Source organism: Drosophila ananassae, assembly GCF_017639315.1.
Source record: "Drosophila ananassae strain 14024-0371.13 chromosome 4 unlocalized genomic scaffold, ASM1763931v2 tig00000071, whole genome shotgun sequence".
Lineage (NCBI taxonomy): Eukaryota > Metazoa > Arthropoda > Insecta > Diptera > Drosophilidae > Drosophila > Drosophila ananassae.
In genome coordinates, this window is record NW_025319041.1 from 249541 (window position 1) to 321629 (window position 72089).

General features: G+C 38.0%; 1 protein-coding gene across 5 annotated transcripts; it reads left to right on the plus strand.

Annotated features, from left to right (window-relative positions):
- The first annotated feature begins 5469 nt into the window (after positions 1–5469).
- LOC6503326 (calsyntenin-1) lies at positions 5470–55140 on the plus strand. 5 transcript variants are annotated; one of them, XR_006507921.1, is made up of 11 exons: positions 5470–5573; positions 6049–6181; positions 7703–7845; positions 7906–8406; positions 8473–8580; positions 19359–20526; positions 47199–47744; positions 47798–47881; positions 52993–53123; positions 53342–53398; positions 53458–55140. XR_006507921.1 is itself a non-coding variant. In XM_014903798.3 (11 exons), exons 2-11 carry the CDS (start codon positions 6070–6072, stop codon positions 53523–53525), a joined length of 2985 nt encoding a protein of 994 aa, XP_014759284.1. In that variant the 5' UTR covers positions 5470–5573; positions 6049–6069; the 3' UTR covers positions 53526–55140. The 5 variants fall into 5 exon arrangements, 4 of the variants coding, with proteins under 4 accessions (XP_014759284.1, XP_032311974.1, XP_032311971.1 ...); XM_014903798.3 differs by having other exon boundaries at positions 53275–53398; XM_032456080.2 differs by lacking the exon at positions 5470–5573 and adding an exon at positions 5579–5645 and having other exon boundaries at positions 53275–53398.
- The last annotated feature ends 16949 nt before the right edge of the window (positions 55141–72089 follow it).

Here is a 72089-nt window from a genome sequence, read left to right on the forward strand (position 1 = left end):
TTGAAACATTGGAAGATTATCTCAGTCCACCTTCATCTGAGGATATATCTTTTAATTTTGCAATTAATAATGACTTAGAAGAAAATAATAAATTTCGAATAAATCATCTTAATAAAGAAGAAAGAACTAAATTAAATAACATTTTATTTGAATTTAGGGATATCCAGTACAGGGAAGGTGAAAATTTGACCTTTACCAGTGCTATAAAACATTCAATCCAAACCAAACATGAAGATCCTATTTACAAAAAACCTTATAAATACCCCCAAGCTTATGATCAAGAAGTAGAAGACCAAATTAAAGAAATGATGAATCAGGGAATAATACGTAAATCGAAATCCCCTTATTGTTCTCCAATATGGATAGTCAAAAAGAAAGAAGATGCATCAGGTAAAAAGAAATTTCGAATAGTAATAGACTATCGAAGTCTAAATGAAATAACTATTGATGATAAGTATCCGATACCAGTTATGGATGAAATACTTGACAAACTTGGAAAGTGTCAATATTTTACAACAATTGACCTTGCCAAGGGTTTCCATCAAATTCAAATGGATGAAAATTCTATTTCAAAAACAGCTTTTTCTACTAAAAATGGACATTACGAATACACACGAATGCCATTTGGTCTGAAAAATGCGCCTGCAACTTTCCAACGTTGCTTGAACAATTTATTAGAAGATTTAATATACCAGCATTGCCTTGTTTACATGGATGACATAATTATATTTTCTACTTCATTAGAAGAACACATATTGTCCATAAAAAAGGTGTTTTCAAAACTTCGAGAAGCTAATCTTAAACTTCAACTTGACAAATGTGAGTTTATGAAAAAGGAAACTGAATTCCTTGGACATATAATAACAACAGAAGGAATAAAGCCAAACCCCCAAAAAATTGAGGCAATACAAAAATTTCCAATACCAAAAACTCAAAAAGAAATAAAATCATTTTTAGGTCTCTGTGGATTTTATAGAAAATTCATACCTGATTTTGCTAAAATTGCAAAACCTATGACTGTAAACTTAAAGAAAGGTTCCACTATAAATTCAACCAATAAAGAATATTTAGAAGCATTTGAGAAATTAAAACTTCTTATTACATCAGACCCAATTTTAATTTACCCTAACTTTGAAAAATTATTTTCCTTAACAACAGATGCTAGCAATGTCGCCATAGGCGCAGTATTATCGCAAAATCATAAACCTATTTGTTATGCAAGTAGAACTCTTAATGAACATGAAATTAATTATTCAGCAATAGAAAAAGAGCTTCTGGCTATAGTCTGGGCCACTAAATATTTTAGGTCTTATCTCTTTGGTAGAAAATTCGAAATCCTTAGCGATCATAGACCATTAGTTTGGCTTCATAATAGAAAAGAACCAAACATGAAACTACAAAGATGGAGAATAAAATTAAACGAGTTTGACTTCACTATTAAATATTTGCCGGGAAAGGAAAACCAGGTAGCTGATGCTCTGTCAAGAGTGAAGCTAGAAGAAAATTTTTTAGGAGAAACACCGGATAATACCGAGTCATTACCCACAATAGCAACAGTTCATAGTGCACATGAAGACAATCAGAATTATATAGAAATAACGGAAAGACCTTTAAACTATTACAATAGACAAATTGAATTTCATAGAGGAAACTCAAATGAAGTCAAATTGAGCCAATACTTTCATAAAACCAACCTTAAAATAATTTATAAAGAAATGACCCATGAATATGCAAAAGAATTAATTAAAGAATATTTGTGCTCTAAAAAAAGTGTTATTTATTTTCCTTGTGAAATGGACTTCATAATATTTCAAAATGCTTATATAGAAATCATCAGCCCAAACAACTTAACCAAAGTTATGAAAACTAGTACAATATTAACAGATGTCCAAACATTCGCCGAATTCAAGGAAATTGTCCTTAAAGCTCACGTAGAATTATTACATCCAGGAATAGAAAAACAAACAAGCCTTTTTAAAGAAAAATATTATTTTCCCGATTATCAGAGATTAATTCAGAATATTATAAATGAGTGTGAAATTTGTAACCTTGCTAAAACAGAACACAGAGATACAAAACTTACATTTGAATTAACCCCAGAAACCTTTAACCCCAGAGAAAAATATGTTATAGATTTTTACATGATCGATAATAAACAATTCTTATCTTGCATTGATATTTATTCCAAATATGCTGCTTTAATAAATGTCAACAGTAGGGATTGGTTAGTAGCAAAAAGGGCATTACTCATGATATTTAATGTAATGGGTAAACCAAAAGAAATTAAAGCCGACAAAGACTCTGCATTTATGTGCTCAGCATTGCAACTTTGGCTGCAATCAGAAGATGTAAGAATAACTATAACCACAAGTAAAAATGGCGTTTCTGACATAGAGAGATTTCATAAAACTATTAATGAAAAATTAAGAATTATAAATTGTGAACGGAATCCTGAAAATATAATTACTAAATTTGAAACAATCGTTTATATTTATAATCATAAAACAAAACATAGCTCTACAGGTAGAACACCAGCAGACATTTTTATTTTCGCCGGAACTCCAAGTTATAATATTCAAGTGAATAAAATAAAGAAAATAAACAAGCTTAATAAAAATCGTCATACATTCGATATTGATACTAGGTATAGACAAGCTCCACTTATAAAATCTAAAACAACAAATCCTTTTAGGAAGACAGGCCAAATTACACAAACTGACGAAAAACATTATGTAGAAAAAAATAGAGGTAGAGAAATCACACACTATAAATCGAAATTTAAAAAGAAAAAGAAAATTAATACCAGCAAATATAATAATTCCAGATTTCCACCGGAAGACAACCCAGCTTAATAAAATTATCTTTTATATAATAACTTTATTATGTCTTATATATCACGCCATGTGTCAGAACATAGATATCAATCCAATTCAAGCATAAAATGGATACTTAATTTTCCAAACAGGTAACATAGATCTTCCCACTAATTATGAATATCATTGTCTCACAGTCAATTTAACTAAAACTGAACAAACTTATAAAAATCTAATGGAACAAACACGAGAATTTGAATATTTGGATCAAATTCAATATCTAAAAGAAAAATTAAATAGAGAAATGAATGGAATAAAAATTGCTCAACGAAACAAAAGAGGACTTGCAAATTTTGTAGGTACCTTTTATAAATATTTATTTGGCACATTGGATCAACAAGATAGGGAAGAATTAGAATCAAAAATTGATAACTTGTCCGAAAATAGTATACAGATCAACGAATTAAATAAAGTTATTGATGCAATTAATTATTCCTTTAACAGTAAATCGTTTAAATGAAAACCAAAATGAAAACCAAAGGTTAGCAATCCTTATTTTCAATTTACAAGAATTTACAGAGTACATAGAAGACATTGAATTAGGAATGCAATTTACAAGATTAGGCATATTCAACCCAAAGCTCCTAAAACATGACCCGCTTAAACATATTAATTCAGAAAAATTGTTAAATATTAAAACATCTACTTGGTTACAAGTTAATACTAACGAAATATTGATAATTTCTCATATTCCTCGTACTATTATTAAAACCCCCATTTACAAAATTTTACCGTATCCGGATCAGAATCAGAATATAATAACCGAAACATTGCATGATAAATATTACATAAAAAATCAGCAAGTCTTTAAAGTAAAAACAAAAGAAATAGTAAATAATAAATGTATAATAGGTCTCTTAAGACAAACAAATACAGAATGTAGATATACAAAAATGTACAAGAACTTCGAATTAAATTATATTGAACCCAACATTATAATAACATGGAATTTACCAAAAACTTTGTTAAATCAGAATTGTATAAATAAAGATCTAATAGCAGAAGGAAACAATATAATAAAAGTATTCAACTGTTCTATACAAATAGAAGATGTAATAATAACAAATACTATGCTTGATTACACCCGAACTATTTATGTAAACAACAACATAACTAAACTCGAACCTTTATCGTATATCGTAGCCAAAGAAATATTCCAAAACCACTCAAAACAATATTTTAAAACTCAAACAATTTTACTAATACTACTAGTAGTAATAATTATTATTATAATCATATATTTGATTTATAAATTTAAGAACATCCCAAAAAGGATAATAATTAATTATAAAAAACAAAAGGTTATAACTCCCGAAGAAGAAACTATAAGTTCAGAGAATAAAGAACATGACCTACAGTTATACCCCAAACTAACCGCCTGAGGACAGGCTAAATTCTTAAGGATGGGGAAGTAACATATCAACAAAATTTCTTTAAGTGTATATCAGTAAATTTTGTAAACCAATTTTGTAAACCGAAGCTGAAGCCTTTTGTATTGAAATTCGTAATCCAGCTGCAAATTGCATCATTCCAATTTTTGTAAAAACATAAACATTTAATTTTTCAATTCGGCTGAAAACAGTCTCATTTAAGATTTCCAATTTCTAAGAGCCACTTCAGATTGAAAACCAAAACAATATTTTGGTAAACAGAATCCCGACTCAAATCTTTCTCACTCCTTTTAAGTGAAATAAAACTAAACAGCTCAAACCATTCTTAAATGGGCATCCACTTCACAGGAAATTTCACATTTTCTTGTCACCTCGATTAATTGAGACCCAAAGTCTTCCACGTCAACTGACACCTCAAGTAATAGGTTCCGACTCAATCGATTTCCTTCAGAAAACAAAGCCTCTCTGAGAGAAAAGCTTCTTTCGAGCTTTGATCTGCAAAAAGCTTCAGCAAGGGTAGCTATAAAAGGGACTTAGAGCCCCAAAGTTAAGTTTGTTCTGAAACTCCAAAAATTCTAAGCAGTTTTAAAAATCACACTGTATCAAAAACGGAACTCAAATAAAAATATATTTTTTCAAACTATTTTTGAAGAAGATATTTAATTATATACATGTGTCATACAAAAAGTAGGTATATACTTCTTTTTTGGTTCAGAAATATTCGATCTATAGGAAGATCAGTGACAAGGATTGAAAAAAATGGTGAACGTCCGAAATACTCTAACTCAAGAAATATTTACACAAATATAAATTTAATTGTATGGAATAAATAACATTTTTAATAAAATATTTTTTGTTCAAATAAAATAACAAAATGTTATATTACAATCAATTTTTGATTTTAATTTTCACTTTGTACGTAGCAAATTACAGGCACTACTAGCGGACCTTTTAATATGAATTAGTTCAAATACATTACATTACATTTCCGTAGTCATTATTAATACAAGATAAGAAATTGCATGCGGTTTTTTTTTGTATTGCATGTGAACATTTTACATTGTCAAGAGTTGTTTCCGGCAAGTCCGTATTTCACCGGCAAGTCCGGCAACATTTTCACTTGATGGGGAAAAGTGTTAGTTAAAGTGTTTATTTTACAGCGAGGGTCGTGCAAACATATTTATCTACCGATAAATACTAACCTCAGTTATAAAATTCGGTAATTTTTTTTGGTATTTAAAAAAAACTTGTGATTGAACTGCGCGATTTTATGTTTTCGCTTCGCATTAGTATTTTAATTAAAAAGGAGGTAAAACCTTTAGTTCAACAGAAATTTCGTTAACATAACCTTTGACACACTAGACAAATTGATCCCTTATTAGTAAAAAAATTTGAAATATAAATAAAAATAAATATTCCGTTCATTTCCTCATTTTATAATAAAACGGCAAATTCTTAATCAAAAATTGGTGCAATGTTACATTACAACTATTAAAGATACAAACTAAAATTATTTACAATAAGTTTCCTTAGAAAATAAATATCTAAAATCAAAAGAAAAATAAAATTATAACAAAGTATGTATCTCTTGGATACATACATGAAAAAACATAACATACGTGTATACATATTACAAATATACATACATATGATTTTTACTTGTGATAAGCAATATAAGGACCTTTAAAAAAAATCAAAATAGTGACCTAACTGTTAATATTTTATGACAACAAATTAATCAATATATTTCTACTTATGTATTCTACAAAATTCGCCTTTTTCAGATACAACTTTAATCGTTAGCAATGAAGTTCCACTATTTACATTGGATATGCCATGCAGTTATGTTATGTGCTATCCTAGGAGCTGGAATTGTGACATCAAATGAAAATGAAGATGAATATCTAACTCAAAAAGGTATTATACGTGAATATATTCGCATCCATGAATGGGTTATTGTAGCCCCATAGTTCCTTGAAATTTAAGGTAGATTTTGAATTCTTTTGTCAATAAATTAATAAATGAAGGACTGTAACTTTTACATATCTAAATAAAAAAAAATTGTATCCCGAATTATTAAAAGTTGATTCAAATACATACATACATATGCGTAATTAATAATCCAGAAAGGTCAACGGCTAACAAAGTCATTAAATATATGTATGTTTAATTTACATATTTTTATAGGGAATCTATAAAATTTAAAGTTTTTATATAAATAAATTAATCTTATTTTTAATTTCTTCAGTAAGTAAGAAAGTAACTTCTATTTTTGTTGCGTAGAAATACCTTAGTTTTTGTTATTAATGTATAATGTATAAAAAAAATGTTCTCAAAATCAATCTTTTCACTAATTATAGTGCTTATCACTATCACTCATAAGATTCCCCTTTTGTCAAAAAAAAAATACTGTTTTAGCATGTCACTGTACTGTAATGTAAAATTTCGTTCGAAAAACAAAAACAATTTCGTAATGTTAGCCTTTCGAACGTCAAAACAAAGTAGGCGAAGTCATTCTGCCGACCCTCTGCTGCTGCTAGAGTTCGAAATCACGCATATTCGATGTTCGTTATTAATCACAAATATTTTTTTGTCATTCTAAATATTTTAGCGGAATACTTAGGACCCCATGGTTCAATGATTAAGATATCTGCCTGTAAATCGTAAGATCGTCGGTTCGATTCCCAGCAGAAAAATCTTTATGATTGTTTACTTTGATTTTTGTTTACTTTAATTTTTTTCTTATTATCACATCTCAAAATAAACCAGAGATTCGGAATCAGAGGCCAAGACGAAATTTTCAAAAATTTCAGTTAAAAATTCTTGGCCGCTTGTTCTAGATTTCAGGGCTGATTCATGGGTGATCAGAGGGACGCACGGGTTAATCCGTGGTGTTTCGTGGGTGACCCTGCTGGGGTGTTTAGTATATATGTACATACATATCTTAATTTCCATATAGCTGCAAGGGCATAAATTTTCTGATCATCCGGAAGTAGGTTTTCCTTTCTTGTTTAAAATCTATATTTATGTTCTTGATGAGGATTTTTTATGTTCTTGATAAGTATAGGCTCGAGAATTTTTTAAAACTGATATTAAAAGATCATTTAAAATCTTTTAATATCTGAAATTATATATTCCATCTAATATAACTACATCTATCTTATGATATAAACCACTGGTGGGCAAACTCTCATTTTCCATAACCTAGTATAGGGCCAGAAATTCTCCTGCAGATCATTTGGCCACTCTCAATAGCCCAAGCTTAAGAATCAAATGCTGTTTTTTTCGCTGCGTACTCACATATTTAAATGTTTACATGTGTGCATTTTTCCCACCACTGATATAAACCGTCATTCACCTGCAACGGTATGTAAGCTTCGGCTCGGCTCGAAGTTAGCTTTTTATTCCTGTTTAAATTAATTTTTACTGTGTTTTAAGAAATTATTTTGGAAAAGTCGTATCATGGTCTAATTCGAGAAAATGAAACACTCGTCGAAATAACTCCTCTGATTAAAGTGAATGAAGAGAAAATATGTAATTTTCGAATTTTAAAAAAACCATACCATGAGATTCCATTTGAGGTAAGTTTATCCAATGTAAATTTATCTTTGGATACAAATTTAAATGATTTCTAATTTTAGATTGAATTGGTTAATAACCTTGGAATTTTGAAAGCAAGCCGCATGTTAAATTGCGAAAAAAGAAAGAGCTATCATTTTGAAATACTCGCGGTATATTGTGATGGGACACCTTCAAATACAGCAAATGTTCATATAACTGTTATAGACATAAACGAGTATGCACCAATATTTTTGGAACCATCTTATGTGACTGAAGTAGAAGAAGGGCGACTTTATAATGAAATTTTAAGAGTTGAAGCATCTGATAAAGACTGCACGCCACTTTTTGGTGATGTTTGCAAATATGAGATTCTTAACAATGATGAACCGTTTTCAATCGATAACGAGGGCTCAATCAGAAACACTGAACCACTTTCGCATAAAGCATCACATAACCACATTTTATCCGTAGTAGCTTATGATTGCGCAATGAAAGAATCGGCTGCTATTATGGTTAGCATTAAAGTGCGACGTATTTGTGAAGCGAGGTTTTTAGGTATGCCAGAACGAATCGATTATTCGGTAAGAATTGTCTATTTATATAAAATATTAAAAAGAATTTAGTGTTTTAATAACTTTTAATTCTAGTCTGGTAGCACTGAAAGCCTCCTATTGTTCCCTAATGCTCGTTTGGATTTATGCGACATATCTTGCAATAATGAGAATATCAGTATTCATACATCAATAGCCCTAAAGGTATGAGTGTTTCTTTAAATAAATAAAACTAATCTGAACCTTTTTCTCTGGAACTCGAAAAATCAAATAATATAGATTCCTCTGGCAATCTTTAGGATAAAAATGATCTTATTAAAAGAAACCTATCTATTGATATCTTACTTATCTTATTCAGATCGAACGTTTTTCGACTTTATATAATAGCTTCCTAGCGCATACTATGCGACTCGTCACCTACGTGGATTACTGTCCAAAGTGATTAAATCGAATTATCCACAGAATCTGTTTCAATAACCAAATATCTGGTAACTAGAATTAAAGAACCATAATACAATAAAAGTATTCATCAGATTAGAGATAGAATATATGGTGAGCTTTCTACAGAGAGAATAGCAGTCCGAATTTTTTCAGTTCAGTTCGAATCATTTTTCATGGTAAAATTTTTTGTTGTATATTTTGTTATATTTCATGCTAAAAGTTTTCGTGGGATAGTATTTGGACTAATAAAAATTACTAAAAGTTTAGGGGAAATCATTTTTGGTCACAACGTTATTATTATTAACACATTATTAACGCAGGGAGCGACTAACGATTTTTCTCTCTCCCATCAATCGTTCGGCAATGTTGGGGTACTATCTGTGTTAAGAACCGAAGTGTAATCGGCCCCGAAGGGCTATAGCTGGCCAGCTGTGGATTAGATTAATACTTTTATACCCTTTTAGTATTAAATTATTATTGGTATTATAATTTGGAACAAATGTGTGTGTATTAAGCGCCCAGTTAATAAAATAATAACAACGTGTTGTGGCGGTAGTCTTTAAATCTTTATTTAATTCACTATTTGTATGCCAAAATCCTGATGCATCCGCAGCTTCTGATGCTTTATCTGCTACTAAATCTCGATGTGACCGACGTCCAGGTTTGAATGGACGAAATCATCCCCCATCACAGCTCACTTGACCGTAAATGTCCATCATTCCTGAAGGTCGAAGGTCGACCACAAAACGGCCCTAAAGATATGCTTATGTCACACTCACCATCACCACAACCCAGGATCAAATAAAATCCCAATCTTTAAACACCACCATACCAACAGAAAAAACTACATACAAAAATATTAAATTACATAAAAAACTTTATGCGCAACAGGAAAATAATTGTCGGTGTAGGACCACCCAAATCCGATTCACACCTCTTATCTAACGGTATCCCCCAAGGATCACCTATATCAGTAATATTATTCCTAATACAATTAACTTGCAACTCATATAGCCTTAAACAAAAACACTAAATTTAACGCATACGCTGACGATTTTTTTTTCATAAAAATTTATGAGACTCATTATAAATTATTTATTAATTATAATATTACACATTAATTATAATTAATTTATTAAATATTATTAATACATAATAATTAATTATAATTATTAATAAAAAAAATTAATTATACCCTTGCAGAGGGTATTATAATTTTGGTCAAAAGTGTGCAACGCAGTGAAGGAGACATCTCCGACCCTATAAAGTATATATATTCTTGATCAGGATCACCTCCTGAGTCGATATGAGCATGTCCGTCTGTCTGTCTGTCGGTTTCTACGCAAACTAGTCTCTCAGTTTTGGAGCTATCGAGTTGAAACTTTGCACACATCCTTTTTTTTCCTTGCAGGTATTATATAAGTCGGAACGGCCAGGATCGGTCGACTATATCCTATAGATGCCATATAACTGATTTATTGAAAATGCCATAACTTTGGTGTTTTTTAAGTTAGAAAGATGGGACTTAGTACAGATTACTCTTTGGGCAAAATAATTCAATATGGCAAATTTCATAAGGATCGGCCGACTATGTACGATTTGCTATATATCTAATAATATAAGATGCGTGGCGCCGCCTAGCGGACTGCGACTCAACTGCAAGGGTATATCAACTTGGGCTCCGCCCGAAGTTAGCTTTCCTTTCTTGTTTTTATTAATAAATTGTCATAAAACGGAAAGACAAACCTCAACTTAAACCGCCTTCTTAATAGTGTAAACACCTAATGCTCATATTCCGGGGCATCCCTTTCCCTAGCATAGGGCCAACACCTACACATTTGCAAAAAACGCAATTGCACTTTTTCAAAAATCCTAGGATTGACATTTAACAGTAAATACAATTGGAACACTCACTCATAGCCGGCAATAGAGATATGCAGGAGCGTCAAACTTGTGCTGGGGTCATGCTTCTGTATATTTTTTTAAATGTGTGTTAGATTAAAATTAATTTCGGGAAAAGTTATTTTTTACTAGGTTGACTAAGTTGACTAGGTCCTTCCGACTTCTATTGTTACCGATTTTCTTTTTCGCATTATATGTAGAAATTTGCTCTTATTGTTATACACACTGTTCCTCCGGGGCGAAACTCCGGCAATTTTAAAAGTAATCAGTTCTAGAGTATTGGACAGAATTCTGATTGACCAACACTTGTTATATAAAAAACAAAAGTTGCTGAACTGCATGAAAAAGATTTAGAAATAGTAAAATCCGGAAGATTACATAGTTCCCCACTCATGGCGGATCAACAAGGAGAGCCGCAGACGGACCCCGAAGCACAAGCCCAAGGTTTCAACTCACAACTGAAGAGCACAGAGTGCAAGGGCCAGTAACCAAGGAAATTCAAGGAGTAGAAGTCACCTCCTATCTGGCATGGGTAACATGCATCTCCAAAAGGGAGCAAGAAGCAAGGTCAAGAGAGGACCAAGAGTCTTGTATGCGCACTGACCAACCAGAAAGAAGGTCTAGTACTTCATGGGATGCCCAAGGAGAATGGTTACGAGGGCGTGCAACAAGGCGAAGGAGACAACAGGTCGGATAGAAGTATCGTTGGTATCTTATCAATGTTGGAGATCTCACTCACATGATTCAAATATTTTTTTTTGGTATAAAATGCGATTTATTTATTAGTTTCAAGATTCACAATATTTTCTAGTACTAGCCAAGCAAACCAGCCCACGAACATTGGGTGAAGGGTTGCAGTGAAGGAGACATCTCCGACCCTATAAAGTATATATATTTTTGATCAGGATCACCTCCTGAGTCGATATGAGCATGTCCGTCTGTCCGTTTCTACGCAAACTAGTCTCTCAGTTTTAAAGCTCTCGAGTTGAAACTTTGCACACATCCTTCTATTGTTTGCATGCAGTATATAAGTCGGAACGGACGGGATCGGTCGACTATATCCTACAGCTGTTATATAACTGATTGATCGGAAGTTCCATAAATTTGGTGTTTTTTTAAGTTAGAGGGTTGGGACTTTCCACACATGGTATATTTGGCCAAAATATCTTATGTACAAAATTTCATAGGGATCAGCAGACTATATCCTATAGCTGTCATAGAACGATCGGAATTGGCATAACTTTGGTGTTTTTTTAGGGGGCAGGATGGTTTCAGAGGCTGAAAAATAGCAGATTTTTGCGATTTTTTTTTTTATGTCTGAGTAAATATGTCGGATAAGTTAAGCCTTCTCCTCGCGGGGTCTCGGGATTTCTTTGTTCGTTCCCCTGGTGGTGTTCCATGCCATGTTCTGGCTGATGCAGCGAGTCCTCGTTGCCTTTGTTGCTCATCTTTTGTCAAATAATGTTAGCAGTAAAGTCCACACGTCTAACTCAATACGAAGCAGAGATGAAAAAGGAAAAGAAGGACCAGATCTAGCAACACAACGAAGCCACACACGGCCTTAGTTTGCAAACTAAGTCCTCATCATACCAGGACTGATATATTCCCGCACGACCAATGGTCACACCTTAAAGTCTAATGTCTAACGAGAGACTTAATTACCTCCTCTCCGACACGGCCATCCTGACATATACACGTCCTCGTGTCCATAATCAACATCTGAATTTCATTCCACTTTATAATTTCATTAAATGCTTTCAAAGAACTTAATCACATAATCTTAACTTCATATAATGTTCATCAACATAACTAAACTTCTATTTTTAACATATCTCTTATGATCTCTCATAAACCATTTCCATACAAAAGATCAATAAATCGTTTTCAAGCTATACATTAATCAGTTAAAATAGTTACTTCGTAATCCAAAATACATAACTAAACTTTTAAAAGCCGATTTTTAAATTCTTCGCCAAACACATTGGCTTCACACATTTTCAAACAATTTAAATTGTCCATCGCCCACGAACACAGCTTCACAAATTCATTAATCTCATTACTCGTCCATCGCCCAACAGTTGGCTTCACGAATTCATCAATCTCATTTCTCGTCCATCGCCCAACAGTTGGCTTCACGAATTCATCAAACAAATTATTCGTCCATCGCCCAACACTTGGCTTTACGAATTCTTCAAACATATTTCTAATGCAACTCTCGTCCATCACCAATCACATGGCTTCACGAATTCATCAAACATATTTCTAAAGCAACTCTCGTCCATCACCAATCACATGGCTTCACGAATACTTTCTTTTTCATCAGACTTTTCCAACTGATATTGTTCTTTGTAATTTACATCAAGCTCTTCTGGAATTTGCACTACCGGCAACTTTCGCAAACTTTCGTGTGGATACTTGTAACGCCTATTGTTCAGTGTACACTTTAAAACGTATCGACCACCAAAAAGGGTCCTCTGAACTTAGGATCTAATTTAGTTTGCTGTCTCTCGCTGTTTTTAAGCAGCACAAAGTCCCCCACACGGAACCTTGTTACTTTAGCCTTATTTTTATCAAATTTTATTTTCTCATATCTAACTCCCTTGATTTAATCTTGTCAATTTCATCTTCGGTATCACTAATAGGTATCAACCCTAGTGGTCGCCCGACTTTACCAATAAAAAGTTTCAAAGGACTACACTTAGTGCTACGATTAACTGTACAGTTAAGAGCTAACTGTACATCCCCTAATGCATCCTGCCACGATCTAGAGCTTGTCTCAACAGCCGTCAAAAGATTCTTCAGTATACTCATGACCCTTTCAACTTGACCGTTGGCTCGACTTGCGCCCGTTCCAATTAGATGTAATTGTATTTTTTTTTTTTTTTTTTTTGACACACCGGGTTCCTAGATAAAAATTCAACGTGTGCCATACGTTTACCTTCCTTGTATTCAATTTCGAATTCAAATGTTTGTAGGAACTCCCACTAACGATAAATCCTAGGTGACAACTCGACTTCATTTTGAGAAGATTTGATTGAGTTGCAGTCAGTAAAAATTACGAATTTTCTCCCATGTAGATAGTGATGAAAATGTTTTACTGCTTTCACAACGGCCAACGTTTCAAATTCATATGATGTATATCTGGACTTGCAGGGGCTAGTTGCTTTGCTAAAGTATTCAACCACATGGGGTTTAGAGTTTATGCGGTGCAAAAGGATGGCACCATACCCGATAGAGCTGGCGTCGGTATGCAGTTACTTATGATTTTACTGCGAATTTGTTCATGTTGTGTTTGCCAATCAAATCTAATCTTTTCAGATATAAGAAAATATAAAGGCTTCATCAGTTGCGAAAACCCAGGGATGAATTGACTAAAATAAGACGCTAGCCCAATAAACTGTCTTAAAGAAGTAACTGACTTTGGTGGAGGCAACGCCACTAGTGATTCTATTTTGTTAGAATTTGGACGTATCTCCCCCGCTTGTATCTCATAGCCCAAGTAGCGCACTGAAGTTCTCAAGAAAATGCACTTTGAAAAGTTAAAAGTTAATCCTGCCTTCACTAAAACGTCTAATACAAGTTTCAAACGTTCATACGCTTCTTCCTTCGTTTCTGAAACAATTAATATGTCATCCATATAAACAATTACAAACGAATGAGCAAGACTGCCGAGTGCCTTTAATAAAAGATAGGGAATGTTGGTTTAGCAATGATATTAAAATTTCTTTTTCATTTTCGACCATTTCCGTTTCAATATTATCAAAATTAGTAGGTTGAATGGTTTCACAAATGTCTACAACTTTAGATTGAACAATTTTAAAATTATCATAGGAGACTTCTACTGTAAACCCTTGAGACAATATTTCTCTGCCGATTACAATATTATTTTTCATACATTCGTCTGGTCATGATGTTTGATTCAACTTGTAAGGTACTATAGGTATTGGCATTACCTATCCCCTTTAAAGAAATAACGTTATGAATTCTCTTACCAGCTTACTTATTAGAAACGCTTTTCTTAATTAATGAGCACTCAGCTCCCGAATCAAATGTAATTGGAAATCTCTCACCATTGACCAGCATACTCGATTGAGGCTCTATAGCTCCATAGCTCATAGCTCCACTCTTTTTTCTGTTCTGACTCCCAATCCAGCGCTCTGCACTTTTTTTTGACAATTAGTGGCTATGTGTACTAATTGTGTGTACTAATTGGGGCAGGAGCCGGGCTCCTGACATCTGTAGCACGTTACGTTAGTCCTTCCATGACAGGGCTGCGCTGACCGCCACTCCTTTCCAGTTGTCGAAACCTGGGATCCGGATATACAGTCTTGCTTTTTATGGCCTAGTTTTCCACACTGGTAACATTTGATTTCCGCAGTTTTAGCTCGCTTCGTCTCTGGTTCCCAGTTCGTTGCATTAGGGCGCTCTCTTAGCGCTGAGAATACTTGCAACTCCGCTTGCAGTTCTCGTCGATTGCTAACATGCGTTGTGTGTATCATTCGCTGCAAACGCCGGTCGAAATTAGCCATGTGCCCAAGAACCAACGCGATGGAAATTTGTTCTGAACTCAAATTGCGAAGTTTTGTGCACAGTGACGTCACACAGCGACTTGCAAAAACAGACAGGCTTTCGCCATTGCTTGGACGGCTATTAAGAAGGTTTAAAATGACGGCGGCCGGCGTCTCTGAAGTCTCGTATCGCTGCTCAAACAATTGCCGAAACTGTTGCCAAGTTATTCCCGGGTAACATATTTGGGATAACCATTGCGCCGCTGTGCCTTCCAAAGCTTTACTTAACGCTAATATAAGAGCGCTGTCACTTAATGGTTTTTCTCGTAAGATGATGTCGACCGTAGCGCACCACTGCGTGGCATCCACACCAGCAACGTCCGGATTATATTTCGGCAGGCAAATCTCGCTAGTCGGTTGCAACTTTGGTTAGGGCCGTATCCCACTTCTGATGTCGGATAAGTTAAGCCTTCTCCTCGCGGGGTCTCGGGATTTCTTTGTTCGTTCCCCTGGTGGTGTTCCATGCCATGTTCTGGCTGATGCAGCGAGTCCTCGTTGCCTTTGTTGCTCATCTTTTGTCAAATAATGTTAGCAGTAAAGTCCACACGTCTAACTCAATACGAAGCAGAGATGAAAAAGGAAAAGAAGGACCAGATCTAGCAACACAACGAAGCCACACACGGCCTTAGTTCGCAAACTAAGTCCTCATCATACCAGGACTGATATATTCCCGCACGACCAATGGTCACACCTTAAAGTCTAATGTCTAACGAGAGACTTAATTACCTCCTCTCCGACAAATATATCAATTCAATTTCTTGTGCGGATGAACGAAACCATTTTGAAAAATATGCGATTTTGCATTTTTGGCGCGGTTGTAAAGTCGGAGGTACCATTTTTACATAAAAATCCGCCCATTATTGCCCGTAAAAATGGTAAAAAAAAAATTTAAAAAAAAAAAAGCGTTCGTTTATCCGCAAGTATTTATTGTATTAAAGATGTGTGCAAAATTTTATTTAGATCCGAGCATTACTTTTTGAGTTACGTTACGCACCGGCTTGAAAAAGTTGTTTTGAGAAAAACGCGTCTAAAGTTTTAAAAGCAATGGAAAGTATATGGAGAGAAAGAAACTAGAAAATTGGTATCTCAGCAAGTTTTAGTCCGATCGACATGAAACTTTCACAGAATATTCCTAAGATAATGTTCTATTATTTAAAAAATTTCTGAAAAAAAATTTTTTTTTAAGTCTCAAACCATCCTGCCCCCTTAAGTTAGAAAGATGGGACTTGGTACAGATTACTCTTTGGGCAAAATAAGGATCGGCCGACTATATACGATCCGTTATATATCTTATAATATAAGATGCGTGGCGCCACCTAGCGGACTGCGACTGAACTGCAAGGGTATATCAACTTCGGCTCCGCCCGAAGTTAGCTTTCCTTTCTTGTTTTTCCTTCGTTCAGTTTCTAGTTTTACTGTACTAAAAAAAAATATTTGTTTTTTTCATTTCGGATGATTCTGTCAGGAATTGTGCTGACAACGCGAAAGCACCTTTTTTCCGAGGGGTCACCAGAAATGACGTCTGCTGACTGACTGTTTAATATTTCTTTCTGAAAATTTCAGAAATTCTTCTTCAAATATGTATATTTAAGAAACTTAAAAATTGTAATAAAATTTTTCATTTTGTTTTGTTTTTTGCCGAGTAAACCCACCTAACACCTTAACTTCAAGGGTACATCAACTTTGGATCCGCCCGAAGCTAGCTTTCCTTTCTTGTTTTACCCTTGCAGAGGGAATTATTATTTTGGCCAAAAGTGTGCAACGCAGTGAAGGCGACATCTCCGACTCCATAAAGTATATATATTCTAGATAGGATCGCCTCTTGAGTCGATATAAGCATGTTCGTCTGTCCGTTTCAACGCAAACTAGTCTCTTAGTTTTAAAGCTTTTGAGTTGAAACTTTTCACACGTCCTTCTTTTGTTTGCAGAAAGTATAGGATCGGATCCTATACGGATCGGTCGACTATATCCTAAAGCTGCCATATAACTGATTGATCGGAAATGCCATAATTTTACCGTTTTTTAAGTTAGGGAGTTTGAACTTTCCACACATGTTATATTTGGCAAAAATATCTTATGTACAAAATTTCATACGGATTTTTTTGATTTTTAAGTTAGAAAGATGGGACTTGGTACAGATTCTATTTTGAACAAAATAATTAAATTTGCCGAATTTCATAAGGATCGGCCGACTATATTCTATAATTTCCATATAACTGAACGATCGGCCATTCGGACTGAATGGCACAACATTAACTGCAAGGGTATATTAACTTCGGCTCCGCCCGAAGTTAGCTTTCCTTTCTTGTTTTTAAATGAATATAACCTATCAAAGTAGAGATTTAAAATTAAAATGTTGCTAACTGAAAATAAATGAAATAATATAAATGTTTTGGAGCTAACTAAAAGAATCAGTGACAATAAAAGAATCAAGAATAACAGTGGGGAAGAATAATAAAAAAAAAAATCGAAATAAAAAAATGTTCCCCAAATCTTCCCATTTTTCTGAATTTTTTTAATTTTGCTAGCTTACGATAAAAATATAATAAAACAAAAAAACTTTGTTAATTAAAAAATGTATAACTCAACCTTAAGTTTGATACAATGAACCTTACACAGGCGCTTTTCTTTCGCAGTTCACATTATACTTATCAGTCGTCAGATCAAAAAAGGCTTCACTGGCTAATGGAAGGGTTATCAAACTAAGCCTTGCATACAAAATTCGTATATACAAAGTGATCCTTGCTTCGACATGGAAGCGTCTTGCCTTTCGTGTCAAATAGTCAAAAAAGATTCAAATGGAGGTCTCAGGAGGTGTGATGATCACCTCTATTTTGTAAGATCTAAGACGTCTTCTTACCTGCGTTGCAAACTTTTGACTCCTGCAAGGCTATAATAGAATGCTTAAAAATATTGTCATACAGAATGATAATTCAAACAAATAAATATATTCACAAAATATATATATATGTATGTATAATATATGCAAAATATATCTACAACTGTCTTGTTACTGATTATTATAAATATTATAATCAACTGATTGATCGAAAATGGCACTTTGGTTTTTGTGTGCGACGCAGTGAAGAAGACATCTCCGACCCTATAAAGTATATATATTCTTGATCAGGATCACCTCCTGAGTCGATATGAGCATGTCAGTCTGTCCGTCTGTCTGTCTGTTTCTACGCAAACTAGTCTCTCAGTTTCGGAGCTATCGAGTTAAAACTTTGCACACATCCTTGTTTTGTTTGCAGGCAGTATATAAGTCGTAACGGCCGGGATCGGTCGACTATATCCTATAGCTGCCATATAACTGATTGATCGGAAATGCCATAACTTTGGTGTTTTTTATGTTAGAGGGTTGAGACTTTCCACGCATGTTATATTTGAAAAATATATCCAAAATATCTTGTGTAAAAAATTTCATAAGGATCGGCCGACTATATCCTATAGCTGTCATAGAACGATCGAAATTGGCATTACTTTGTTGTTTTTTAAGTTAGAAAGATGGGATTTGGTACAGATTCTATTTTGGGAAACAATCTGATTTGTCGAATTTCATAAGGATCGGCCAACTATATCCTATAGCTGCCATATAACTGATTGATCGGAAATGCCATAACTTGGTTGTTTTTCAAGTTAGAAGGATGGGAGTTGCAATAGATTCCTCTTTGGAAATAATTCTATATGCCAAATTTCATAAGGATCGGCCGACTATACATACAATCCGCTATATATCTAATAATATAAGATGCGTATAAGATCTAGCAGACTGCGACTCAACTGCAAGGGTATATAAACTTCGGCTCCGCTTTAAGTTAGCTTTCGTTTCTTGTTTGAAAATATATTTATAGCTCGTTGAAAAAAAACAGTAAACAAAATTTGTATCACTAAATGGTAAATTTTACAATAACATAGCGAGCTCAGAAGTTGCAGAATGCAACTGTTAATTAGCACCTATCTCCAATGGTATGACTTATGAATATAAATATTCTAACATATTTTATTCCATTACAATTATTCAATAAAAAATTAAAAAATAATTATATTATTGAATTTATTTTTCAGACAAAGCATATATCATTTGGATGCGACCGTGATCTAACAAGCTGCAATTCAAGCCAAAGAATGATGAACCTCTTACCTCAAGGAGCTGATTGGACGAAAGAATTAAATTATGACGAGGGCGTGGAACCGATATTTCACTTTGACGGATCCATGGGCGTGATAGTGCCCGATACTGTTGTGGATCACTACGATTTTTCTACTCGCTCGTTTAGTGTTCTTACAATGTTTCGACACAGCAGCCAGGGAACCATTAATAAACATGTCAAAGAGCACATAATGTGTAGCGCTGACGACCATAAAATGAATCGGCACCACATGGCTTTATTTGTTCGAAACTGTCGGCTAATTCTCTTATTGAGAAAGAACTTTAACGAGGGGGACATAAACATCTTCAGCCCAGCTGAATGGCGTTGGAAAATACCTGAGGTCTGTGACAACGAATGGCATCATTATATTATAAATGTCATTGATTCGGCAAAGGTTTATTTATTTATTGACGGTATTCAATTTGAAAATTCGGTTGAGGATCGACATAGTAACCCAGAAGTCATTGATGATTGGCCTCTGCATGCTGCATATGGTGTTAATACTTCTCTTTCTGTTGGTGCGTGCTATCAAAGTTCCGAGAACAAAATGAAGCATGGGTTTAATGGAGACATATCAGAAGTTAAGATAAAATTTGATGGTTTTTTAAATGCCAACGACATAAAATGTGGAACTTTTTGCGCTGAGTACTTATTGTCGCCGGAAACTATAAAAATAAAAAATCATACAACAGCCACTGAATACACTCCAGTTCAAACAAACATAAAAATGAATAACATATATATTCAAGCAAATGCTAAACATGAAATTGAACAATTGATGCGTAAAATTCAATATATTAATATTAAACCCAACCCAACAATAGGAAGACGCAACATAGAAGTTCGTACGACCCTTTCTTGTAACAATCAAAGTTATCTGCGTTTACCAACCATAGAGACGTACATTATGGTTAACCAACCCTTAGCTTCCCTCGGTATTGATATTGCTGCCAAATCTTTATTGACAAATAAAAAGGATAATTCCTCTGCAACGTTTACAATTGATAAATTGAAATCAATCTTTCAATTTGATGCATCTGTCCCAGAAACACAAATGGATCCAAGAAAAATATCGATATCTGGTATGATAAAATATATTAAAAAAGTTCCCAATATATATATTAACAATTGCAACACATCAGACAATTCACCCGACTGTGTGAGCTGTGTGAGCAACCATTTCATACATAATTTTTTCTAAAAGTAAATTTTTTCTTTTCTAAAGTAAACTTTTCTAAAAGTAAAATGAAAGGTGCCAGAAGAAAAAGATATTCGCTTCTCGTTCGACCGGAAAGAAGTGCTTTATTCTGAAAATGGCTATCAGTATAGATCTTAAGACAGTTTTCATTGGGCGTGCGACGCTTGTAAAGAAAATTAAATTTTGGCGGGGAGCGAGTATGTCCGAGGCAAAAGGGTATTTTTTGTCAAAAGAAAAATTTTTTCTTCTCCGCGAATGTTTTTCTTAATAAAGAATGCTTTGTTGGTACTGAAACTTCCATGAGGTACCCCGGTTCTATAGTCTTTCAGTGGATATTATAAAATTGATCAAAAGTGTGCAACACAGTGAAAAAAACCCTCCGACCCTATAGTATATCCACCGGAGCGACTATGCGTCAGGAATCACTTCTTTTACGGCATCCTTTCATCTTTTTTATATTTTCTGGTAAAAGAGATGAAGGCATCTTCGACCTATAAAAATTATATATTCATTCAGGATAACATTTTAAGTCGATATAAGCATTTTTGTCAGTTTGTCTCTCTTTCTGCGCAAAAAAATCTTAAACTTTCTAAACGTATATAAGTCCAAACTCTTGACTATTGACTATGATATGTATATTCTTGGCAGCTAGATGGTTATCTATTCATAAGATTGGTCGGAAATGCAAGAAATTTCGTGTTTTTAAGTAAGAAGTATTTCTATGGATTATATTTGTGGTCAACTAATTCGATATATAGCTATCGATTTTCACCTATTATAAAAAATTGATTTAATGAAATTAAAATTTTAAATGAAATTCAAATTTTTTTTAAAGGATTGGTCAACTATGTATATATGTATGTTATTTGCTATATACATGGCACATATGTATTATCATAATAGGGTATTTCTGGTCAGAAATCAAATTGTTTCTCAAAATAGCATTTGTAAGAGTGGAGTAAAGATGGTTCTTTATGTATGGATTGACGGCAAAAAAATAATTGACTATAAATCTAAATGCGGCGCAGCGCCATCCTGTATATATTATGAGTGTAGGACATAGCCCAAGGTATGTAGCAGCTTCTGCCAGGATAAAGTTGAACAAGTTCGTCATACGTTGATAATGAATTTTCCATCTCCTTCAGAGTGAGGTATGTTGTCTTAAATTCGTCTTGCAGTTGATTTTTGGAAATATTCACAGAAAGTTCAGAGTATTCAGTTAATTTTTATCGTTTACTCGTCTTCGTCAAGTAGCTCTTGGTATGGTGGCTTAATTCCGAGAGCTGAGTAGTTCTTATTCCTCTTGATGCGCATTCTTTGGGGTTTTTTACCAGGTATGCTGTGGCAACGCTTCCAGAATCTCAGATGTGCGATTTGCGACGAATGATTTCATCTTCAATGGTGGGTATGATAGCCAGGCTACTACCATTGTTTAATCTCACCATGCGTGGACCTTTATTTCATTGTGTCGTAAACCATGTTTGAGTGATCGTACCAGGCGACTCAGCAGCAGTGTTCCACAAAGCTCTAGCCGTTTTGATGATTATTGTTTTAGTAATGAGTGAAACCGAATGTGTTCCGCCTTCATGTCAAAATATACAATCAACAGCAGATGTATATGCCTTGGTTGATGCGTTAGATGAAGTACAGCCTGATGATAAAGTACAGCCTGTCTTTTACATTAGCTGGTGGTCGGTCGGGGCTCGGCAATGTTTGACTGGAGCTTCGTGTCCAGATCCATTAGCCATTACTGTTCAAACATGATTTTGAATTGAACCACAATCGGCAATAGTAAGCCATGAGGTCAAAGGTGGGTGCAACATCTGTTAGGATTTACAATTTAGTACAATTCGGATTTGATGTCAAGCCTGTCTTTTACATCAGCTGGTGGTCGGTCGGATTCAAGTTGATTTCAAGAACCTTTCGTGAATTTTTTTCAAGTTGGCTCCCAATACAGATAGTGGCGCTGGATTGAAGTTTACTGATACGTGGTACATGATGAATTGGATACCCACATTGCGAGCTGCAATTTGGCAAGTGACATTAATTGTAAACGCTCATTCTTAATTGCTATTAGCTCATTCTCGTTGTTCGTTCGTCCAGAATAATTATCGATGCAGTTTAATGTTGATTATTGTAATTGTGTGCCAGTTGCTCCAATACTCATACAGCCAGATATGTTACATAGGCGGTTCCATAAGTAAGGCGGTAATAAGTAAGGTACCATGCCAAGACTGATGAATTCCTGAATGAATTGTATATAATTTTCTCGTAAATCCTGAGTGCGCTGTAATCTTCTTTCTACACCCATGATGCTGGATTAAGTTCCTTGAAGTGTGTCTGCAAACTTCGTGTTGCTATCTTGAATAATTTTTTGACGATATACTTTTTATCGCCGTCCCTTTTTATATCCTTGCAGAGGGTACTATAATTTTGGTCAAAAGTGTGCAACGCAGTGAAGGAGGATGTCTCCTATGGTATGGAGATGCCGACCATCAGGATCACCTCCTGAGTCGATATGAGCATGTCCGTCAGTCTATCTGTCTGCTTCTACGCGAACTAGTCTCTCAGTTTTAAAGCTATCGAGTTGGAACTTTGCACACATTCTTCTTTTGTTTGCAGGCAGTATATAAGTTGTATCGATCGACTATATACTAAAGCTGATCCTAAAACTGATTGATCGGTTAGTTAGAAAGATGGGACTTGATGCAGATTCCATTTTGGATAAAAAAATCTGAGCTACGGATCGGATAACTACACATGGCACAACCTAGCTTTAAAAAAGTAACGATTTTTAAAATTGCTTAAAGCTGTTTCCAATCTGTTTCCACTATTTACGATCCGATGTATATATAATAATATAAACTGCTACCTAACTGCAAGGGTATATATACTTCGGCTCCACCCGAAGTTAGCTTTCCTTTCTTGTTGTACGTTTCGATTGATGCGAAGTATTGCCATAGAGTGATGATGGATCGACAATGTGTCTTTACAGCTAAGATGTGATCTTAATGAGAACGTCTGCAGTAACATTTAGAGAGTTGTCTGAATCTCTTCACTTGAGACGCAGTTGAATGATTCCTCAGGTTGCCTCTGCCTTGATGGAAGAAATTACTGATACCAGTATTTGTAATGATGTACAAGCTAGCCCAAGTGCGTTGATGTGACGTTTTGAAATGTATGTCAGCTCAGATCCACTGTCCAATAGTAATCGGCATCTTGTATATGTCCCATTTTCGTTCCGGACATATACCAATGCATTCGGTAGCGTGCTTTGGCGACGCCCATTAGGTTTTAGAATCCCTACAAAGCCTTGTGCGCTGGTCCTCCATTCTCGTTGAGGCTGTCTCACCCCTTCCTTTGTACTCTTTGTAGGTGCTGTAAAATCTTTCGCGTTTGCAGCCGATTGTACATGTAGTGGAGAATGACGCCGACTGCTTTATAAATTTTCTAGATCTTAAACAGTTGAAACATACAGATTTCTTTTTTGCCATTGCTCTTCGTTGCTCTCAAATCTGCGCCAGAAATTCCGCAGAACTAATCAGATTTGGTCCGTTCATGGTCCTTGGCGTAACTTGCGTGATTTCAGATTGAGGCTGTCCTCGATCTGTTTTTGGCGACGTGTTTCGGCATTCATTTTTTGTAGAATTAGAAACATGATCCAGCAATTACGTGTGTTTTTTGCAATCGTCCAACGTACGATCATTTTTATACCCTTGCAGAGGGTATTATAATTTTGGTCAAAAGTGTGCAACGCAGTGAAGGAGACATCTCCGACCCTATGAAGTATATATATTCTTGATCAGGATCACCTCCTGAGTCGATATGAGCATGTCCGTCTGTCTGTCTGTCTGTCGGTTTCTACGCAAACTAGTCTCTCAGTTTTGGAGCTATCGAGTTGAAATTTTGCACACATCCTTTTTTCCTTGCAGGTAGTATATAAGTCGGAACGGCCGGGATCAGTCGACTATATCCTATAGCTGCCATATAACTGATTGATCGGAAATGCCATAACTTTGGTGTTTTTTATGTTAGAGGGTTGAGACTTTCCACGCATGTTATATTTGAAAAATATATCCAAAATATCTTGTGTAAAAAATTTCATAAGGATCGGCCGACTATATCCTATAGCTGTCATAGAACGATCGAAATTGGCATAACTTTGGTGTTTTTTAAGTTAGAAAGATGGGACTTTGTACAGATTCTATTTTGGACAAAATAATCTGATTTGCCAAATTTCATAAGGATCGGCGGACTATATGCTATCCGATATATATCTAATAATATAAGATGCGTGGCGCCACCTAACGGACTGCGACTCAATTGCAAGGTTATATAAACTTCGGCTTCGCCCGAAGTTATCTTTCCTTTCTTGTTTGTTTTTTATTTTATTGATTACTTAATTATATGTATAAAACCATTACATTATACAATAAACATATAAAATAACAAAATTTTTTTTAAACATTCGGCATTGGGGTTAGCAATGCTATAGCCAACAATTCTCTTCTTGACCTTAATTTTCTTAAATAGGATATAATAAGTACAGTTATGATTATTATGACCAAAATTAACAAGCTATGACCTGACACATGATGAAAGTCGATATTTTTCAAATTTAAATTTTGTGCTTTCAAATTTTCTATTTGTTTGGCCAGGTGAGCTATTTCTTCTGTATAAGCCGAATCTAAGGCTACTTGACTTCCTTATGGACTTCTTCAACCTTTGCTAGAGGCCACCTCGCTGGATGGCAACTTTAAAGATACCTATTTGACCTTTTTTATATTTGAAGAATTTCTTTTCCATTGGTATCTTTGTTGCAAAGTATTTAAATAATCATCCTTCCATTTATTCCAAAAATCTCTTTTTATTATTTGGATGAATCTCCATCTATCTAAATTATTAATCTTCCCAATTTCGTCATTCGATTTCATCTAATAGCTCTTCCAATTAAATAGTCTTGCAATTAAGAAATGACCAGGAGTTAGCACCTCATTATCATCTACAGCTTCGCTGGATGAGTACGAAGGTCTTGAATTTAAAACTGCTTCTATCTAGCAAAGCAATGTAGACATTTCTTCATATGTTAGTACATTGTCCCCAATTACTCGTTTTAAATGGTACTTCATATTCTGTAACTGCGCTGCTATTTTACTATTTTCCCTAATGGCCTTTTCCAATTCCTCATCTAATTTTCTTGATGCTCCTACAAAATTTGTTCCATTGTCTGAATATATGTTGCACATTTTCCTCTTCTATAAGACGATAAGTCACTAACCACTTCTAAGTGGATAGCCTTTGCGGCTTTCAAACAAATACAGCAATATATCCTTTAAATGTTTTTTGACCGCGGTTTTTGGAGCATCTTATAAGGTATGGCCCTGCATAATCGATCCCCGTATTCATGAAAGGATACGACATGTTTACCCTGCAATCAGGCAGATTTCCCATTATTTGTTCTACGGCGATTTTGCGATACCTTGAACATTTTACACATTCCCGCAGTTGCTTTTTATACCCGCAAAAAGTGTGCAACGCAGTGAAGGAGACATCTCCGACCCTATAAAGTATATATATTCTTGATCAGGATCGATATAAGCTATCGAGTTGAAACTTTGCAGCCAGTATATAAGTCGGAACGGCCGGGATCGGTTGACTATATCCTATAGTTGCCATATAACTGATGGATCGGAAATGCCATAACTTGGTTGTTTTTCAAGTTAGAAGGATGGGAGTTTCAATGGGTTCCTCTTTGGGCAAAATAATTCGAAATGCCAAATTTCATAAGGATCGGCCAACTATATGCGATCCGCTATATACCTAATAATATAAGATGCGTGGCGCCACCTAGCGGACTGCGACTCAACTGCAAGAATATATAAACTTCAGCTCCGCCCGAAGTTAGCTTCTTGTTTTAATTTGTGATTTGAAACACAGGCTCCTGTTGCTGATACTCTACTTATTTCAGTGTGCGCTTTTGTTTTTGGCAACTTAAGTTTTTGTGCCGCTTCTTCTGAAATTAGAGTGCTTTGTGACCCATTGTCAATCAATGCTCTAAATTTCCCGAATTTACCATCTTGACCTTTAATCTGAACATACGCCGGGGCCAACAACGCTGGTTCAAAGGTCATGCATGTATTTAGATTTTCTACAATACGAGCATACTAGCTCGCTTGTAAATTTTGTGTTTGAAGTGTGCTTTAAACATCTGTAGCACACATTTAATTTTTTAACTATGTTCGATTTTTCTTGTGGACTTTATGCTTTAAATTTATAGCAAACAGTTAATTGATGCCCAGGCATTTTGCACATGGGGCATGTTTTGTTATTTGTGTGATTTTTTTGTATTATTTTTCTAGTTGGTAACTCATTTCCAACTGATGTCAACGACCTAAGCCATTCTATGACATCTTTCAAATTTTGGATGTCCTTTGACTTTTTTACTTGACTCTCATATTGTTGCAGAGCCTCAATAGTAAATTTCTTTATAATAATATGCGCAAAAATGCAATCTGATTCTTCGTCAGATTTGCTTTGAGACGCTTCATATAAATTGATTCATTTATAGAATCAATTGTATTTTTTTAAATGCCTATATGAGTTCAAATTTATTTTTGGAAGCTAAATCAGGCGATTCAATTTGTCTGAAAATATTTTTCTATTATTCTCATACCTTTTTATGAGCAACTCCCAGGCTGCATCATAATTATTGCCTGTGCCAAGCAATAAATGGGAGACCACATTTCGTGCTTCCCTTTTAGAGCACTTTTAAGGTAGTTAGCTTCAAGGATGGACTTAAATCCATTCTTGAATGCACTAGCTCCTTGAACGGCCTAGCTCAGAGAAGAGGCAAGGGGGTCAGTTACTTCCTAATCAGCATCACCGCCACACAATAAAAATTTGTAGACAGAGTTAGGAAGGGGGTTACAGTCCTTTGGAAGGATAAGAAGTCGAGACAGGAAACCTTGCTATTGAAGAACTAAGATGGTGAGGTTCTTCTTCTTGGCCCGCCCTACTTGTAAAGAATCAACAACGAATTGTTGCTGCCATTACCCATTTATATTGAAATCGTTCAGCTCAGGTGCCCATAAAATTATAAATTTACTTGAAGTAAATTACTTCATTTCAAATATCAAAATTCATTACAAAAACATAACATGTTACATTTTCAAGTCGAAAGATTTACTCACGCAACCATCCCTCGAAGTCCGCAGGCCTGTAGACGAGAGTGCTGGATGTTTTGGGTGTTAGACGGGTTAGATTCGAATTAAATTATGGAGTTTTGATGTACATGTTGCCAAAATTTTATCAATGCTCTACAGGAAAAGAAGATGAGTCTAGGTTCGATCCAATATAATTTACAAAAAAAATAATAAGAATTAGATTCTACTCAATAATACGCTAATCCTGGCACAGCTTGTCGCGCCTCTCCTGGTTGTTGTTGTTGAGTCGTCACTATGGACGAGATGTCTGCCGCAGCGAGCGTCGAGCTAGCCCATCACATGGTCGAGGGCGGCACATAAAAACATGAGGTTCTGCGCCGGAAAGTGAGGTTATGTCACCTCCACGCTCCTGGGTGGCCAGGTTCCAGCTACGCTCCTTATCTACTGCGGCCCCAATCACGCACACGTCGCCGGCCACAAACCTCGCCTATCGTAGTTCGAGTCTGGACCGGTTTCGCGCACGTTTAGGGGCTGATCGAGGAAAGCTTTTCCTGGATGCCTGGCCGATGATCCACGCGGTGGCTCCGCCGTAGACCTCTGGGTCGAAACTCGATCCAGACGGTACACACTGGTGTACCGTACTATACCAATTTCCACGTTTGGTGATATTCACTAGATAATTTGTGTTATAGACAACTGTTCACTTTGGCGTTTTGATCGCAAAAGAACAAGCCAGTTAAGAGGAAATTCGGTTGTCAAAATTGCCAGATAGACGGGGTTGCCAGATTGTTTGCCTTAACAGCTTTAAAGGGCTGTAACAGCGATCTGTTATCGACTTATTTTATTCGACACACCACTAACTATCGTCTACTAGCTATCGACTACAGTTTGTTTACATTAGAGTTTATCTTCTCTGTTTATTTTTCGTAGTAAAAAAATTAATATTCGTACCCTCACACCACAGGTTTTATCGACCTGATAATAGAAGGAGATGAAAGCTGAAAAAGGGTACTTCAAAGGTCTTTTGTATGAAAAACTCCTGACTCTTTTCCATTGTTGTCTTCGAGCAGATATAGCGACTGCCCTCTCTTCTCCTTTATTCTGGCCTTGATTCCCACAGGTGACAATTTTGCGTTTATATGCTTAGCCCTATATGCTTAGTACTTCCAATGTTCGATGTCGAGCACGTAAGTCGTAGTTGTTTCGGTTTTTCTCGTAAGCTTTTGTCAATCTCTTCACGAGTTCAGCTCGTATTCTCGGAAACTCGTCTGCTCTAGACACCTTGGCGGATCCTTCTGACAACATCTGGATATTTCTCAACAACCTATAATCTTTTCCATGAGTGAGCATGTGCTGGCCAAAGATTACATAGTAAGGGAATTCTCCAATGGATTGGTGAATATTATTTCTCAAGGCAGAATTAATTTTTCCTATATACAAGTCCCACAACCTTTGATCTAACCGAATATATGATCGTAGGGCTGCATTGATCGACCGGTTGACGCGCTCCGCCGCGTTGGATTGCGGAGAGTAAGCACCAGTGAAAATATGTTGGATATGTCCATGCTTGGATGTAAACGCTGCGAAGGCCTGGCTTTTTAACTGAGTGCCATTATCGCTAACCAAAACCTCAGGAGTTCCAAACCATACAAAAATCTCATCTTCTAAATAATCCATCACTACCTTGGATGTGAACTTTTTTTACTGGCCTTAGCCAAGTAAATTTTGAGAAATGATCTAGGAGAATTAATTTACTTATATTTCCATTCCGGGTTCTTGGGAATGGACTGACGAAGTCAATATAGATTCGCTGAAATGGTCTTTCACTTGTGACGAGCACACCCATCGTCGGTCGAAGACGTTGTGTCGGATGTTTACAGGTTTTGCAAATATCGCACTGCGCTATATAATTGCCCACATCTATCACCATATTTGGCCAATAGAAGTTTCTCCGAAGTCGCTCGAGACATTTGGCCACCACACCATGCGACGATGTTGGTTGGTCATGGGCAGACTGAATTACGCTTGCTCTCAATTCGCGGGGAACTAGAAGTTTGTAATTGCAACTTCTGGGTTTCCGCTAGCAAAGCCTGCTCGATAATATATATAGATATCCATGACTCGAAATCCAAGTACCCTGAATTTTTGGACATGGTCCCTTTGCTGAGGGTATTCCTCCGATTCGAATGCATCTGACTGCAAGTCAATCACTGGAAAAACGTGTACTTCTATCGCCAGTATCTCGGTTGGCTCCTCGAACGATCGTGAAAGGGCGTCCGGTACGACGTTTTGACTCCCCTTACGATGTTCGATTTTAAACACAAAGCCTTGTAGCTTAATCGCCCACCGGGCAAGTCTCCCGCTGAGGTCGGTATTAGTCATCAGCCATCGCAGGGCTGAATGATCGGTAACATCTGTAAAATTATGCCCTTCTACATACATGCGAAACTTCTTGATGGCAAACACCACGGCCAGACACTCTAATTCGGTAACCGTGTAGTTACGTTGAGCTCCTTTCAATTTTTTGGGACATGTATGCGATTGGACGTTCAGTAAGTGGGGCTATTATTGTTGAATACTGGGATATGAATCGACGGTACCAGCCGCACATACCAAGAAAACGTCTCAGTTGCTGTTGGGTTTTGGGGATAGAAAACTGAGATACAGCACTGACCTTTTCTGGGTTAACTTGCAGTGTTCCTTCACCCACTACATAAGGTATTTGACTTTTCGAAGTCAAAATTGGCTCTTCTTAATATTGATTGTAAGGCCTGCGTGGCGTAATCACGTTGCCACCTCTGATAGGTGCTTTAAATGCTCGTCGAAACTTGGTGACATGATAAGGAGGTCGTCCAAATAGACGAACACGTGGAATTTCATTTGATACGGTATTTCTTGGTCTATCAAACGACACATTGTCTGAGGGGCGTTGCACAGTCCGAAAGGCATACGTCTAAATTGATATAATGGCCTATTCGGGACGGTGAATGCCGTTTTAGGTCGGTACTGAGGGTCTAAATTGATTTGCCAAAAGGAATCTTTCAAAAAAATTTTTCAAATGCAGTGAACTGGGGGAAGACGGCTTAACAATCCTTCTAGATTCGGAATCGGGTATGAGTCTTTTATCGTGACCTCGTTTACCTTTCTAGAATCAGACAAATCCTGACTTTATCGGGTTTGACTATTAATACAATCGGAGATGACCATGATGATGCAGAGGCTTCTTCAATTACTCCTAATTTAATCATCCTGTCTATCTCAGCGCACAGAAGCTTTTCACGCGCTGGTGATAACGGGTAATTCCTTTGTTTGATTGGTTTCGCATTGCCGGTATCAATCGAGTGTTCGATTAAGTTCGTAATACCAAGACCATCTCTGTCAAATGACGGAAAGAAATCTATTACACCTTTGAGTCTGGATCGATCCACAGGTGATAGCATAAGTTTGGAAGAAGCTTCCACAAATTTAATTCGTTTACTTGGCTTCCTAAGGAAACAGAGATTCCAAATATTTCCCAGAAGTGTATTCCACAAACATCATCGAGTATGATCGATGGTACTATTATGAACCCAATTTCTGCATCAATGTTGTTATATTTCATCTTAATTGTGATCGTGCCGAAGGTGGGTTGATTTGTTCCATCTGCGGTTCGTACGTGGCCGTGAGCCTTGATGCATTTATATTTTCCTGAAACAAAATTTTTTAGCTAACGCTCCGCCGACTCCGCTCTTATTCGCACCACTACCTAGCAACGCTAAGTACGGTTTATTGAACACGACTAGATTTGCGTACGGACGGATGTCATTGCTTACTTTCGGGCATCCGGATTGGCACGGTTGTCGCCTGAAAGTTTCCCGATTGTTGGGAGCATTTTGGGCAAGTAGGCTTATAAATATTTATCGCGCCACACCCGCAGCAAAAAACTCGATGAGGCTAAGGGCAGTCTTTGAATCAATTACCTAACGTGTCACAATTCCAGCATTTCGTTCGATTCTCATTTCGAATCGCCAAAATCTGTGGTTGGTTTCCTTGCAAAGATTCTTCGGGCTCTTCGTCTAAAGAAATCTCATTTACTTTTCGTCTTACCGGTGGGTAACGTGAACTATTTTTAGCTCTTAGATTGTTGAAGAACTCTTCATGACGGTGACAGTACTTGCGAAAAGCAGCTACAGTTGGGGTTTCTATATGTAGAAGGTCGTGTCCTAGGTCAGATCTTAGGTTGTTTCTTATTGTCTGAGCCAACTCTGAGTCTGAAAGGGGTTCCGATAGCGCATCGGCGATGGCTAGGATGGAGTCAAGGAAATCGTCGAAACATTCGCTATTTCCCTGCCTTCTTCTACGCATCGCGGCTCGAATGTCCTGATCCGATCGTTGGTCTTTATATCGTTCCCTTAACCGAGAACAGAGTAATCGCCAGTTCATCTCCTCTGAACTCCTATGGCATCGCCAAAAGAAGGTTAGAGCTGGGCCTACAAACAATAAATTCGCGTATTGATACAAAAGATCAAAGTTCCCATTTAATGAGCGACGTGTTTAAAGTATTGACTCGATATATAAAATCTTCTACGGAAATGTCTTTTGGTGAGCCGGAAAATTGTAAACTTGAAATTTGGTCAGGTCGGATGGTGTGGTTCTCTCTACAATTCTCCAGTGAACGATTGTCGGATATATTATGGTTACCTGATACATGATTATCGAAAAGCTGACTTTGTAATGGGTCGGCTGTCGGTAATTCCGAATCCCACTCAAGTGATTGTCTTTGAGAAGTAGGTATGTTAAGGTTTTGCATTGCCAGACGTATTTGTTCTGATAATGTCGAAGAGAGTTGGGTTGGGTATGCTTCTCAAGCATTTGTTATGAGTTCCTGAATTCTACCTTCTGAAATGCTAGTCGCTCTTTGCGAACCTCCGGCACGTGGTGAACGCTGAGCTTGTGAGGTGGTGCTCGGACGATTACTGGATACGGTTGTGGTTGACCTTGTGGCAGGTCTGGTATTCGGACGAGTTCTAGGAACGGCACCTGTTCGCGAGTTTGCATTGGATCGTTTTGAACCCTCAAAACTTCTAAGGTAGTGTCTTGTGATCCCCGCTTGCTATTATTGAGCTGCGAAGATAAGCATGGTAGTCGACAATTTGGACACGTTTTATTTTGTAGTAACCATACAGTTACACACGTTCGATCAAAGCGGTGTTGACACGGAGTTTTGACAAATTCTATCTCGGCGTTGGTATCATTGCATATGGAGCATTGCACCGACTCAACGGCCAATCTTGAACTGTTTTCAGGACTACGCCGGACTGACATTATTTCGATCTCGATATTCAACAACAACTGAAAGATAACGAAAGTTGATTGAGAATAATTCAATTATTTTCCCTATTTAATATCGGAATCCTGAATTTTATGGGATATCTGGGTCTTATCCTTTGCTGTATCGATTTCATTTAATATATTACAAGGGTTTCTGTATGTCTCTTCATATCTTTATTGAATCTAAAACAACCTGATGTGCTCGTTGCAATAAATGAAAGAGTATACTGCTGAATATTCCAACCAATATAATTTTCAATTTCATTTAGGCAACTTACTGACAATAATAGAGGGTGAAAATTGAAGCCAAAATATTGAAAAATAAGGTATTGCTGAATTTTCCAACAATTACAATTCTCGAATTTGTGAATATTTATGGTTTGATGAGTTGATTAAGGCTAAAAAGGAGTTATTGCTGAAACATTCCAGCCAATACAGTCTCGACTTCTTGTTCCTTAAATACATATATAAACAAAAAAGGATATTTCAAGAGAAACATCTTTCCTAATCCTTAATTTGTTCCCTGGTCTGGTTTTGAGGATTTCCCAAAACACAGCAATCCTAGAAGAATCAAAATGAAGGGTTTTCTGAAACTAAAGAAACTTGTTTGGAAGGCTGACTGATAGGATAGGTTAAAGGACAGCTCGTGAGAGCAGGGGCTGCGATTTGGTGTTTTGTATGTTGCTTAGCTAGATGTTTTGCTAGCCCCACGTTGGGCTAGCCCCGCCATTTTATGCTGTGACGAACACGGTGTAGTGGATACCGATTGGTTGCATACTCTGCCTACGGGAACGGCCTTGCTCAGAGAAGAGACAAGGGGGTCGGTTAATTCCTAATCAGCATCACCGCCACACAATAAAAATTTGTAGACAGAGTTAGGAAGGGGGTTACAGTCCTTTGGAAGGATAAGAAGTCGAGACAGAAAACCTTGCTATTGAAGAACCAAGATGGTGAGGTTCTTCTTCTTGGCCCGCCCTACCTGTAAAGAATCAACAACGAATTGTTGCTGCCCTTACCCATTTATATTGAAATCGTTCAGCTCAGGTGCCCATAAAATTACAAATTTACTTCATTTCAAATATCAAAATTCATCACAAAAACATAATTGCTTCTTCTTCAGACTGCATGCTTAACACTTTTATTATTATTCTACTTAGCGACATATTGGTCGGCTCACCTGGAGTCTTTTTCCGCCACAACCACAATACACGTGCAGCGGCGAACGCTAGGCACATCCCTTCTACCTTTTCTAATCGACTTACTTCGATTTTATTATTCATGAGCTCAATGTGTATTTCAACATCTTCTCTGAGCTCTATTATTTTGGGCATATATTTATTATTAAGCCCTTCAATATTTATTAAATCGGACACTGTTCTACTCTGCTGAGAAACATTTTTAATTCCTTAATTCTTATCGGGAAGGTTTCAGCTTTCCTTTCCTGAATTTCTATGTGAGTTTGCTCGAGGTTATCCTCGAGATTCTTTATAGCACCCTCAAGCCTAGAAAAGAGCTCATCCTGGCCAATAATGTCTTTAATTTTTTCCTTTGCGGACTTAAATTTTGAAAGCATGCTATCGAAATGATTTTTTGTAAAATATTCGTGCTCTACAGCACCAAGTTGAACTAAATGATTATGGTTCTTACAGGTTCTAAGCTTAATATTTTTAAGTGACTCCCTATCCCATTCTAAATAGGCATTTTTTGCGAGAAGCGCCTCTACTTGCTACTTCTACTGGTCTTCTATAATTAAAATTTTTTCTTTTCTCGACATTTTAACTTTTTTTTTTTTTTTTTTAATTAAAATTAAATTTATGTTATAAAACTAAAAAGTTATAAAACTAAAAAACCAAACTTGCCGATGGCTATAATTGCTGCTGTATGTTTTGATTATTTTGTTGTCGCTGCGCTGTTGATGCTGCTTCCCCTTGGAATGTTTTCACTGCTGCTGGCTGATGTTGCTGTTGATGTTGGTGTCGCTGCGGGTGTTGCTTCTACGTGGGTCACTGTTGTTTCGGCTGATATTGCTCCTGATGTTGTCGCTCGGATGTTGCTTCTGCTTGGGGTATTCACTGCTGCTGTGATTGATGTTGCTTCTGCTTATGTCACGGCTGATGCTGATTTTTGTTGATTTTGTTTTTTGTTTTTTTTTAAAGTTCTATTTATTTATTTTATTTTTTAATTTCTTTTGTCCACAATCACTTTTTCAAGTAATCACAATTACTTTTTCTTTTTCACTTTTCCGATGTAGGGCCTCCGATACGCCAACACACAAATTGTATCTTTTATATATGTATATTTTTTATTTCGGTGTCGTTCCGAAAAAATAACACGATAGAAAGAAACAAAATATTTATTATTGTTTTTCCTTTCTATTTAATTATGCTCATTGGGATTTATATCCTTACCTCTTGGGGGGAAACAAAAGAGGACTACGATTTTTAAAACTGAGCTCTTTTTTACCCAGATCGCAGCCGTATTTTGTAGCTACCCTGTACTGAGAATTTTAATTTTTTTACAGCCATTTATAGGTTCCAGTCTTTTAAACCTGAGTCTCTTACCAGAGGGGGGAAAATGTCAGGGTGTCTCGATGGACCAAATATTAAGAGGAGCTCCTTTTAATAATGGTGTTACTCCAATGAGTTCCGATTCAAAACTGTTTTTATTTCATACAATTTGTTAATTGAGATTAGTTTATCTCATCGCGAAAAAACCGAAAGACAAAAAGGTGGCTGTAATTAAATTATTGCAAAAAAAACGAACGAATACGAAAAATGCGTGCACTCTTTTCAACGTTATAAATTCGATTATATATTCATATCAACAAAAACTTAAGCCTAGCTTATCTAGTGCGGCGAAGCGGGGCGAATTCATGGGAGAGCGCAAGTGAGAGCTTTACTTGCGCTCCCGCTCCGCCCTAAACTAACTCATACTAGACTTTATAACATTTCACCTAATTATCTACATTAATTATACACCGGCCCCGTTGAAAGCCTTCCTTAGGCTTCAACTACTGGCAACCTCGCCTCGCTCCTCTACTCGTCCTGACGTCGGCGACCCTGACCCTTCGGTCCGCGCCGGCGTGAGTCTCGACGACCCTGGCGGTGATCCACTGCTGGGGCGGCTGGTTGTCCTCGGCGACCAGGACCAGATCGCCCTTCCTGGCGTCCTCCTGCTCCCGCTGCCACTTCGACCGCGCCTGTAGGCCCAAGACGTACTCCCGGGACCAAAGCTGCCAAAACATTTGCTTGATTGACGAGACAAGCCGCCATCGCTGCAAGCACGTTAGACCCTGCTAGTATCCGGGGTCCGCGGTGCTGGTGGGGTGATGAGCGGCCCGCCTGTCAATAGGTGCCCGGGAGTCAACGTCTCGCCGTCGCTTGGGTCTTGACTGAGGGCGCCCACTTCGCGCTGCCCACCGCTCGTAGGAGTAGGTGCTTTGCAGACTTCACACCTGCCTCCCATAGTCCGCCCATGTGGGAGGCCCGCGGCGGTATGAATGCAAATACGCATCCTTTTCTTGATGCGTATTGCCGCAGCTCGTCCGCCTCGTCCTCGATTCACTGCCGCAGTGCCGCGAAGTGGCGACTCGCTCCGATGAAGTTCGTCGCGTTGTCGCAGTGCACGATGCACGGACATCCTCGGCGCCCAACGAACCTTTGGAAAGCCAATAGAAAGGAATCAGTTGACAAATCGGAAACTACTTCTAAATGTACTGCTTTAGACGCAAAACAAACAAACAGGGCAATGTAAGACTTGCATGGTGGTCTACCACGAATTTTCAAGGTCGTTTCAATAGGGCCACAGAAATCCACGCCACATATGGAAAATGGGCGGAGAGCACGAACTCGATCTAAGGGTAAATCTCCCATGATTTGAGTCATCAGATGAGGCTTGCATTTAAAACAGCGTATGCATGACCGCACTATCTGACTGCAGACTTCCTGCGCGTTTACTATCCAAACGCGCTGTCGTAAGAGACTCACCAGTGCTCGTGGACCCACAATTCGAAAATTCGACTCGTGCAAGTATCGGACGCAGCTCTGAACAAATTGAGAGCGCTTCGTCAACAATACTGGAAACTTGGCATCGTACGAAATAGGAGCATTAGCTAGTCGCCCCCCGACCCGCAACAACGAAAAGGTAAGCCCAGCCTGAGAGGTTTCATGGACAAACGGACTTAGCTTCTGTAGGCTTGGGCTAACAACAAGATTTTTTCTAACATTTTTAATTTCTACTTGATACTCGTGCTCTTGGACTATCTGGACAATTTTATTAAAAGCGTCTTGATATTCGCCAGGTGAAGGTACATTATCAGAAGTAACTACTAATTTTTTACACTTCTTTATAAAGCGGACCATGTAAACGAACACTCGCAGCAGTTTTAAGTGAGAGGAAAATCCTACTATCACTTCCAACAAATATGAGGTAGAGACCATTGCAGTCAGTCCGACCGCACTCTTCTTTGCTTCCATCTGCAAAATCTCTGGTGACGGATCAAACCGAGGGCTCGTTGGCCACTTATCTTCCGGCTCCGTTAAAAACGATGGACCTGTGAACCAAATTGATTCTATCGTTTCCTTTACGTCTCCACCTCTTGACACAATATCTGCCGGGTTCTGTTTAGTTGGTACATGCCGCCACGTGCTATCCTCTGACCACTCTTGAATCTCAGCAACTCTATTTGATACGAACGTTGACAACGACGATGGATGGGAACGAATCCAATGAAGACAAACTTCCGAATCTGACCAATATACACTTCGTTCGATCGGTGCTTTGATAAGAGGTTTTATTTTGCGACAGAGGTCCGCGAGAAGGTGAGCGGCACATAACTCAAGACGGGGGAGCGTCTTTGTCTTGAGCGGCGCTACTTTCGACTTTGCAGTCAACAATGAGACTTTACTACCTTCTGCAGATTTGCAGCGGATATAGACGCAGGCTCCATAGGCTCTCATTGATGCGTCAGAGAAGGCATGTTATGAATTCGGAATACATTTTCCGAACATCGCCAGTTAATCGTCGTTCTAGGGCAAAGAACCTTTTGATGTCAAAATCTTTCGACTTCCCAGGGCTGAAGGGTTTTCGGCGAAAGGAAGTTTCACAATTAGTCTTCCGTCTTTTAATCGTTGCAGATTTCTTACAAAGTTTTCTCACAATGTACCTCTGATGGAGGTCGATGTTTCTTTTGGTTGTCCAAATTATCTAGCTTCCAAAACCTTTCAATCAACGCGTCAATTTCATCATCAACGCAGACACCACATGCTATGAATGATAGAGTTTATGATTTCATTCATCCTGCTACCATCCATCCAAGTTTCGTGTTTTGTATCATGGCTCCATCTCTTCTTGGTTGTCTTCCAATGCCTTCGATCTGAAGCTTCTTATCGTCAAGTTTTAGTGACAACATTGATGTTAGTCGCTCAGTGATCAAATCAGGCTCGAAATTTTGCTACTTGTCGATTATCTGCCTGGAACGCTACCTTTGCTGTCGCAAGAAGGTTGTAATTCTTGTTAGCCGCTGCACCGACAGCAGGGGATTGAAGGATTCCAGTGGATGTTTGTGGATTCTAGGTGCAACAGGTGTGATGCTTTTTGTCGCACTTGAAACAATTCCTTCCTCTTTATTCCTTTGCTTTATGGTCGGTCTTAAAAGAGTTTACACTCATTTTTTGTTTCTGTACTCATTTTAATCTTTCGGATACTGCTTTTGCTCGGAACTCCTCACATTTCTATAAAGCGTAATAATAGCGCAATGATTGTCTTTCTGACGTATCGTATGCGCAAACCAGATTTTTTGACTCCTTTGTAAATGATGCCGTTATCTTTCCTGAGCTCAAGACTCTAATTCTCTGCTCTAGAAACTCCATCGTCGTTTGTTGGGACTGTATCTCTACTGAGTTCCCGATTGTCTGCTCAAATAGACCCCTGTTTGTCATGTCAAGCTTATCAGTAGGCAAGACCACCAGAAACGCATCCCATGTGGACACATTGATGCCTAGTCCCTTTAATGAAACAAGGGTTCCTAGTGTGGTTATGTACAGCTCCTGTATTGATTTGGCACTGTCAGAGACTAGGTTCTGATGAAGTAGCCGACGAATACCTGCATTCACAATGAGCCGAGGATTCTCATATGGTCCAACTATTATACGCCAAGCATGTAAATAGTTGGCCTCATTTACGCATTTCCCGTCTTATCGTTTAGCCATGGGGGAATTGCTCTTGAACTTGATTTTCTACTTGTTCTTAAGCCTCTTCCCTCCATCTCTCGGATTTGATCGCATCCATATCGTGCCTTGCATTAGTTCGGTTGCTTTAGAAAGTTTTTTTTTTTTTTTAATTAAACTTTGCTTTTATTTATTGGATCTTCTCTTAATTTTGAGACTAACAATAAGTTTTCAAATCTTAACATTAACATTTAACTAACAGTAGACTAAGACTGCATTCTGGTTGCGCGTTCCTCAAGACGGTCGCTGGGTGGGTAGGTCATTGCGACGAAGTCGTGATTGGTTGCTCAACCTTGTTAGACCTCTCGCCAGGTGGTTAGGGTGCGACAATAGCTTGCTAAAGTACTTTTCCATCTGTTCTGCGATCACATCTTTGACTGGAAGAATCTTTAAGTCGCGATGTATGTTTTCGTTGCGAACGTACCACGGTGCCCCGGTGATTGTTCTCAAGATCTTCGACTGAGCTCGCTGGATTATGTCAATATTGCTATTGCTGGCATTCCCCCATAACTGGGAGCCGTACATCCATATTGGTTTAAGTACCGAGTTATACAGCAGGACTTTATATTCAAGGCAAAGGGGAGACCGAGCGTTGATAAGCCAATGAAGGCTGCTGGCTTTTAGCTTTAGGTGGGTTCTTTTAGCTTCTATGTGCCGACGCCATGTGAGTCTTCTATCGAGGTGTACTCCTAGATATGTTATGCGTAAGGGGCGGGCAGTTATGCCTATTCAAGGTGAACGTAACGTGCTTGCATTTTTGTTCGTTTACTTTAATTCGCCAGTCTGATAGCCATTTTTCAACATCCACCAGATGAAGTGCTAGCTGCGCAGTTGCTTGCATCGGGCATTTTGAGCGGCTAAGAATAGCTGTATCATCAGAAAACGTAGATGTTGTTAGTCGTGTGCTTGTCGGGATGTCTGCTGTGTAGAGAACATATAATGTTGGTCCGAGTACACTTCCTTGAGGAACTCCGGCTCCAACAGTGAATTCGTCAGATATATCTGTGTTGCACCTCACAGCAAATTTTCTGTCGTAAAGGTAAGACTCTAAAAGCTTGTGGGTATTACAAGGGAGCATTGTCTTGATCTTGTACATTAGACCTTCTAGCCAGACTCTATCAAATGCTTGAGAGACATCTAGAAATATTGCGGTACAGTACTCGCGTTTTTCGAATGCATTCCGAATTTCTGCTGTTATCCGGTTGACCTGCTCAATTGTTCCGTGCTTTTCACGAAACCCAAACTGATGTGACGGGATTCCTTCCTGGATCCTTAGGTATGTGTTTATTCGAGTCAGAATGCATTTCTCAAAGAGTTTAGATAAGCATGAAAGTAGGCTTATAGGTCTATACGACGTGGGAATTGTGTGGTCTTTTCTCGGCTTTGCTATCATTATTGTTGAGCTATCAGCGTTTTGATAGCGGCCGAATTAATAGACCAGGTTCAATTTTACAAATCAATTTATTATGGGTCAATTTAACCCCAAAACAAATTCCGCGGCCGGTCCAAAACAATGCCGAATTACAAGTACTAAAACCTAAGAGCTTGCGCAGAAGCTCCACCAAAGCTCCCAAACTGCATGCGCTACAAAAGAACAACAAAGCGCATGCGAATCTGGGAGAAACAAAGAATATGGAGCAGCTGATAACGGGCAATTAGTGGACCGCTGCGGCTGGTTACACTGAGAGAATAGAAATAGAAATTATTATGATTTTTGATGCTGGCACAAGTCCCAACATCCTCCCCCCGTTGAATTCCATCTTTCAACAAAAAATCCTTAGGGGCATGGGGCAGCTTCATCACATAATATTGCTGATGATCTCAAGGTCCATAATTCTCAGTTGCAGGCTGCCGTGTCCATCCAGATCCAGAGAGCGCTCGAGCCAAGCGTCAACAGAGTGGCGAGAGTGGAAGGAAACATCTTTCCGAAATTGCGCGTAGGCGCACCTTTCGATTGCAGGATCGGGAGCCTTCACGGCTGGAGCAGCAGCCACCTTGGCAGCTGCAAACGGCGGCAGCAGCGATGCGGACGACCTCCCCCCATTGGAAGGGTGCAGGCTAGAGTTCAGAATGGAGTCAGACCTGGGTGCTGACTTAATCGGCAACGGTGACAATAATCCAAATCCCGAGCCAGATGAGGGATTAAGTTCAGCAGCTTCAGAAAATCCATCGCAGACAACTGCCAGATGCGACGTTGAAATAGCGACCACGGGGGGAGCGGTGGATAGCAGGGGCACTGATGAGACGCAATTGGACACGTCTGGATATCGTGATCCTTGTTCAGGTTTCGCTCCAATTTAAAAACCTGAGAACCCGATTGGATGTCGCAGTCCAGCGGGTAATCCTGACTGCATGAGCGACGCTTTTCCAACAGACCATCCTGCACCTTCACCACCGCTATGGTTGGTTCTGCCATTGACGAAGCAGTGGGACCATTGGGGCCGTCGAGACAAGTGGAGTGTGCAGGTACCCTCATGGAGTGCTTTGCCATTCCCACCTGAATGTCAAAGCGCACATCAGCGGCAAGCTGGGAGAACTTCCAGCATAATTCACTCCCAACTTCAACAGAGCTCAATCGCTCTAACTCATCCTGGAGTGTGGTAAATTTCTTGCGCAACGCAATTTCCAACGGCTCCAGTACCATGATGGTCAAATCTTCCTTCTGAACTGCAGCCTTGACCTTGTTATGCAGGGCTTCCATCTCCTGGTAGGTCACCTCTGCTCTTCGCCGCAAAAGCCTTTCCCTGCTTGCAGGAACCGAGGCACTAGCTACATCTCCAGACTCCATTATGCAATTTGTTTTTGTGCAAGGTGCAATGCAATGGAAACAACAGCAACAAGTTTTCCTTTGCAAGGTTTCCTTTAAGCACTTTAATGATCACAAATCAATTAGAGCGCGATCACGTCGGGGTCACCAATGTTGAGCTATCAGCGTTTTGATAGCGGCCGAATTAATAGACCAGGTTCAATTTTACAAATCAATTTATTATGGGTCAATTTAACCCCAAAACAAATTCCGCGGCCGGTCCAAAACAATGCCGAATTACAAGTACTAAAACCTAAGAGCTTGCGCAGAAGCTCCACCAAAGCTCCCAAACTGCATGCGCTACAAAAGAACAACAAAGCGCATGCGAATCTGGGAGAAACAAAGAATATGGAGCAGCTGATAACGGGCAATTAGTGGACCGCTGCGGCTGGTTACACTGAGAGAATAGAAATAGAAATTATTATGATTTTTGATGCTGGCACAAGTCCCAACAATTATTATAATTGACTTTTTCCATCTCGCTGGAAAGTGGCCAAGTTTTGCGATGGCATTGAAGAGCTGGGTGATAGTGCAGACGGCGCAATATGGAAGCTCAATGATCATTTTGGGAGTTATGAGGTCGCAGCCTGGTGATTTTTTCGGATTTAGTTGGTTTTTGATGATATTAGCGATTTCGTTTGGGCGAAACTCGATTGGTTCATGTTGAAGCTGAGGCTCATATGGTAAAGTCGGCAAAGTAAAGGCACTAGTGGCCGGATTTGGTTGGAAGATATTTTTAAGGTGATTGGCAAACGTGCTGGCTCTGTCTGCATCGCTGCGCGCCCAGCCGCCTGTGGGATTTTGAATAGGCATCACGGTTTCTTTCGGTGAGCTTAGAGTTGGGTGAGCTCTCCATAGTGAGTGTTTTGTACTAGAAGATGACAATTGCTCTATATAGCGGCGGTGGACATAATCTTCTTCTTGCTGTAGGGCTTTAGTAAGTTGACGTGAGGCATGTCTAAAGCTTTGCTTAGCAGATGGCGATCTGTGGAATTGCCACTCGCGACGTAAACGCCGCTTTTCGAGGACGAGCTGTTCGATTTGTAGATTTGTCTTTTTATTGCTTTGTGTATTTATAGTTTGCGATGTTGAGGCTCGAGCTGCAGAGACGAGTACAGACTCAAGTGAATTAACAAAGCTGTCTACGTTGGCTTCATCGTGGAGATGAGGACTTAGCTCAATGTGTGAGCTGATATATTTTCTGTACTTAACCCAATTGGTTTTCTGTGAGGTCAATTTTAATGGTTGTTCCAATGTTCCTGGATGTCGCAGTAGAATAAACAGGACAGGCGAGTGATCAGATGAGAGATCCGATAGGCAATTGGCGCTTATCAGATTTTTAGGGATGTTTTTGGTAATCGCAAAGTCTATTAAATCTAGTAGTTTCCTTGGGTCTGCCGGCCAGTATGTTGGTGTGCCAGAAGAAACATAGTCGAGCTTGTTCTTGGCTTTGATAATTGCATTATAGAGCTGCTTCCCTTTTGGAGTCACGAGACGGGATCCCCAGTGTGTGTGCTTGGCATTGCAGTCTCCTGCTGCTATGAAGTGGTCTCCAAGTGTGTTGAAAAACTGCATAAACTCATCTTGAGCTATATTGAAGCGAGGGGGTCAGTATACGGCGGCTAGTGTAAGTTGGTTGCCAGTATTTAGTTGTATATTTATAGATGTGGCCTGTAGGTAGTTTTTAGCAAATTTGTTTTGATAATGGTGCTTTATGCGGCTTCTGATTAGAATTCCAGTCCCACCATGTGCTTTACCATCTGGATGATTTGTTCCGTAGAATGAATATCCTCGTAGTTCAAAATTGTATTTGTTTGTAAGGTGTGTTTCCGAAAGCAGCATTACATCGATATGATTGTCGAGTAGGAATTGAGCTAACTCAAGTTTATGTTGCGAAACGCCGTTAGCGTTCCACGTAGATATCCGTAGGAAAGCCATTATTTGGATTGTTGTGAAACCAGCATTTGAATCAATAGATTTTGGTTTCGCATTAAATCTTGCATAGTTGTGCGCATAAACGACATAAATTCCGTCAGGCTTTGTTGTAGGCTGCATATCATAGCTTCAAAGTTGCTTTTTGGCTGCTCTGTTGGTTGATGTTGCTGAGCCGTGTTCGGTTCTTGATATGCTGATTGCAGAAATGAGCTTCTTGAGGCAGGTGTCGCCGGTCCTGATTTTAAGGCGCTTGCGTATGTCACATTTTTGTCAGAGTTAATGGGTCCTAGTGAGGATCTGGCTGCAGTCGAGAAGAAGACTTCAGGGTTTGATCTGGACGCCGTGAACTGTCCATTTTGGGTGCGGGCAGCTATTCCCTTCTGGTGGATGCGACTTTTCAGCTCCTTATAGACTGGGCATCCTCTATAATTAGCAGTGTGATTGCCACCGCAGTTGCCGCACTTTTTCGAGTTGCTGTCATCTTTGCTCGCTGGGCAGTGTGCGGAGTCATGAATCTCTCCGCAAACTACACACACCGGGCGCAGTTTACAGTATGACCTTGTATGGCCATATTCCTGGCAGTTCGCACATTGTACCGGGCCATTGCGTTTGTGCGGTTCCTCAACTGTAATTCTGCGGTGCAGCAGGTACTGAAGATTGTATATTGGGTGCACTTCGTATTTCTTCAGGAGCTTGGTTTCTGGTTCGAGCTCAACCTTAAAGAGTGGCTGCGGCTTTCTATCCCTGTTAAGGATATTAAAGACTGTCTTGGCGCTAAAACCCTTCTCCTGTAGCGCCTTTTTTATCTCTGCAGGCGTTATTTCGGGCTCTATGCCCTTAAGTACGACTTGCAGGCCCTTGCTGCTTTTTAGCTGATATGTGTAAAAGTTCTTTTATTCTCGGTAAGATATTTTGATAATACTCTGTAGTTATCTTCAGACTTCATTTGAACTTTTGTTTCTTGAATGTTGCCCTTTACAAGGGGTATTATGTGGAAGTTATCCTTACCAATAAGCTCAATAATTTTGTTGACAAGAACATTTTTCGCGTATATAGATAGGCGGAGGTTTTGGCTTCCTTTTCTCAACTTCAGTGGATTCGCCCGCCTCAACCTCATCGGCGTCTGCGAAGATTTTAAATCGGTTTGAGTTAATGGGCGTTTCTTTTGCTGCTAGGCTAGCATTGCCACGGGTTATTTTGCGTTTGGATTTGAGGGGGCTCAGCTTCCTTTTGATTTGGATGTAGCGATCCATGCCAGTCTGCACAGCCGGCTTAATATAGTCATTGTTTTTGTTTTGGTTTTCGGGCAGCGCGGACGTATTACTATTTGCGCTGCTAGCTGATGACGTCGTTAAATGCGCTGTCGATACAGTTGCGGTTGTTGTTGTTGTTACTGTTGACGTCAAAGAAATTGAGGTGCTAGTTACTGCACTCTTTGGCTGCAGAGACATCGATGGTATCGAGGGGGAGCAGGAACGCGCTCTCTCACTCTCTACGTTCAAGAATTCGTTCAAGTTGAGGGTAATTGACCGCGCTTGATCAGAGCTTGCATGGTTTTCGGTTGCTTTAAAAGAGAAGTACGCGTTGTTTCTTTGTACTGAGAGCCGTCTCTCGTCTTGCTCACGTTGACGTTGTGTGCGAACGTCGTTTAAGCTCATTGCAGTCGAGGTTGGTTTAGTTTGAGTTTTGAGAGTTGTGTTTTATATTAATTAATTATTAATTAATCAATATAAACATTAGCGATTTCATCGCAAAAAGCGTCTTTTCGCGTTATTGTAGATTTCTTAGACCAGTCACTGCACTTTTATGATTTTATTGAATATTTTTTCCCGGAGCACAATAAAAAACACGTCTGCATGCGACGACAGTCGGCCGAATTTACTCTTTAGAAAGTGGCGGAATATTTTTCGCAACTGATTCGGAGGTCCTCAGCATACTTTATGTAGCTTTCGGTTCTATCCGTTCTATGAAGTTTTGGATCATTTTCAACGAATCTTTCCCAAGCCTCTTCGAGAATGGATAGTTTAAAAGTCATTTTCTGATTGAAAGTAAAGAAAGTGCCTTTAATTTTCGATTCGGCCCATCCTTTTTATAATTCCAGATGCATCTTGAGGTCCTCTGACCAATTTCTTGCCTCATCAATGTCTGGGTCTATTATGATTTTAGAGGCAATTTGTTCCCTTTCCATCTTTACTTTCTTCGTTTCTGAACGTTGGGAATTTTTTATTTGCTGCTAGCGTGCTAGTAGATGGATGCACTCCGACTCGCTACCGGGAGTGGTCGAAGAAACTGAACCCTTATTTGTTATGGATTGAGGGAAGGGTGGTCCCCTTATTTACCGATTAGAGGGACAGCGTCACACTGTTGTAAAGATCAAATTTCTTTTCTAGGAGTAGTCTTCCTGAATTCTTCCTGTATTACGGAACGTTCCTCTCTGTTTGTGTTCGTTTGGGGATCCTGGGCTTGCAAATTCACGTCGGGGTCACTAAAATGTTAATCTGTATTGATTAAAGGAAGCAAATTGTATATAAACCGATTGTTGGTTTATTGCCGTAACTTGCACTTGAAAAAATTGGACGTGGAGACATAAATGAGTTTAGAATAGGTTTTGTCTGGGAAAGGTTTTATTACTATAGTTCAATATTTAAAGCTAATTTGGTACATGGAAATTGCTTAGGTGGTAAATTAATGGAAATATAGCAAAACAAAAAAATGATAAATTAACAGTTCAAAAGTGTGGATCGTGTTACAATAGTTTGTCCACTGCATGTCAGCAGTTCTTGATGCTGTGTCAGTATGTTGTTGGTGTAGTGTTTCGTTTTTTTAAGTCACCGTTCTTTATATAGGCTATGACCTAATAATTTTTTTATTATGTATTTTTGTTATTATGTATACATTTGTGTTCTTTTGTGATTTAATATAAAAAATTGTTATGACCTAACAGGTATATTTTGTGTTGTATGTCTTTTCTAAAATAAGAGTTATGGTTCATAGTATTGGAGATGTCTCCTTCACTGCACACTTTTGACCAAAATGATTATAAAAGCTAAATCCTCCATATATTATGTACGTATGTATATATAAGGTTATTTTTAATACAAATTTTTTATTTTAGGAACAACAAATAAATTGGTATCTTATCAAGAAATTAAGTTGGGCGTACACATTTTGGATAAAATTTACATCGACATGTTATCTAAAAATAGTGCTCCAATTACTGGAAAAAATCTCCTTGATTCTTGCAACGTTGTTGTGTTTCCTTCTTTAAATCCGGATCATGAAGATATTCAAATAGATGGTGACGAGTCATTGTCGTCTACTATGGATATAAAGACAAATATAGATAAGGATGGCGTGGACATGATTGGATTGGACACCATTCAGAATTATTTAAATGTATTACGGTCTCTTGTCTATAGTAACAAAAAGCCGGCTTATTATTTAAATAGGGTTTTTAAACTTTCATGTGCGCAAATGAGTTTACAATACAAAAGTGCGGAATACACATTAACATTAACGGTATTACATCCAAAGCAAATGAGCAAGTCGACAACAGAGCAACCATCTTTTTATAATGAAGGTAGTGTTAAGAGTTCCAATATTGATGCAACTTTCCATTTAAACAGCGATGTGGAAACTAAAGATAATAATCAAGCTTCAGGTGGGTTTTAATAATTTACTTATTTTGTTTAATATTAGTTACTCTTTTTTCAGATTCAAGAATATTTTCGTATTCGTTACTTCACCAAAACGATGTCCAAGAACCAAAATCTCACATTCACTCTATTGTACACAAAGGTAATTAATAAAAGCATAAAACAAATATAAATTTCATTGAATGTAATAATAAATATAAAAATATAATATATAATAATATAATATAATAATATAACCTAATATTTATGATTTATAATTAATGTCCTAGAGGATAGTAATATTATTCCATCCAAAAGTGTTCAGCAAATGAAACTATCCTTTTCTATTATAAGGGTATTATAATTTAGGTCAAAAGTGTGCAACGCAGTGAAGGAGGCATTTCCGACCCTATAAAGTATATATATTAGACTTCTGCATGAATGCATCCAAAACGGCAAATGAATTATTTATTCTAGAAATGGGTGTACTTTTTTTCTGTACGGTATATTTGGGTGTGAGTGAGCTGGGTAGTATAGTGCTCTCACTCATTCCATAGTTGTACAGCTATTGATGAGTACAGCATAATTGATGTAGTCCAGTAGTCAACGTACTGTACAGTTTTTTGATATGCAGTGGATTTTCTGAACATTGAGAAAACTTCATGACTTTCAAAAGGTGCGAAAAGGTTTACCATTCCGCTAATATTAATTAAATTTGTGTCCGTTTTTCTATATACTTCATTTTATTCGACCAAAATATGCGAGATTCCCATCTAATTTAATGCAACCGACTTCAAGAGATTTAATATAGTAGCTTTTTAGAGTGTTTCTTTAGTTCCAATTGTGTCTCGATTTTTTTTAAATATTTAACAAGCTAGCTGCCGCGATAAACCAGATCCAACAATAATACATCTGAACAGTTGTATACAGTTTACATACAAGCTGTATAGTGTTGCAAAAAACACAAATGTATAACTCTCTCTCGATAAGTACAATCACATACTGTTCACACTCGAAGTGAGTACACTGAAAATGTTGGGCTTTCTTATTGTGCCCTATAGAGTATACTATACAGTAAAGAATGAGTGCAGTATTTGAAAGAACAGTACACTAATGTACAGATCTGTTATGCTGCAAATGATTACATCCATGCAGAAGTCTAATATATATCCTTGATCAGGATCACCTCCTGAGTCGATATAAGCATGTCCGTCTGTCTGTCTGTCTGTTTCTATGCAAACTAGTCTCTCAGTTTTAAAGCTATTGGTTTCCTATAAAATCTGGTATAGACTATTCTCACTGAGCACCAACTACCACCAGAGACTAACTAAAATTAGACCACCAATGATCTGGCTATTCCTTGGGTATAAAAGAGAAATACTTTTGAAAAGACTACTGGGTTGAGTTGGGATGGCACTCCAGTAGCACTCGGCGCTTAGAGGCAAAGGTAGACCAGCTGTTCGAAATCGCTCGGAGAGTCAAAAAGAGCCACGGAGTCAAAGTCATAATCTGGCAAAAATATCAAAAAGCCAAAAAAAAAAATTTCAAACAGTAATATTTAAAATGATAGGGATCATAGTTTTATTTATATGAATATGTTTTTCGATCTATGTAAGGTTAATGTGCGTATGGCTTGGTCAGTGATTTTTGGGTTCCAAGTCCGTCACTACGTTACTGCAGGTTCAACTGGATCGGTAATTTGGTTAGTAAAATATCAAGCATTGTCACCTTACTACATAGACCGCCAATATCCATTTTTTTTGTATTTCGTGTAAAATTTCGCTTGCTTCATAACCTTTCTCCCCTGAACCAATATTAAGAACAAACATAGGTTTTATTCACAGCTTCTACGGTACACATAAAAGAAGAAATTAATTAAATTTAAGCATATATGAGGATTATATATTTTTTATGAGGATATTAAAATTTTTGTCAAAAGTGTGCAAAGAAGTGAATTAGACATCTCCGACCCTATAACGTATACTTGATTAGGATCACCTCCAGAGTTAATAAAAGCATATCCGTTTGTCCGTCTGTCAGTGTCTAGGCAAACTAGTCTCTCAGTTTACAAGCTATCGACTTCAAAGTTTGCACACATCCTTCTTTCCTTAAGAGCTATATCTGCGATTCAAGCCGTACGTCATGCGACCAGCGCCTCTTGGATGGTTGCGCGTGATGAGAGCGCAAAAAAAAATCATCTTATGCATCCGAGCTGCAGCCAATCGCAGTATCCGCAGTATATATTGATAGCTTGCAGGCTTTTATGGTATATTACTCCATAAAATCATAGCTCTTAACCAGGTGGCATTTGATAGATCTGACCCAAAATAGATTCCATAGAACGACCCATCCTTCTAACATAAAAAGCACTAAAGTTGTTGCATTTCCGATCAATTAGTTACATGGCAGCCATAGGATATAGTCGACCGATCCCGGCCGTTTCCACATATATACTGCGTGCAAAGGAAAGATATCGTTTGGGCTTGTGGTCATATGCAAGTGGAGACTAATGATCCTCTAAATGGGGGGGCCGAGGGGACGGCTACGAATTTTCGGGACTATCCTTTGGAAGTGTCTTTATCTTTGAAATGTGTTCGTTGATTAGAGCCGGTAATCTAGGAAGCTGGATGGAGTACAGTGTCAGTCCAGTACAGTGTCAGTATAGCCTACATTAGGAGCAGTTTTTTACTATTTGATTTTCCTCTGGGGACAGGCCTCCCAGGTATACTGGGAATGTTCAAGGAATGCAGAAACTTGCCCTGCGAAGTTGCCTCTTAGGCATCTCCTGTGTTTTTTCTATTGGTGAAATTAAGGGTTTTCCGAACCTTGGTCTTCAAGGGTGCCAGCGGTGTTCACCATGGAAGCTTCTGTGACTTGCTGATACCCGATCCGTATTCCTTGTGATACGCCCTGGCGCAAGCCGCCGTGAGCGTCCCCACCAAGGCGTCTATTCCTTCCCTAGTGTCAACGTTTCCTTTAGGAGGTTCCCTTAATGATCTATTCTTGTATATTTATACTCACGTGAGAATTAAAAATTTAATTGATATCCCTATAACATAAATTTCGATATACTCGTAAATTCCAGTAATAAGTTATTGTTTTTAAGTTTTTTGCTGGGGGTCCCAGTTAACCGCCTCTAGCTTTGAACCCAGGAACACCTCTCCAACAAAGGCTATCATGCACTTATGGAGGCATACGGATGCAGCATCTTAGCACGCCATCACCTTCATGCTCTCCTGGTACCATACTGAACTTTCGCATTCAGTCCTCCGTCTTCAACATAGCTTCTGGTGGATCTTGGAGCTTCGCAGGGATTGAGACCATCTTCTATCAAAGACTCCAATAATAGTCCTACCCTTCGACACTCTTACGGGTCCAGCCGTGATTAAAAAGTCAAGCTGAAAGGATCTCTCTGGCTCATTTTATGATTTCTTGGTCCAGGGAGCCTTCTGTCTCATCAGAAGGAACGCTGCTCTCCTCCTATTATTGTAGGAGCTTCTCCAGATTGAGCCACACACGGACCGGTGCTGTCTTTACGGACTCCGCCAGTTGGATATAAGTTCGACCTTGGAATCCCAATCGCCACGCCGTTCAGTGATTATATAGGAGGCCTCGTTTTGGAGCACCCTCTACACGTGACCAGCCTATGAATATAGTCCCTTATTGGAGAGCTTAGCCATTCCTGCATCTCATTGACCTCTATTTGACTTCGAGGTTGAAGGATCATTGATCCTATTTTCGAACTTTCTTTGGGAGTTCTGTTCTTCCCACCAGGAGCAGGCGTCTATATAATATATATATAATATTTATAATATATTATAACATATTATATTATAAGCTAACATTATACTGCTAACATGTTACGGTAAGCCTGTTTAAAATTGAGAGAGTTCTCATATTAATGTCCAAGCTTACCTTGAATTGGGGTGATTTGAGGGGGCAGGATGGTTTGAGACTTAAAAAAAATTTTTTTTTCAGAAATTTTTTATATAATAGAACATTATCTTAGGAATATCCTGTGAAAGTTTCATGTCGATCGGACTAAAACTTGCTTAGATACCGATTTTCTAGTTTTTTTCTCTCCATATACTTTCCATTGCTTTTAAAACTTTAGACGCGTTTTGCTCAAAACAACTTTTTCAAGTCGGTGCGTAACGTAACTCAAAAAGTAATGCTCGGATCTAAATAAAATTTTGTACACATCTTTAATACAATAAATACTTGCGGATGAACGAACGCTTTTTTTTTTTAAATTTTTTTTACTTTTTTTAGGGGCAAAAATGGGCGGATTTTTATGTAAAAATGGCACTTTTGACTTTGAAACCGCGCCAAAAATCCAAAATTGCATATTTTTCAAAATTGTTTCGTTCATCCGCACAAGAAACAAATATTTTAAGTAAATCAATTCAATTTTTTGATTTTAGATAACACTGTAAGTCCAGACTTTACGCACCGCAAGAGACCAATTTTTTGAAGCGACTCCGGCCGACTGCCGTCACGGAATAAATAATAATTATTTCTTAATAAAAAATATTCTTAAATACTCTACAAATATAGCCATTTATCGTGTAAAAAAATTGGATCATTTCGTTCACTCAGAAATGAGAAAAAAAAAAGCAAAAATGTGCTTTTTTTCAGCCCCTGAAACCATCCTGCCCCCTTGAGGAAGGAATTGTTCTTCTTCCCGCAAATATTTTTAAGTATGTTTCTTTTAATATTTTGTATACCACTTACTCGTACAGTACATTTATTGTATTCATATAAATGTATGTAACAGGGAAAAGGAATTATCTCGGACCGCATAAAGTCTATATCTTCTTTATTAGCATCAACAGCCGTCTGTCCCTATTAATGCGTGGATCTCAGATACTATTAGTGATAGATATTATAAGATTTGTGAATGGTGGAGTAAAATATTTTTTATTTTGCTTGCCTACTGGTTGCTTTCAGTTGTTTCTTTAAAAACATACGAAAAGAAGAGTATGGGTAAAAGAGAAGACTATCGGGCATCAGACAAGTTAACGACTATAGCCGTCCTTTCTTGTGTTTAACAAAAACAATGCTTTCCTACGTTTTGGGGAAGCGAATATGTTATATTTTTGCTATACATTTTTTCTCATTACATTTTGAATGCATAGATTACGAATAGTCAATGTCAGAACGAATAGTCAAATGTCAAATTGTTGTACCACAATCCAACCCGATATATACTGAACCTAAATTGTAACCAAACAACTGTCTTATCTTATTAAAAATATATAATTTTTAATTTAGCTGAGGGCTCACATCTTTCCATGCTCATAATTCTTGTGAGTGTTTTTTTGGCTATTCTGCTGTGTGGAGTTTCTATTGCTCGATTAAAGAACAGTCAGAAGTACACTGATCGTCATCAGCATTGCCCAAAGGTATGTTTGTTACATTCTATTGCTTGTATTATAATTGCGTTCATACTGTTCCTATTAAGTTACGGATATTTTAAAATTTGGATTAACATCCTTCTATGTAATGATATGCTTTTACAAACAATTTTAAACAATGTATTATGTATCTTATAAGATTCTTGATGATGGCTTAGTTTGGGACGATTCGGCATTAACTATAACTATAAATCCAATGCAAACAGATATAACATCAGAGGATAGTTCTGAGTCGGAAAATTCCGAATCGGAAGAGGACGAAGGTAAAGAAATATTATCGCTTTTGTATAATTAATACTAAGAATTTTTATTGCTTTCCTAGCTCTGAAGGATGGATTTTCTCACATCAACCAGCTTGAATGGGATAACACTAATATATTTCAACAGTAAAGTAAAACATGCCCTTAATTTCCTTTGATCTAAAATATGTACATTTTATTTTAAGTAATGACACAAAACTTAAAAATATATTGAGTTTGTTTATATGCGTATTTGCGTATTTATATGCGTATTTATATGCGTAAACATTATTGTAAAGATGCGAATTCATTCAGAAAATTTTGTTGTTGTGCGTATTAATGATTGTATAAATTAAGTCAGTGGACGTGCGACATACGTATGTACATGTAAATGTATTTAAAATAAATATCAGCGCAACTACAAATAAAACTAAGGTACAGTACAATTAATATATAATTGGCAACGCTAGATCTATCATATATGCAAACAAACCACTAATATAAATACGAAATAAGTTGTGATTGATGAATCTGTTCTATACTCGCATAAACATGTATTTTGCACATTTCTTAAATGTTCATCTGCATTCTGTCGCCATGCATAGGAGGTATCTCCGTCCCCCTAAATTAAGGCTAATATTTATTTACTTAATTATCCACAATAAATCCGTATAGCCAATAAAATTCAAACTTGTTATAGATTCAAATTTTTTCAATATTTAAAATATAGATTAAGAAACATATTGATATATATGAACAAATTTGTTTGAACTAAGAATCATAATTTTTATTATCTTTTATTTTTCGTAAACGATCTAATATTTTTTACCTATTTAATAAAATTATCATATTTGATAAATTTAATAAGGTAGTATACAAAAATTCAATTTTTTAAATTCACAATTTCCTTTTTTTTAACAACATCTACGTTTTAGAATACTGTTTGTGTTAGAGCTTAAACGAAAGAAAATTGCCATCTGTTATAATTAAATATTTGTCGAGCTAGAATTAAATAAACATATATTAATACTGTATCATAATTTATTGTAAGGCATCTATAGATACAAAGTTCTATAGCTGTCATATTACAGATTTAACAAATCTCCATACAATTGGCATTATTAAATAGAAATTGCCACAGGGAATACTAGCTATGATTACGTCGACGCCTATGAAAATATATATAATTTTTGAAATAGCCAACATAAAAAAGACTTTTCATAAATCAAATTTTTTTTTTCTAAAATGGACGGAGCCGGAGTTTGTTCCTATGCACTTGCAGATGGTATTATAATTACGGTCAAAAATGTGTAACGCAGTGAAGAAGACATCTCCGACCCTATACAATTTTCTCTAAAGTATTTAAGATGAGAATAATCTCAGTCTTAATCTTCAGTCTGTCTCCTTGTCTTTGCACAAGGTATATATAGTACAGTAGAACTCCAATTATCCGAATGAATGGGGGATAATCGGATTTTCGATTTCTTTTCGAAGCCATGGTATAAAAACAATACAGTATTGTACATGCACATACAAAAATAAGCCGTAGCGAAAGAGTAGCGTCCTCGGCTAATCAAAACAAACAATCCGGGGGGAAGTCAGTGTAGGCACAACGGCAGGTTAAGAAAAGTCAAGTCAAGACTTGTGATTCGGATAATCGGCGATTCGGATAGTCGGAGTTCGGATAATTGGAGTTCTACTGTACATTTAAGTCGGTTTAAAATCAGTAAATGCGCGTAAATCAGTAAAAGAGGCTCCATTCTTTTACTAATCATAGTAAATTGTATTTTTAATAAAGTTTTTTAAGCAGAAGCAATATTGAAAACACTTAATAGTTGAAAAGGCCTAGACACTAAAGGACCTTGTCGCCGCCGCTCGCTATCTACACGCTATTTTGTTGGTTGGTTTGTGGGTTGGTCGCCAAAACACCTACGTCTCTGGCGTACGCCGGTAAGGATATGAACCCCCCCACATCTATGCTTTTGCCACTATATCTATATCTATATCTATATCTATATCTATATCTATATCTATATCTATATCTATATCTATATCTATATCTATATCTATATCTATATCTATATCTATATCTATATCTATATCTATATCTATATCTATATCTATATCTATATCTATGATCGGCCAACTGTATACGATCCGCTATATATCTAATTATATAAGATGCGTGGCGCCACCTAGCGGACTGCGACTCAACTGCAAGGGTATATAAACTGAACTGAAATCAGTAGATTATACCATGTTCTAATTTTGGATTTAAGGAAAAACTCGAAATAATTTTATTAAATTTATTATAGGTGGTTAAACAATATTTTCGTGAATTAAATTGGAGTTTTTAATCTCATATTTTCAAAAATTCATGGCTATCTAAAACTGTTTCTTTATTCAAAAGGTATCTATTGCAGGTTCAGCTTGTTTAGTAAAGCTTTCAGAAGTTGTAGATGTAGTTGTGGTTGTAGCTGGTCCAGAAAATAGAAGATGAGCAAACTCACCGAGCCAAGGGAAATTACCATTAAGACACCACTGAACTTGATGCGCCAATCGAAAATCACGTTAGAAATCCTATCTGGCTGCTCCAGTGAAACATCACTTGGCCTACTATTTTGTGGTCGAGATCTTTGACTGTTGTGCCTTGCATTGCTAGCATTACTGACTCGAGGTAATTAAGGCGCTAAATCGTTATCCCCATCAAGTTAGGGTTCCTCTCGGGGGTCTCGAGAGAATATGTTCAAATTCCTAATAGCTGTGGTTATTTTTTCACCAATTGAGGCTGCCATTTATGCTCTAAAGCTTTCCATGGAGCTGGATATAATTTGCTGAATGCTTTCCTCTTGCATAGGTTTTTGTTCCCTTGAAATCCTATCCTGTACGGTCTCGCGTCTGGGGTCCGAGGTACCTGCTCTTGTTCGCTGATTACATAGGCCAACAGCAAAAAATCTCCACGCATAATTTCACCTGCTCCATAACCTTTAAGCTCCCCTGAACCAAAGTCCAGAACAAACATAGGTTCTATCACCCACAGTTTCCGCGGTACACCTAAGAGAAGAATTTGATCAAATTTTACCATATATTGAATTATGTAGGCCGTGTAATGGCGATGACCATCATTGTTTCTAGTACATATCATTTTTGAAATGTATGTGTACCAACTTAAATTATTATACCCTTGCAGAGGGTATTATAATTTTAATCAAAAGTGTGCAACGCAGTGAAGGAGACATCTCCGACCCTATGAAGTATATATATTCTTGATCAGGATCACCTCCTGAGTCGATATGAGCATGTCCGTCTGTCTGTCTGTCTGTCTGTCTGTCGGTTTCTACGCAAACTAGTCTCTCAGTTTTGGAGCTATCGAGTTGAAACTTTGCACACATCCTTCTTTTCCTTGCAGGTAGTATATAAGTCGGAACGGCCGGGATCGGTCGACTATATCCTATAGGTGCCATATAACTGATTGATCAGAAATGCCATAACTTTGGCATAAGGATCGGCCGACTATATCCTATTGGCATAACTTTGTTGTTTTTTAAGTTAGAAAGATGGGAGTTTCAATGGATTCCTCTTTTGTCAAAATAATTCGATATGCCAAATTTCATAAGGATCGGCCAACTATATACGTTCCGCTATATATCTAATTATATAAGATGCGTGGCACCACCTAGCGGACTGCGACTCAACTGCAAGGGTATATAAACTTCGGCTCCGCCCGAAGTTAGCTTTCCTTTCTTGTTTACATTAATTTTTGGTCCTCTATGATTTTTCCCAAACACTTTCTATGGAAGATTATTATTTTCTTATTGAAATCAGTAGATGGTATGAACATGGTATGTTCTAATTTTGGATTTAAGGAAAAACTCGAAATAATTTTATTGAATTTATTATAGGTGGTTAAACAATATTTTCGTGAATTAAATTGGAGTTTTTAATCTCATATTTTCAAAAATTCATGGCTATCTAAAACTGTTTCTTTATTCAAAAGGTATCTATTGCAGGTTCAGCTTGTTTAGTAAAGCTTTACAGAAGCTGTAGATGTAGTTGTGGTTGTAGTTGTGTATCGAAAGTATTTGTACATATGCTCGCATGCCAGGTTATCGTTTTTATGACTGAGTAGCACTGATGATGCTAAATTTTTTCCATTCAGGCTCACAAAATTAATAAAAATACGAAAACTCGCACTCTAATACATTGCTGGCTTCTCGCTTGGGCCAAAGCGAGCTGTGCTCAGTGCTTCTACAAAATTCCTAGAAGCGATGGAGTCTAGGAATTCATCAAAACACTCGTTCGCTCCTTGCTTTCTGCGCCTAATAGCATTTCTAATGTCTCGGTCTGATCCTGGTATCTTTCCTGCAAGTGACAGTTCAACTCGTAGCAATTCATGTGTTCAGACGTTCTATGCTGGTCCAGAAAATAGAAGATGAGCAAACTCACTGAGCCAAGGGAAATTACCATTAAGAAACCACTGAACTTGATGCGCCAATCGAAAATCACGTTAGAAATCCTATCTGGCTGCTCCTGTGAAACATCACTTGGCCTACTATTTTGTGGTCGAGATCTTTGACTGTTGTGCCTTGCATTGCTAGCATTACTGACTCGAGGTAATTAAGGCGCTAAATCGTTATCCCCATCAAGTCGGGGTTCCTCTCGGGGGTCTCGAGAGAATATGTTTAAATTCCTAATAGCTGTGGTTATTTGGTCACCAATTGAGGCTGCCATTTTTGCTCTAAAGCTTTCCATGGAGCTGGATATAATTTGCTGAATGCTTTCCTCTTGCATAGGTTTTTGTTCCCTTGAAATCCTATCCTGTACGGTCTCGCGTCTGGGGTTCGAGGTACCTGCTCTTGTTCGCTGATTACATAGGCCAACAGCAAAAAATCTCCACGCATAATTTCACCTGCTCCCCTGAACCAAAGTCCAGAACAAACATAGGTTCTATCACCCACAGTTTCCGCGGTACACCTAAGAGAAGAATTTGATCAAATTTTACCATATATTGAATTATGTAGGCCGTGTAATGGCGATGACCATCATTGTTTCTAGTACATATCATTTTTGAAATGTATGTGTACCAGCTTAAATTAAAAAATGGTATCTAGCAGTTACCATATCTTTGGAATACTCATCCAAAGTTGAAATCTCAGATTTTCTACATTAATTTTTGGCCTTCTCTAATTTTTTCCCAAACATTTTCCTATGGAAGATTTTTATTTTCTTATTGAAATCAGTATATCATAACATGTTTTAATTTTGGATTTAAGGAAAACTCGAAATAATTTTATTGAATTAATTATAGGTGGTTAAACAATATTAAGGTCAATTAAATTGGAGTTTTTAATCTCATATTTTCAAAAAGTCATGGTTATCTACAATTTCTGTAAAGCTGAACCTGGAATAGATACGTTTTGAACATAGAAAAAGTTCGTCGGGGGTGTCCCCGATTGGTTTCTCTATTGGGGTTGAGTTCCCTCGCTATGCAGAATCCCGCCTGGTCGTTTACCCTGGGCTTTAGTTAAGCCAAGAATCCTCGGTTTTCCAATATTTAATGACCAGCTCTGTGCGATTGATTCACAGTATAGTAAGGTTCAGCTACTAAATGAGTCTCCAAAGCGTAAGAAATCCTTTGTTAGTAATGTGCTTGTGGCGAAAAACTGTTCTATGTTCAAAACGTATCTATTGCAGGTTCAGTTTGTTTAGTAAATCTTTACAGAAATTGTAGATAGCCATGACTTTTTGAAAATATGAGATTAAAAACTCCAATTTAATTGACGAAAATATTGTTTAACCACCTATATTAAATTCAATAAAATTATTTCGAGTTTTTCTTTAAATCCAAAATTAAAAAATGGTATAATCTACTGATTTCAATAAGAAAACAAAAAACTTCCATAGAAAAATGTTTGGGGAAAAATCATAAAAGACCAAAAATTAATGTAGAAAATCTGAGATTTCAACTTTGGATGAGTATTCCAAAGATATGGTAACTGCTAGATACCATTTTTTAATTTTAGTTGGTACACATATATTTCAAAAATCATATTTACTAGAAACAATGATGGTCATCGCCATTACACGGCCTACATAATTCAATATATGGTAAAATTTGATCAATTTCTTCCTTAGGTGTACCGCGGAAACTGTGGGTGATAGAACCTATGTTTGTTCTGAACTTTGGTTCAGGGGGGCCTAAAGGTTATGGAGCAGGTAAAATTATGCGTGGAGGAAAAAAAAAGTTGGAAATTGTCGGCCTGTGTAATTTGATTGTAGTACTACCTTTAAAACATTGTTAAATTTTTAAGGAACAATATTATTTTAATAACCAATTTGTGTTTTTACAATTTTGTTTTTTGTAATTTTATTTGCATAACTTTTTCATTTCATTTGTTTAGTTTTTTTCAGTTTTATTTATAGCTTTTTAAGTTAACTTAAAGATAAATAAATAATATAAATAAATAATAAAAAGAGAGAATACAAATAACGAATTGTTGTTCACACTAATCAAAGAGCATGGACAGGAAAAACAAAAATCAAAAACAAAGTCAAAAGCAAGGGAAAAAATATGGTTCTGACTTTTGCGAATGATATGTTAACGGGTTCTAGTTGCGTTAAGGACCTAAAGACAATTAAGCCTGAACCCGTCTTGAAACTCATATTAAAAGCGCTTGGTTTTAAAATTCGCCTGAAGTTACTGCATCCGAGAGCACCGTTAAGCCATTAACACTTTCGGGCTCAGAGATGACTAAATCATTAGGAATCGCTTGGGTTCCCAAAGATAATGAAGTTTGATTTGAAATTAATACTTCAGTCATGGATCGAAGGGCGACTAAGCGGAATATTCTTTCGGTGACATCAAAGCTATTTGACCCCCTTGGCTTATTGAGCCTAATACTTATTAAAGGAAAGATCCTGTCGCAGAGACGGCTCAATATGGCTCTATAGGCTAGATTGGGATGCGTCGATTCCACTGCACTTTGAAACAACGTGGAACAAAATACAGCTTACCTTCTCGCAGTTAGAAGATTTCTCAGTACCGAGATTTGTGATGAGTAAGCCGATGGCACCAATTTAAAGTCATTATTTTTCTGACGCATAGATGAGAGCCTCTGGAACCTGTTTCTACATTCGTTGCAAATCTGCAGAAGGTAGTGAAGTCTCATTGTTGACTGCAAAGTCGAAAGGAGCGCCGCTCAAGACAAAGATGCTCCCCCGTCTTGAGTTATGTGCCGCGTCTTATTAAAGTACCGATTGGATTCGATCTCATACATCGTCGTTGTCAACGTTTGTATCAAATAGAGTTGCTGAGACTTAAGAGTGGTCAGTCCAACCAATTAAACAGAACTCGATAGATATTCTGTCAAGACTTGGAGCCGAAAAACATCGTTTTTAACGGAGCCAAAAGATAAGTACGAGTCCCCGGCCAACGAGTCCCCGGTTTGCTTTGTCACCTGAGCTTTTGCCTTGCCAAGCTTCCAGTATTGTTGACGAAGCGCTCTCAATATTCTCAGAGTTACGTTCAATACTTGCACGAGTCGAATTTTCATGTCCACGTCGAACAGACTGTCCACGAGCACTTGTGAGTTTCTTGCGACAGCGTGTTTGGATAGTAAATGTGCAAGAAGTCTGCAGTCAGATAGTACGGTCATGCATGCTTTAAATGCAAGCCTTATCTGATGACTCAAATTATGGGAGATTTCTTTTAGATCGAGTCCGTGCTCTCTGCCCATTCTCCATATGTGGCGTTGATTTCTGTCGCCACAGAAGTAAGTAGTAAAAGTAGTTTTGCATTATTTAGAAGTTGTTTCCGATTTGTCAACGGATTCCTTTTTATTTTCATTTTAAAGGTTCGTTGGGAGCTGAGGATGTCCGCAGACCGTTGCGGCAACGAATCGAGGAAGAGGCGGACGAACTGCGACAATACGCATCAAGAAGAGGATGCGTAATTACGGACATACCGCCGCCATGGGCGAACTATGGGAGGCAGGTGTTAAGGTATCTGTCTGCCACGAACACACAGTCAGGACCCAAGTGACGGTGAGGCGTTGACTCCCGGGCCCCTGTTGGCAGACGGCAACTGTTGACAAGGCTTTTCCCGTCAATCAAGCAAACGTTCTGGCAGCCATGGTCCCTGGAGTACGTCTTTGGCCTACAGGTGCGGTCGAAGTGGCAGCACGTCATTGTGAAGGGCGAGCTGGTCCTGGTCGCAGAGTATCACTAGCCGCCCTAACAGTGCATCACTGGAAGGGCCGTCGAAACTCACGCCGTCGTGAATGGAAGGGTCAGAATCGCCGTCTTGAGGACTAGCTCTGAAGCATTTTTTAAAGAGCATTCTGGCGAGACAGCTAGTTCGTTAAAGCCAGATGGAGGCTTTCAACGGGGCCGGTGTAGGGAGATTAAATATAGATTTTGTAAATAGATTGATTAGATGTATTTATGTAAATAGATATGGAGACTTGTTGAATTTAATAGAAGAGTTGTCGTTAAAGTCTAGTGTAAGTTAGCATAGGGCAGAGCGGGAGCTCAAGAAAATTACAGTTTGCTCTTGTGCGAATTCGCCCCACTTCGCCGCAATATATAATTAATTGTCAATACGAGAATATGAAACTTATATAATAAATACAAATGCGTAAATAGGACCTATTAAAAAAGGCTCTAATTGATGCGTCAATCAAATTCTTCGGTTTTTTATTCTATTTTACTCAAAACTTTTATTGTTGTAGATTTTTTTTTGCATTTGTAATTATGTAATTTTGGGTGGAGGGCTCACTTCCATTTTGTAACAAACAAATTTTGTGTTGTGGGTGTGGGTTTCTTGGTAGGTTTTGCTATTTTCTAATCGCAACAATTGCCGCGGTTAACTCACTGAGGTGAGGTTATGGGATCGTTCCCAGAAATAACACCGATAGCATATTTTTCAATTATTCCTTCTTTATTCTATGTCTTGGTTGATTACAAATTGAAAGGTTACTATAGTGAGCTCGCAGCTCCTTCGGTCGCTTCTGCTTCCGCCATCAAACGGTTGTTTTCCCGTTGTTCACCGGTCTCCGTTTCGGGTTGGTGCCAATGGACACACACCCCCAAGCTCTTGCCCGGCAGGTTATGTGGTTTTGGTGTCTGGCGCAGGTTCGGCTAATGGCTTTCTTTGTTTAAACTCACGTGCTCAGGCTGCGGGTCCTACTCTGATCTTCTTCTGCTACTGTTGTTGTTGCCGCCGTCGCTTTGTTTTGGCCTCGTCTCCGCTCCTGGTTCACTGAGTCTTGCCCTTATGGTTGTGTTCGCCACTCTTCGCCAAACACCGGCATGCATACGCCCTGCAGGATTTCTGGCCGACCAGAGGTTGAGCGGCGCGCCTCCTTTACCTGCATTTGAGCTAGCAAGGAAGGAGAAGGTTGGTAGTCTCTGCCCTTGCTAATTCGTCTGCGGGTCATATTCCCTCGGGGTACCCATATGAGGCGGATGTTATGATGCACCCCTCATTAAGATACTGCGACAGTTATTGACTGTCCTAGAGTTGATTGAGAAGCCGTCAAGTGCCTTAAGTGCCGCCTGACTGTCCGAGAAAATACATTAAGAATCCTGGTTGCCAGTTAGTGCTGGGAAGTTAGGTGTTTTTTTTACTGATAGCTTTTACTTCAGCCTGAAAGACACTTCATTGATTGGGTAGTCTAAAGGACTCGCTGAGACACAGACGCTAACAATAGAAACTCCCACCTGCCGCCCATTAATCTTTGATCCATTTGTTTTAATAGGAGAGCCCACTGGACCCGGGGTTTGTGCTTTCCATTCCTCTCTAGAGAGAATGGCGATTTTTTAGTTTACGGTTTGACGGAAATACAGTACGGTCGATGGAAATACAGAAGTCCGTACCGCCCTCAGGCATGATGTGGTGCAGTCATGCTCCATAAATTCGCTTCTCGCAGTCGTTTTGCCGCCACTGTGGCTAACTTAAACCCCATCGGTTTTACTAGTATTAGGTCTAGGATGAAGTCTAGGGCGTCGCTAGGCGTAGTACGCTATAATCTGACTATTTAAGGGCACATCCTCCATTTTAGAGGGAGCAAATGCCGCTTTATTTGCCTTATCTACGGTATTGAGCATCCAGTCCAGTTTCTTATACTTTTCACTACTACTAAGAGTTAGAGTTTCCCCTAGTAGCTTCGGAAGCTTAAGATTTGGTATATTATACTTCCTAGTAAACAGAACGAGCTCTGTCTTGGACGGATTAAATAACTTAAGCCCGTTATTATGCGCCCGGGTATGTTCACATGGTTGCAGAGTGGTCACGCATGTCGACTCAGCATTGTACTGGCATTGGACTCATCTGTGGTTATATTACCGGGCACTTGAGGAGCTGCTAAGATTTTTGTATTTAAATATTGTGAACAAGTGCTGCAATGTGTTTTTAATATAGTAAATGGACATTGTAGAATTAATGTAGAAGATTAAGTTTTGAATAGTATTGGAGTCTAGTATAAGTTAGCATAGGGCGGAGCGGGAGCGCAAGAAAAGCTCACTTGCGCTCTCCCGTGAATTCGCCCCGCTTCGCCGCAATCGATAAGCTAGGCTTAAGTGATTTGTTGAATATAATCGAATTTATAAAGTGGAACCGAGTGCACGTAATTTTCGTAGTTGCATTATTTAAATTTTTACAGGAACCTTTTTTTTCTTTCGGTCTTTCGTGAAGCTGGTCTTTTTGTACCCTGATCTTTTTACCCTGGGCTCTGGTTCACTTTGCTTCTCCCTGATGACTTCCCTACTTGGGTCTCGCTATTCTGGCTCACCTGTTTTCGGTCGGACGGACAGAACGTCACCTTCCTTGGGCTAGAATCTCCTCCTGATTTCTCCAGATAGGCACGGCTACTTTTTCACGCAATCGCTTAATTCTCACACTTGACTTTAAGCTTTCTTTGGGCTATCGGTCTCTCCAAATGCGGCCCTCCAACTCAACCCCCCTCTTTATATAGCATAATACCGTATCTGTTATAACATTATTCAATATTTATAAAAGCTATATTTTTAAATCCTTTCACTGGGGATAATAATATTCGTCAAAAGTGTGCACCGTAGTGAAGGAGACATCTCCGACACTATGAAGTATATAAAGTATTAGTATGAGACATACTCCGAGTGGATTTAAAGAGTGGTTGTTGTCGCTAAAGTTGTTTTCAGCTGCTAAATAAGTATTCAAAGCGTGTGAAATTCGGTTTTAGTAATGTGCTTGTGCACAAATATGCAGTCGCTCATATCTCTGGCCACCGCAAGGGCTGGACCTGGGAAAAATTCGGCTTCCGAATATTTCAATATTTTATTTTGAATTTATTATTAACAATTATAATTATCTGTTATTTTAAAAAATTATAGATTACATTAAGGCTAAATTTTACTAATAGTTATTAAATCAACTTAAATTTAATTTTATTTAGTGATAATTGAGGGTATAATAAATGCGAAAATATATCAGAATTTTGAATAAATTAATTTAGGGTAATTTTTTAAACAACACAAAAAGGATGATGTTCCGCAAAGTGAACTCTACAAATTGGTAACAAAAGGGGTCGGAGGGACCTGGTTATCCTTTTTATACCCTTGCAGAGGGTATTATAATTTTGGTCAAAAGTGTGCAACGCAGTGAAGGAGACATCTCCGACCCTATAAAGTATATATATTCTTGATCAGGATCACCTCCTGAGTCGATATGAGCATGTCCGTCTGTCCGTCTGTCCGTCGGTCCGTCTGTCCGTCTGTCTGTTTCTACGCAAACTAGTCTCTCAGTTTTAAAGCTATCGAGTTGAAACTTTGCACACACCCTTCTTTCCTTTGCAGGCAGTATATAAGTCGGAACGGCCGGGATCGGTCGACTATATCCTATAGCTGCCATATAACTGATTGATCGGAAATGCCATAACTTTGGTGTTTTTTAAGTTGGAGGGTTGAGACTTTCCACACATGTTACATTTGACCAAAATATCTTGTGAACAATTTCATAAGGATCGGCCGACTATATCCTATAGCTGTCATAGAACGATCGAAATTGGCATAACTTTGTTGTTTTTTAAGTTAGAAATTTGGTATTTGGTACAGATTCTATTTTGGGAAAAACAATCTGATTTGTCGAATTTCATAAGGATCGGCCAACTATATCCTATAGCTGTCATATAACAGATTGATCGGAAATGCTATAACTTCGTTGTTTTTCAAGTTAGAAGCATGAGAGTTTCAATGGATTCCTCTTTTGGCAAAATAATTCGATATGCCAAATTTCATAAGGATCGGCCGACTATATACGATCCGCTATATATCTAATAATATAAGATGCGTGGCGCCACCTAGCGGACTGCGACTCAACTGCAAGGGTATATCAACTTCGGCTCCGCCCGAAGTTAGCTTTCCTTTCTTGTTGAAACTGAAAATAATATTTTTTCCAGTAATATTTTCGAATCCATTTGACCAAGAACGATCCTATGGACCCCAGCACAAGTACAACGCACCTGCAATGGAGGTAGACTTAATCATTATAGCCGGCAACGATATGCTGAAAGGCGCAGTTTAAATTTATTAATGTAAATAAAAAAAAAACTGCACAGATTCTCTTACTCTTTTAATTAACCGAGTGTTGCGGACTCCAACGCATGAACAGTATTTAATTATAGGTCGAACCATAGAGAAATACTGAGTCATAGTGTTGAAAGGATCATTAAACTTTTTTTGAAAACTCTTTTAAAAGCGAGGCTTTATTACTGAAATATGTTGATTGAACGACAGCTTTTGGTCAAAAAGACCATAAGAGCTTATGCATTAATCATTATATACATAATTTCGATAATTTCGATTAGTATATATTGTAACAAACCGTTTTTGCTGGTTGGTGCTCGCAACAAATGCCGCGGATAGCTCACAGAGTTTGTGGATCATTCCACCAAATTTATAGATAAGACGTGATTGAGCGAGCCCAGAAATAACAGAGTGCATTGTTTCACAAATATCCCCTTTCATTTTTTATTGTTTATAAAGGGTGAATATCACCGGCTATTCGGCTCGGTTCCGGGTTGGTACCAATAGACACGCCCCCCCAAAGCTTGCGCCCAACAGGACGTGTGGTTTTGGTGCCTGGTGCCGGTTCGGCTCACGGTTCCCTCCGTTTGGGCTCACGTGTTCCAGTTGCGGGGCTTGTGTTAACCCTCTCCTACTGTCGCTGTTTCCGTTCCCTGTCATCGCAGCTGCTCCTGTCGTCGTCGCTGTTCCTGGATCTTCGATATCCTTGGCTCACTGGGAATGCCCTTTCGCCGTGGCCGGCACCTAATCCGTGTTAGCAGACCAAAAGGCTCACCTCCCAGGCTTACGCCGGGCAGGATACGCTTCTTGGTGCCTGGTGCCTTTTTCCCTCTTTCTTTTTTTATACACTTGTCCGTCTGCCTGTCTGTCCGTCTGTCGGTTTCTACGCAACCTAGTCTCTCAGTTTTAGAGCTATCGAGTTAAAACTTTGCACACACCCTTCTTTCCTTTGCAGGCAGTATTATGTTATTTTATTATTTTTTGAATTTTGATTTTTTTTTTATATATTTTTTTTTTTGGGAACGGCCGGGATCGGTCGGCTATATCCTATAGCTGCCACATAACTGATTGATCGGAAATGGCATGGGCATTGAAAGATGGGACTTGGTACAGATTCCATTTTGGGCAAAATAATCTTATTTGCCAAATTTCATATCGGCCAACTATATCCAATAGCCGCCATATAACTGAACGATCGGAAATGGTACAGCTGCCAGGGTATATCAACTTCGTCTCCGCCCGAAGTTAGCTTTCCTTTCTTGTTTTTTTTAAATTTTCTTTTGTTTTTGTTTTTTTGATATATATTTTTTCATTTTTATATGTCTTTTTTTTCCTTTTTTTGTTTTGGATTTTTTTTGGTTGACACGAAATCCTCACATACCGTCGCCCATGGATCCTCTGGCCTCTGTCAGCATTTTCCGTGCGGCCTGCATCTGACTTGGTTTATACCGCATGCATGTTTCGCACTTTCTGACATACTTCCTTATGTCCCTTTGCATCCCTGGCCAGAATTACCTTGCTATTATTTTTGCAATTGTTTTTCTTCCGCCTAGATGTCCCGCTGTCGGTGCGTGTTGGTTCTCCTTCAACACATGCTGCCTCATATCCAGCGGCACGCACAGCTTCCATGACGCTACTTCTTTTCTTCCGGCTCTATGTGGATCATGTCGGTAAACCAGGCCTGCCTCTTATTATCGAATTCTGCCTAATGCTGGGCACTCTTTCTCAGTCGCCGAGTCATTTTTCTCTGCGCCTATCAGCGTTCTACTGGCGTAAGCGACCGTGTTTATCCTTAAGTTTGCCGCCTTCAGTCTACGTAATACTTCCTTCAAATTTGCCATATGCTCCTCCCTTGCATCCTTACGCATCCTTTACCGATTTTGCGTTTATTTGTCGGAAGTCCACGCACATTCTCCATGGACCCGTCTTTTTCTTTACCATAACGATGGGTGAGCTATAGGCGCTATTTGAAGGCTCCCTTTTCCAGCAGTTCTTCTACGTTTTCATTGATCTCCCCCTGTATTTTGGGGTTCTTGGGGTAATACCTTTGCTTTATTGGGATGTCGTCCTTCAGCGTGATCCTATGCTGCGTTATGTTCGAACACCCCTTCTGGTTTGTGAACGTTGCCAGTAATTCCCCGTGGAACGACTGCAGATGAATTGAATGCTAGCCTGAACTCATCATCTTTATGGAATAAAGTAAAAACATTATCGCTAACCACTAATATGAGAGTTCAACTTCAAATTGATCAAAGTGCTGCAGAATTTTCCAAACAATTGTTAGCTGTTGGAAATGGAAAAGTCCCAGTTGATGCAACATCTGGATTAATTACTCTTACCAACGACTTTTGTCGATTTGTAGACTCTCAATTAGCACTTATTGAAAATGTTTCCCCAAACATTAGTGAGAATTATCAGAATTATGCTTGGTTGAGTCAACGAGCAATTCTTGCCGCAAAGAATATTAATGTACACGCACTAAATTCCACCATTCAAGCAAAAATTTCTGGCGATTTGATGACTTACAAATCCGTTGATTCCATAACAAATCCCGATGATGTAGTAAATTATACAACAGAGTTTTTTAACTCTCTGGACTTACCAGGATTTCCACCACATAACTTGCAACTCAAAGTTGGTTTCTATTTTTCTAGTGTTTATTAAAAAGTCTATTCATGACGTTCTTTAAATTTAATAGGTGCTTTGTATACCAAGGCGGATTAGTCGAAGCGGACGGATAGTTACACGGCACGCAAGCGTCGAAAAATATATTCAAAGTGTAATAAAATTTGTGTAAGGCAGTGTTCATATCTTCACAAGCCAGTAAATCGGACCAATCAAATTCTAAAATTATCTTATTTACTTCCATAAACTCAGCCTTACGGAAGAACGAACTTTCTGATAATTAAGTGGAGAATTATCAAGGTAAATTAAGCAATTGTTTTCGATTCAAACCTCTAGAGTGGGATGATATAGATCCTCAGGGTTAGAAAGGGGCAAAGTTCTGGAAAGAGTAATACCACCAGGATCAAAAACGAAACACAAGTCCAGCAGCCGTCCTAAAGAATTTCTAACGTGGTTAATTTACACGAGTGACATGTCCAACATTCCTGCAGGGAACTCATGATGCGAGTTAACAATATTAAATTATTATTATTAAAATAATACAGCTGATGTATTATCCAGAGAAACAACAGCTAGAAAACTTTCAAACAACAAAATGTGATTTTATGGCCCCGATGTTCTTACATACGTATATGCCAGATAATTTCCCGACAAATTTATAGCAAAAAACAAAATTCGTAGGCACGGCGGCCGTTAAGGACCCATTTGGAAAAATAGCCGCAAATGGCCTTTTTGGCCGCTATCCGCAGGTTCCTTGTATGCCGAGGACAGCATAGTATAACATTGCAACAAACGGGAGATTGACCTTAAGTTCATTCTCCCCGAATGAGCGCCATCTTTTGGTAGTCTTTCGGAACTAAAATAAAAATTTAGTCAAGCAATAAAGATGGTGAACTATTAACATTAGCCCAAATTAGTTCTAGAATATTAAACGAATATAAGAACGAATATAAGAAAAATTTTACCAGTATGTGGGTGGTTTGGATGGAGGTGGTATATAAGAACAGGTAACGTATAAAGATTGGCCGAACAAAATGATTTTAATACAAATAAATTCAATATCACCAAACTCTTGTAATATTACCACTTCAGAAGAATTTGGAGTCTACAGAAATTAACACTCCTCCTTCCCCTTGTTCTATCACATCTAAAAGTGGTGTACCAACTTGGAAAAACTTCGGTGTTAGTGAAGTAGTGAAGTAAGTGTTAGTGAAGACATTAGTTTTTTGAAACTAAGGAAGATGAGGTGAAAGGTTTGGTTATTTTTTTGTTCACCGTACTTGGCAGATGTTCTTGAACGAAAATGTTCTCTGGCGAAAAAATCGTCTTAAATATCTGCAAGGACACACGTATTTTGAAAGATGACATGTGCCTGGGTTTGAATTATTGGGTTTGGGATCACTTGAAGCGATGCCACAGAGAGATATTCGGAAGCCGAATCGGCCTTTGGGGTGGCCAGAGATATAAGCCGCTGCATAGTTGTCGGCTGAGCAGGCTGAAGATTATTCGACCCGAGCACATCACTAAAAGCGGATTTCTTACGCTTTGGAGACTCATTTAGTAGTTGAAGACTACTAAACTGTGTATCAAGCGCACAGAGTTGGTCATTGATTTTTCGAAAACCACTAATCAACTCCTTGAAACCGCTTTTAGTCTGCCTCATGAACGACCTCATTTCGTTCTGAACAGCACGACAACCGTCACAGCAAAAGTGGAGACCAGACCTACGCGAGATTGCATCCGAAACTGAGGCCGTGAACCCGGCACACTTAGCGTGTAAAACGTTTTCACAGAGCCAGCAATGGATGGTAGGCTGGGAAGACGAGATTGTCTTATTGCAAGACTTTAATGCACAGACCAATTTAAAATCCATAATTATTAAAAATTTAAATAATTAATTTATTAAAAATTATTTAAAATCAAATAATTAATTTATTAAAAATTATTAAAAATTAAATAATTAATTTATTAAAAATTATTAAAAAAAATTAATAGTTAATTTAAAAATATTATTTGATTTTATTAATGAGGAACCTTGAACCACTGTACCAAGGAAACGAAAGGGGGAGATTAAAGAGAGCAGTTAGTGCAAGTTAGTAAGATTTAAAGAAATAGAGATAAGAATCTCTATTGAGCGAGAGTAGAAGCAAAAGAATAGCAACAACACGATAGGAGATGAAGAAGCAGAGCATGTTTGGAAGGTAAATTAAACAAATTATTATTTTACCTCCAAATATATCACTGCACACGCGAAGCGATACGGATCTAAGAAATTGCAATTTGTTTTTATATATATATATATATATATATATATACATATATTTATATATATATTCTATATATACTATATTTATATAAAGAAATAAACACCGATTGTTTATAGAAAACTTATTCCAAAAAAACACGTCCGTCCGCTTTAAGAAAAAGGGAGGAAGTGACCATTTAAATATTGTATATCACCTTCTGAGTTGAATTCCAAACACTATTACAATCACTATCGAATCGAAATGTTTTTAATTCAGGCCGAATCGCCGTCACTGCGCAATTTCTGTAGGTTTTATTGCCTTTTTATGCACTACACGTGTCTTCTTTGGAATTCTCCTTCACTTTTTAAAAATGCTTCTACGCTCGGAAAAAGATCCGAATGGAATAGATGCTAGGAATGTGAATTTGTAGTGCCAAGCGGTAATAAAGCTCCCTACCAAACGGAGGAATCGTATGATTTTCTACCTTTGGTCTGTTCATTCGTTTGTGGGTGAGCTTTGCATATGCCGATGCAATTCTGTACTTATCTATCAAATGAGCACAGTAAAGGGAAGTAATATTGGCCTGCATAGGAGATTGTTTTTATTTTGGCATAGGGTGCACGCTACTTACCCCTCTCCTATAGTTTGAATCGAGGGAAAACACCCTTGCATTAAAACTGGATAACACTAGGAGAGTGCACCATTATAAAATATCCTTAGCATGATATTTACCTATTTCGTTGCCATTCATGTCCTTTAGCAAGTAACATAATTGGCCTAGTTTATTTTTGATTCGTTAAAATGTTCAGCTACTTTGCTTAACAAGAAAATTCTTTTGGGGACAATTTTCCCTTCTTCAAAAGTTCATGGTCGGCATCTCAGATCGTAACTACGCTTGATTCGTTCATAGGCTTTCGAAACATACTTATCGATGCTTGATCTGTTTTTCTGAAATTCGTCAGATCTGGATAATCTAGCACTGCCTTATGTCTAGCACTGAGTTAGTTTACGTAATAATTTAAAAACATGCCCGTGATTAAGCATATGCTGGCGAAAACAGCAAAATAAGGTCAAATTCCTATTGATTGAAGAATATAATTTCTAAGAACGGCGTTTATGCTGCTCACTAAGGTATTCCACTCGCGCTAGTCTGCCTTGATATATGCTCTAAGGGCTGTGTTTATTGACCTGTTTACGCGTTCCGCTGCGTTAGATTGTGAGGCATATACACCTGTAAAGATTTGTTGAACACCATATTTAGAAAGAAAGTTGGTGAGTTCGGA

Excerpts from the sequence above, each read along its gene's own strand:
- LOC6503326 (XM_014903798.3), top strand. The coding sequence starts at position 6,070 with ATGAAGTTCCACTATTTACATTGGATATGCCATGCAGTTATGTTATGT. Across the intron at positions 7,846-7,905 it reads ACCATGAGATTCCATTTGAG|ATTGAATTGGTTAATAACCT; the intron begins GTAAGTTTATCC and ends TTCTAATTTTAG. Across the intron at positions 47,745-47,797 it reads AGATAATAATCAAGCTTCAG|ATTCAAGAATATTTTCGTAT; the intron begins GTGGGTTTTAAT and ends CTCTTTTTTCAG.